Here is a 72089-nt window from a genome sequence, read left to right on the forward strand (position 1 = left end):
GTTCCCATTTTCTTCAAGTATGCGTTCATTCATGGATTCATTCATTTTAAATACAGGTTTTGTTTTTGTGCAACTGAATTCATATGCTAATTTGTGCATGTAACATCATAAAACGTGATATCTGACTCGTTCTAAGATAATGTGCAAAGTTTATTCAACCTGAACGCAAAGGCATTTCATCAAAGAGGACATCTTCAGATTTCAAGGGATAATAAGGCTTGAGATGCAAACATCTCAGTCCTCGAGGCAATGGTCTTGTAGCTCAGTAAGACTCAAGCTCTCTACTCTCGGAGTATGGAATGCCAATAAGAAATGCAAAGCCTTACACAGCAGCAGATTAACAAAACACCTTCTGAAGTATACATGTCCCTTCCTTCTGACCAGCTTGTGTAGGCATTCTTCATGCTGAGCAGGTTTAAATGAGCTACGGCCTTGAAAGTTCTATCATATAGTGATTATATCTAAAACCATCAATAACATTGTTGTTTTTGCTAATCTACTGTTTTTCTGCTGCTGTTTTCATGTATGTTCTGTTTATATTGATTACATGGATTCATAATATTGGCAATTGTCTAAGGATTCATTTTTGTTAAAGCCTTCTCAAATGTAAGTGTGGATATCTCCTGTGTGGTCACACACGTGGGAAAAGGTCTCGGGAACTCACTTATAAATAATGCAGAGTTTGAGTATCCCCGGGACGCACCCACAAGACCTGACCAATTATGACTAACAGGGAGGCACCTTTCATAATATTGATTACATCCTTCTCAGCTAAGGAGTTACCTAGTAACTTTAGGATTTGCTTAATGCTTGATTAGAAGAAAATACCCATTTCAGTTTCATCAGTTTGAATACATTTTAAGGGTTCATTGACACAGTAACTCACAGGACAAGTGTACCCCAGGCTGGGGACATCTTAACTCTAGTAGTCTCTATGCAACAAGCCCCTTTCAAATATTGTATTTGTGGAGAGAATATTGAACCTGTAGATCCTACAACTAGACATTTCACAACATGCAGAGCTCCTACTGTCCTGATATTTCTGCAAATTATGGACCATTTACAATATTAGAAACCTCTGACCGTTTCCCAGTAGGTTTTCAAGAATATCAAGCATTGTTGAAGGAGGAGTTACCATTTGTGGTGAGAACAGTTAGAATGGTTCCTTAGGCCTTCCAGGCATACTTGGCAGGAGTTACTTGGTTACATCCCTCGTCATAACATCCACAGTTAGCTGCTCCAGAATTAAAACATTTGTTAACAGAACGAGTGGCTATCTATAGGGTACTTAAGCAATCCATACCACACATTATAGGAACTGGTATGTGAGCTTGCGGAACTGCTTTGTGTGAGAAAGTAGCCTATTTTCTAGCAAGATTACCCCAATTTTTGGCCTGTTTGTCAGTGTGTTTGACTGTGTCACTGGGTTCCTGCTAATCAGAACCCCAGTGATTCTGCTCTCTCTCCTTTTAAATTGATTGTTGGATATTGTTAACACAGTATCCCACTCATAATTGGCATACTGGTGCCCCCTTATAAGTCATTAGGCGCTGTTTACGGTCTCTCTGGGTGTTTCCTCAGATTCAGATTGCAAGACTCCAGCAGGAATCCTCTGCATCCTTTTCTTCATCTTCTTAACGAAGAAACTGCATCTGGACCCTCCAGGAACTCTACAACTGCAACAAAGAAACTAAGGCGACTTCTGCAACATTGTATATCCAGCTTCTGCCAGCAACTGCAACTGTTTCCCGGTCGTGCATCCTCAGAGAACAGCCTGTCTTCAGCCTACACCAGAAGAACAAAGGAATTTCCCTTGAAGTGAAGGAGTCCCTTCCCTGCTTCAGCAGGCACCCCTCTGCAGCGATGACCGGTGGCTTGGGTCCCCTCTCCTGATAAAGTGCGTGGATCCAGCATTACGGGGGGTGGACTGAAGTGGTCCCGACAGTCCAGGCGTCCAACTGTCCAACTTTGGTGGAGGTAAGAGCTTGCCTCCCCACACAAGACAGTACCCCCGTGCACCACATGTTTTGCAGTTGCCAAGGCTTGATGGCATCTTTCCACGAACTTCTTCATGCACCGTGCAGCTCCAGCCCCCAGCACTCTTTCCTGCGATGCACAGCCTCCTGCGTGGTTCTCCAGTGGTGTGGGATCCCTTTGTGTAGTACTGCATGGGCCTCCTTTTGCACCGTCTTTGTCCCCGTGCTGTGGGACTCCTGTGAGCGCTGCCTGGTCTTCTGAGAGCTGTCTGAGTTGCTGAGAGCCATCTCTGTCTCCCTCTCCTGGTTAGAGTCCACCAGGTCCCTCCTGGTCCCGGGCAGCGACATTTTCCGCTAACCGTGAGCTTTGCATGTGCCAAAGCTTGTTGGTGGAATCCAGCAACGCAAACCAGCCTGCACTCATCCATCCGACGTGGGACATCATCTGCAGCAACCAGGAACCCGCATCCATCTTCTTGGGTGCAGTACTGACTATTCTTCACCGAATGCTCTTCTTTTGCACCTTCATCCGGGTTTGCAGGGGCTCCTGTTCTTCCTGGACTCTTCTGTGCTTCTTGGACTTGGTCCCCTTCTTCCACAAGTCTTCAGGTCCATGAGTCCATCGTTGGTGTCTTGCAGTCTCTTCTGGTTCTTGCATAATCTTCTTTCTCGTGTTCTTGTGTGTTCTAGGAAAATTTCTGTGATATACTCCTGCTTTCCTGGGCGCTGGGGTGGGTTCTATTACTTACCTTTGATGTTTTCTAATACTCCTAGCACCCCTCTACACACTACACTTGCCTAGGTGGGAAACTGACTTTCGCATTCCACTTTCTTAGTATATGGTTTGTGTTCCCCCTAAGCCCATTTCTAACTATTGTGATTTTCACTATTTGCACTGTTTTCTAACTGGTTTTACAGCTATTTCTGCATACTAGTGTATATAATTTGTGTATTACTTTCCTCCTAAGGGAGTATTGTCTCTATGGTATTTTTGGCATTTGTGTCACCAAAATAAAGTACCTTTATTTTAGTAATACTGAGCATTTTCTTTCATGTGTGTGAGTACTGTGTGACTACAGAGGTATTGCATGAGCTTTGCATGTCTCCTAGATAGGCCTTGGCTGCTCATCCACACTACCCCTAGAGAGCCTGGCTTCTAGACACTGTCTACATTTCACTAATAAGGGATAACTGGGCCTGGTATAAGGTGTAAGTACCTTAGGTACCCACTATAAACCAGGCCAGCTTCCTACACTCCCTGGACCAGAAACAAACATCCTGGGACTGGTTTCAGGGTATCACCCTTCATCAGCCAGGTTAGCTTGAATCCAGTGGCACAGTGAGCACGGGACCCATGTCTAGGGATACCCTTCCCACTTAGGGCAACTTTAGCAATACAAAAGGATGATGGACGGAATGCTGAAACTTTTCTAACACTTACCCCCAGTCACAGAAATGGGTTTAATCCATCGTCCTTTTGCTCATCATGCCACCTCAGTTTGGACCAAGCCATATGCCAATCAGTCTTGACGTTATTCCCCATAGGAACAGTTGAGCCGGAACTGCCAGGCCAGGTCCTCCCTGGACCAGAAACAAGCATCCTGGGACCGGTTTCAAGGTATCACCCTTCTTCAGCCAGGCTAGCTTGAATCCAGAAGCACAGTGAACACAGGACCCACATCTAGGCATACCCTTCCCACTTAGGGCAACTTTAGCAACGCAAAAGGATGATGGACAGAGTGCTGAAGCTAAAGCTAAAGGCGTTCTAATTGTGTCAATGCATCACAACAGTTTTAGGGAAAGAGCTCTGGCCCAGGGATCGTGGTTAGCAGGGGCACTGACCACTACAATTTCTAGGCTACATCATACATCAGGCAAAAAGTGGGAGGTAACCATTTCAAAAAGAGGCCTTTTCTCACAACTAGCACTGTGAGAGGTTTTAACTAAATGAGGGAATCTGTACACATCATGCTGTGTTTTACTTACATTGTAAGGAGTGCTAACATAAGAGGAAATCTCTGCACTGCACTACTTTTTACTACACTCTAAGGATGCATTGTACCTACATCAGGGTCATGTGGGTGTGGCCTGCTTCAGATAGGAAACCCTGTTTTCTTCCCAGAGAGACTCCCTTGTTGTTTACGAGCAACAAATGAACAGAAAACAAAACTGTTGTCCTTGTGTTTTACAACTGTGGATCCTTAGAATGATTCTGGCATTACTCCCCACTCCTAAGAGAGTGGAAGAGGTAAGAGCATTTATTCTCTACCAAGAAGACTATCTATCTTGGCTTACTGGAGGCTGTGATGGGAAGACTACAGCAGACTCAGAATATATCAGTAATGCAGATGCTAGTGCTGCAGAAACGTCATCATGTCATTTCACTGGTTCCCAGGCAAAAAAAATCTCTTTAAAATCCTCCATTTTATTCATCAGGCCTTTTACAAAGCACAGAGGTAGTCAAATGTCCCTGTCAGACAAGTTGGTGGCCCACACCCTTACATGGCTTCTGCGATTCAGCCAACAGGGCGTAAATCATATTTCTTGTTACTGGAGGACTAGATGTAGGCGGAGGACCTTCAGTGAGCAGGATCGCCAGCTTTGGAATGGGCTACCTTTGGCCCCTGGACTCCTGTTTTTCCATTATGAAGTCGGAGTTGTTTCAGGAACAATCTGACAATGTACTTAATCTATTGATGCACTGTCCTGTTGGCTTGTGCTGTGTCTGTCTGTTATATTCCATGAGTCTGTTCTTGGTCCACTAGTGCCAGGACACCTGTGGTCACAGTATGATCGACAGATAAAGCTTATCTACATCTCAAGGGGTCTGGATGAAAAAATAGTGCAGTGCGCACAGATTTCTCATAGTGCACTAAGATGCACTGCAGCGTGCACAGATTTTTCATAGTGCATTAGGATGCAGTGAGCACAGATTTCTCACAGTAAAGTAAAATGTACTACAGCATGCACAGAGTTCTCATAGTGCAGTAAGATGTGGTGCAGCATGCACAGATTCCTCTTAGTGCAGTAAGATGCAGTGTAATGTGCACTGAGTCCTCATAGTGCAGTAAGATGCAGTGCAGTGTGCACAGATTTCTCCTAGTGCAGTATGATGTAGTGCAGTGACACAAGCTCACCATAGAGCAGTAAGATGCAGTGACGCATGTGCAGATTCCTTATAATGCAGTAAGATGCAGTGCACAGATTCCTCCCAGTGCAGTAAGATGCAGTGCAGTGCACAGATTCCTCACAATGCATTAAGATGCAGTGCGCACAGATTCCTCGCAGTGCAGTAATATGCAGAGTACAGATTTCTCACAGTGCAGTAAGATGCAATGCAGTGCACAGACTCCTCACAGTGCACTATGATGCAGTGGTGTGCACATATTCCTCACAGTGCAGTAAGACGCAGTCTACAGATCCCTCACAGTGAAGTAAAAGCAGTGCAATGCACAGAATCCTCACAGTGCAGTAAAATGCAGTGCAGTGTGCACAGATTCCTCACAGTACAGTAAGATGCAGTGCAGTGCACAGATTCCTCACAGTGCAGTAAAATGCAGTGCAATGCACAGAATCCTCACAGTGCAGTAAGATGCAGTGCAGTGTGCACAGATTCCTCACAGTACAGTAAGATACAGTGCACAGATTCCTCACAGTGCACTAAGATGCAGTGCAGTGCAGATTCATCACAGTGCAGTAAGACACAGTGCAGCACACAGATACCTCACAGTGCAGTAAGATGCAGTGCACAGATTCCTCACAGTGCAGTGAGCACAGACTCCTCACAGTGCGGTAAGATGCAGTGTACAGATCGCTCACAGTGCAGTAAACTACAGTGCATGCAGTGCAGAAACTCCTCACAGTGCAGTAAGATGAAATGCAGTGTGCACAGTTTCCTCACAGTGCAGTAAGATGCAGTGCAGTGCACAGATTCCTCACAATGCATTAAGATGCAGTGCCTACAGATTCCTCGCAGTGCAGTAATATGCAGAGTACAGATTTCTCACAGTGCAGTAAGATGCAATGCAATGCACAGATTCCTCACAGTGCAGTAAGACGGAGTGTACAGATCCCTCACAGTGCAGTAAGATGAAATGCAGTGTGCACAGAATCCTCACAGTGCAGTAAGATGCAGTGCAGTGTGCACAGATTCCTCACAGTACAGTAAGATACAGTGCACAGATTCCTCACAGTGCACTAAGATGCAGTGCAGTGCAGATTCATCACAGTGCAGTAAGACACAGTGCAGCGCACAGATACCTCACAGTGCAGTAAGATGCAGTGCACAGATTCCTCACAGTGCAGTGTGCACAGACTTCTCACAGTGCGGTAAGATGCAGTGTACAGATTGCTCACAGTGCAGTAAACTACAGTGCATGCAGTGCAGAAACTCCTCACAGTGCAGTAAGATGAAATGCAGTGTGCACAGATTCCTCACAGTGCAGTAAGATGCAGTGAACCGCACAGAGTCCTCACAGTGCAGTTAGATGCAGTGCACTGCACAGATTCCTCACAGTTCAGTAAGATGCAGTGCACTGATTCCTCACAGTGCAGTTACATGCAGTACACAGATTTCTCACAGTGCAGTCAGATGCAGTGCACTGCACAGAAGATTCCTCACAGTGCAGTAAGATGCAGTACATATATTCCTCACAGTGTAGTAAGATGTAGTGCAGTGCACAAATTCCTCACAGTGCAGTGAAGTGTGTACAGATTCCTCATAGTGCAGTGGCATGCAGTGCACAGAGTCCTCACAGTCCAGTAAGATGCAGTGCGCAGATTCCTCACAGTGCAGTAAGATGTAGTGCACAGGTTCCTCACAGTGCAGTCAGATGCAGTGCACTGCACAGAAGATTCCTCACAGTGCAGTTACATGCAGTACACAGATTCCTCACAGCACAGTAAGAAGCAGTTCAGTGCACAGATTCCTCACAGTGCAGTAAGATGCAGTGCACAGATCCTTCAGTGCAGTAATATTCAGTGTGCACAGATTCTTCACAGTGCAGTAAGATGCAGTGCACTGAACACTTTCCTCACAGTGCAGTAAGAGGCAGAGCACGGATTCCTCACAGTGCAGTAAGATGCATTGCATTGCACAGAAGATTCTTCACAGTGCAGTAAGATGCAGTGCACAGATTCCTCCCAGTGCAGTAAGATGCAGTGCACAGATCCCTCATAGTGCAGTAAGATGCAGTTCACAGATCCCTCATAGTGCAGTAAGATGCAATGCACAGATCCCTCACAGTGCAGTAGGATGCACTGCACAGATTCCTCAAAGTGAGGTGCAGTGCACAGATTCCTCATATTGCAGTAAGGTGCAGTGCAGTGCACAGATCCCCTCTTTAACACAAATGATGACCACAAACACCCCGCAGGCCCTGAAAGAACCCCCCCCACACCCAGAGGTCCTCGAATAGAAGAGCCCAGCTCATCCTGGCTCCTGGCAGAGATTTCCTCCAGGATTATTCAGTCTATTTCTACAAACACAGCAGAAGGTGCTGACAATCTCCTACCTGAGCAGAAACCTGTGCAGACATTTCCAGGCTCTCTCCTCCTCCTGGGGCTGTGGGGGCAGGGGCGGATTTGGGGTCTGAGGTGGCGGGGGTCTGGGAGGGTCTGAAGATTAACTGCACAGACCCTCAGGGGCTCTTCCTCCCCCCGCTGCTTGTGCTGACTCTGCCACCGCTAACCCGGATACTATTACCTTCCCTCTGCTGAGAGGAGCTCATCAGCTCCCGCTGCTTGTTCTGCCTCTACCGCGGCTGACCCGGACGTTATATTACTCGGAGCCCTCACCGGGTTCTGATGGTTTTCTGCCTCTGCTGAGAGCGGCTCATCAGACCTCCCCACCAGCTGCTGGTGCTGTCGCTGCCTCCGGTCACCCGGAAGTAAAACTCTTCAGCACTTCCTCAGAGAGGACGAAGCGGGAGCTTCGGGGTGACATAGGAGGTGAGGCCTGGGGGCCGGGGCGGGGGAGAGCGGCCAGTGGGCTTTAAGGGGACAGTCAAGACAAAGAGTAGAGAGTTTCCCTTTCATATATATTTAAATATAATATCCAAGTATTCTTGTTGTAAAATCTCTAACGCTTGTTTGGCCTCATGGTAGTTCTCTCAGTGATGGAGGAGCTTCTAAGGCAGAAGAATGATGGTGAGAAATCTCAGGATAAGCATGGGGATAAGGGTAACAATAAAGATCCTTCTTCAAATCCTAAACGCTCTTCAGGGGGTGGGGATAAATCAACTTCTTCACAACATACACACATTAAAAGGCCTTGGTGCTTTGTGTGTAAAAATAAAGGCCATAGGCCAGGGGATAAGTCCTGCCCAGGTAAACCCCCTGAGCCTACCACCACTAATACATCAAACTCTAGTGCCCCTAGCAGTAGTGGTAATAGTGGTGGGACTGCTGGCAACAGTCAAAATAAGGGTGTAGTTGGGATCACTTTTGGGTCCATCATAGAAACTGGGGTAGTCAGTCCCAAGACAGTTTCTGTCACACCTGGTGGCATTGGCCTTGCCACACTGGCTGCTTATCCCCTTACAATGGATAAGTACAGGCAGACAGTTTCCATAAATGGCGTTGAAGCTCAGGCCTACAGGGACACAGGTGCCAGTATCACTTTGGTGACTGAAAACCTAGTGTCTCCTGCACAACACATCATTGGACAACAGTACAAGATTATTGATATCCATAACTCCACTAAGTTCCTTCCCTTAGCTAAAATTCAGTTTAGTTGGGGTGGAGTTACTGGCCCTAACCAGGTGGTAGCGTCACCTAGCTTACCTGTAGACTGTCTCTTAGGTAATGACCTAGAGGCCTCAGGTTGGGCTGAGGTAGAGTTTAATACCCATGCAACAATGCTGGGTATCCCTGAGGAATTGCTTCCTCTCATTTCAGCTGAAATGAAAAAGCAAAGGAGAGAAAAAGGCCTGAAAACTCAGGAGCCTTCTCCAACAACAGGCAAAAAAGGTATCACAGTAACCCCTAACCACCCTGCCATTCAGGATACCATTCCTGTGGTGGGAGAAACCTCTCCTGGGGTGGCACCTGTTCCAAGGGAATCATCAGCTGGCAAAGCTGTACTCCCTGAGGTGGAAGTACCTCTCTGTGGGATAACTAACATTGGTGAGAACAAGTGCACCATTTTAGTTAACATGGAGCATCCCTCCAACCCTCCCAGAGAAACTTTAGTGCAGCAACCCTGCACTGCCTCACAACACTTAGGACAGCATCCCTGCCCTAGTGTGGAGCTCATAGGACAGCATCCCTGCCCTACTCCAACTCAAGAGAAACAGCATCCCTGTTCTCTCTTCCAGCCATATGGACAAAGTTTTTGCCCAGCTATGGCTTTTCTGAGACAGCATCCCTGTCTGGCATTTCCATCACTACAAATAGGTTCAGTGGACAATTCCCACTGCTCTAAACTAAAACTTACTGATAGAAACTCTGAAAATACATCTTCACATTGTTGCTTAGCTAAAAAACTTCAAACAGGGTGGTTTACATACCCACAGGGAAGTAACCATATAGTGGATGATAAAGGGAGTAACCAGTCTATTGCAGAGCTACTCTCTACTTATCACCACTTAGACAATAAAGTCTCAACTGGCCAAGGTTAGCCTTATTGTCCTTCGTTTGGGGGGGGTTGTGTGAGAAAGTAGCCTCTTTCTAGCCTTGTTACCCCCACTTTTGGCCTGTTTGTGAGTGTATGTCAGGGTGTGTTCACTGTCTCACTGGGATCCTGCTAGCCAGGGCCCAGTGCTCATAGTGAAAACCCTATATTTTCAGTATGTTTGTTATGTGTCACTGGGACCCTGCTAGTCAGGACCCCAGTGCTCATAAGTTTGTAGCCTATATGTATGTGTTCACTGTGTAGTGCCTAACTGTCTCACTGAGGCTCTGCTAACCAGAACCTCAGTGGTTATGCTCTTTCATTTCTTTCAAATTGTCACTAACAGGCTAGTGACCAATTTTACCAATTTACATTGGCTTACTGGAACACCCTTATAATTCCCTAGTATATGGTACTGAGGTACCCAGGGTATTGGGGTTCCAGGAGATCCCTATGGGCTGCAGCATTTCTTTTGCCACCCATAGGGAGCTCTGACAATTCTTACACAGGCCTGCCACTGCAGCCTGAGTGAAATAACGTCCACGTTATTTCACAGCCATTTTACACTGCACTTCAGTAACTTATAAGTCACCTATATGTCTAACCTTTACCTGGTAAAGGTTGGGTGCTAAGTTACTTAGTGTGAGGGCACCCTGGCACTAGCCAAGGTGCCCCCACATTGTTCAGGGCCAATTCCCCGGACTTTGTGAGTGCGGGGACACCATTACACGCGTGCACTACATATAGGTCACTACCTATATGTAGCTTCACAATGGTAACTCCGAATATGGCCATGTAACATGTCTATGATCATGGAATTGCCCCCTCTATGCCATCCTGGCATAGTTGGCACAATCCCATGATCCCAGTGGTCTGTAGCACAGACCCTGGTACTGCCAAACTGCCTTTCCTGGGGTTTCACTGCAGCTGCTGCTGCTGCCAACCCCTCAGACAGCCTTCTGCCCTCCTGGGGTCCAGCCAGGCCTGGCCCAGGATGGCAGAACAAAGAACTTCCTCTGAGAGAGGGTGTTACACCCTCTCCCTTTGGAAAATGGTGTGAAGGCAGGGGAGGAGTAGCCTCCCCCAGCCTCTGGAAATGCTTTCATGGGCACTTTTGGTGCCCATTTCTGCATAAGCCAGTCTACACCGGTTCAGGGACCCCTTAGCCCTGCTCTGGCGCGAAACTGGACAAAGGAAAGGGGAGTGACCACTCCCCTGACCTGCACCTCCCCTGGGAGGTGTCCAGAGCTCCTCCAGTGTGCTCCAGACCTCTGCCATCTTGGAAACAGAGGTGCTGCTGGCACACTGGACTGCTCTGAGTGACCAGTGCCACCAAGTGACGTCAGAGACTCCTTCTGATAGGCTCCTTCAGGTGTTGCTAGCCTATCCTCTCTCCTAGGTAGCCAAACCCTCTTTTCTGGCTATTTAGGGTCTCTGTCTCTGGGGAAACTTTAGATAACGAATGCAAGAGCTCATCCGAGTTCCTCTGCATCTCTCTCTTCACCTTCTGCCAAGGAATCGACTGCTGACCGCGGTGGAAGCCTGCAAATCTGCAACATAGTAGCAAAGACGACTACTGCTACTCTGTAACGCTGATCCTGCCGCCTTCTCAACTGTTTTCCTGCTTGTGCATGCTGTGGGGGTATTCTGCCTCCTCTCTGCACCAGAAGCTCCGAAGAAATCTCCCGAGGGTCGACGGAATCTTCCTCCTGCAACCGCAGGCACCAAAAAGCTGCATTACCAGTCCCTTGGGTCTCCTCTCAGCACGACGAGCGAGGTCCCTCGAATCCAGCGACTCTGTCCAAGTGACCCCCACAGTCCAGTGACTCTTCAGTCCAAGTTTGGTGGAGGTAAGTCCTTGCCTCACCTCGCTGGGCTGCATTGCTGGGAACCGCGACTTTTGCAGCTACTCCGGCCCCTGTGCACTTCCGGCGGAAATCCTTTGTACACAGCCAAGCCTGGGTCCACGGCACTCTAACCTGCATTGCACGACTTTCTAAGTTGGTCTCCGGCGACGTGGGACTCCTTTGTGTGACTTCGGGTGAGCACCGTTTCATGCATCCTCGTAGTGCCTGTTTCTGGCACTTCTCCGGGGGCTACCTGCTGCTAAGAGGGCTCCTTGTCTTGCGCGACGTCCCCTCTCTCTCCTGGTCCAATTTGCGACCTCCTGGTCCCTCCAGGGCCACAGCAGCGTCCAAAAATACTACCTGCACGATTTGCAGCTAGCAAGGCTTGTTGGCGTTCTTTCGGCGGGAAAACACTTCTGCACGACTGTCCAAGTCGAGCGGGATCCGTCCACCAAAGGGGAAGTCTCTAGCCCTTTTCATTCCTGCAGAAACCTCAGCTTCTTCTGGCCAGTAGAAGCTTCTTTGCACCCACAGCTGGCATTTCCTGGGCATATGCCCATCTCCGACTTGCTTGTGACTTTTGGACTTGGTCCCCTTGTTCCACAGGTATCCTAGATTGGAAATCCACAGTTGTTGCATTGCTGGTTTGTGTCTTTCCTGCATTATTCCTCTAACACGACTTCTTTGTCCGTAGGGGAACTTTAGTGCACTTTGCACTCACTTTTCAGGGTCTTGGGGAGGGTTATTTTTCTAACGCTCACTATTTTCTAATAGTCCCAGCGACCCTCTACAAGGTCACATAGGTTTGGGGTCCATTCGTGGTTCGCATTCCACTTTTGGAGTATATGGTTTTTGTTGCCCCTATCCCTATGTTTCCCCATTGCATCCTATTGTAACTATACATTGTTTGCACTGTTTTCTAAGACTATACTGCATGTTTTTGCTATTGTGTATATATATCTTGTGTATATTTCCTATCCTCTCACTGAGGGTACACTCTGAGATACTTTGGCATATTGTCATAAAAATAAAGTACCTTTATTTTTAGTATAACTGTGTATTGTGTTTTCTTATGATATTGTGCATATGACACTAAGTGGTACTGTAGTAGCTTCACACGTCTCCTAGTTCAGCCTAAGCTGCTCTGCTAAGCTACCATTATCTATCAGCCTAAGCTGCTAGACACCCTATACACTAATAAGGGATAACTGGGCCTGGTGCAAGGTGCAAGTACCCCTTGGTACTCACTACAAGCCAGTCCAGCCTCCTACATTGGTTGTGCAGCGGTGGGATAAGTGCTTTGAGACTACTTACCACTCTTGTCATTGTACTTTTCATAAGAGAAAAATATACAAAACAAGGTCAGTGTATATACACATAGCCAAAAAGTTTTGCATTTCCTCTTTTCACTCTTTTCTAAGTGCTGAAAAGTACTTCTAACTTTCTAAAAAGTTCTAAAAAGTTTTAAAAGTTTTTTTTTCTCTGTCTTTCTAAAAGCTCTGACAAACTTTGTATCTTTTACTATCACTTTAACTCTCTCTAAAAATGTCTGGCACAGGCCAAAATGTTGATCTGTCCAAACTTGCATATGATCACCTTAGCTGGAAAGGAGCAAGGAGTCTCTGCATAGAGAGAGGTTTGAGTGTAGGGAAGAATCCTTCCTTGGAATTGTTACTTAACATGCTTAGAGAACAAGATAAGGCAAGAAGTGCCCCATCTGTTGAAAAAGTAGCTAATGGTTCCCAATCTGATCCAGGGACTCCCCCAGGAAAAGATTCAGGAAAGAAACTTCCTAGCCTGCCCATTACTAGACAGTCTAGCATAGTTGGTAATGATGGAGAGCCTCACCATACAAATAGTGTTGTCTCACATCATAGCAAAAGCATTTATTCTCACCATACTGGTAGTGATGTTTCTGTTAGCCAAGCTGTTAGGGTGGCTTCTGTAAGTGACAGGTCTCCTTCTGTCCATTCTCACCATACTTCTGTTTCAAGGCATGTCCCTCCCACCCACCCTGATGACAGATTGTTAGAAAGGGAGCTCAATAGATTGAGAGTGGAACAAACCAGACTGAAGCTCAAGAAGCAACAGCTGGATTTGGATAGACAGACTTTAGAAGTAGAGAAGGAGAGACAGAAACTGGGTTTAGAAACCCATGGTGGCAGCAGCAGTATTCCCCATAGTCATCCTGCAAAAGAGCATGATTCCAGGAATCTGCACAAGATAGTTCCCCCTTATAAGGAGGGGAATGACATTAACAAGTGGTTTGCTGCACTTGAGAAGGCCTGTGTTGTACAGGATGTCCCTCAAAGGCAGTGGGCTGCTATCCTATGGCTATCATTTAGTTGAAAAGGTAGGGATAGGCTCCTTACTGTGAAAGAAAATGATGCCAATAATTTCCAAGTTCTTAAGAATGCACTCCTGGATGGTTATGGCTTAACCACTGAACAATACAGGATAAAGTTCAGAGAGACCAAAAAGGAGTCTTCACAAGACTGGGTTGATTTCATTGACCATTCAGTGAAGGCATTGGAGGGGTGGTTACATGGCAGTAAAGTTACTGATTATGACAGCCTGTATAACTTAATCCTGAGAGAGCATATTCTTAATAATTGTGTGTCTGATTTGTTGCACCAGTACTTGGTGGACTCTGATCTGACCTCTCCCCAAGAATTGGGAAAGAAGGCAGACAAATGGGTCAGAACAAGGGTGAACAGAAAAGTTCATACAGGGTGTGACAAAGATGGCAACAAAAAGAAGGATGGTAAGTCTTCGGACAAGGGTGGGGACAAATCTAAAAATGAGTCTTCATCAGGCCCACAAAAACACTCTGGTGGGGGTGGTGGGCCCAAATCCTCTTTTAATCAGAACAAGGAAAAGAAACCATGGTGCTATTTATGTAAAATAAAAGGGCATTGGATAACAGATCCCAGTTGTCCAAAGAAAGGCACCAAGCCTCCTACCACTACAACCCCTACTGCTACACCTAGTGTCCCTACTAATAGCAGTGGTGGTGGGAGCAAACCTACTAATAGCCAATCCAAGGGAGTAGCTGGGCTCACTATTGGTAACTTAGTTGGGGTTGGCCTTGTTAGGGAGGCCACAGAGGCTGTGTTAGTCTCTGAGGGGGCTATTGATTTAGCCACCTTAGTTGCTTGTCCCCTTAATATGGATAAGTACAAGCAGCTACCCCTAATAAATGGTGTTGAGGTTCAGGCCTACAGGGACACTGGAGCCAGTGTGACTATGGTCATAGAGAAACTGGTCCACCCTGAACAACACATACTTGGTCACCAGTACCAAGTAACCGATGCTCACAACAACACACTTAGCCACCCCATGGCTGTTGTTAATCTCAACTGGGGGGGGGTTACTGGTCCAAAGAAAGTTGTGGTAGCTTCAGATTTACCTGTAGACTGTCTATTAGGGAATGATTTGGAGACATCAGCTTGGTCAGATGTGGAGTTGGAAGCCCATGCAGCAATGCTGGGCATCCCAGGGCATATTTTTGCTTTGACAAGGGCTCAGGCCAAAAAGCAAAAAGGACAGGGAAGCTTGGATCCTGGAACAATGGACCAAGTGCTCCCTAAAGCTAGGGCTAGTAGAAGCAAACCACTCCTACTATCCCTCCCTCTACAGTGGATTCTACTTCTGAGGAAGAAGAATTCCCTCCCTGTGCAGAACCTACACCAGAGGAGCTGGAAGCAGACACTGCTGAGCTTTTGGGTGAAGGGGGGCCTGCCAGAGAGGAACTGAGTGTGGCACAGCAAACCTGTCCCACATTAGAGGGTCTCAGACAGCAAGCTGTCAAACAGGCTAATGGGGATGTCAGTGACTCTCACAGAGTTTACTGGGAGGACAACCTCTTGTACACTGAGCATAGGGATCCTAAACCTGGAGCTGCCAGGAGATTAGTGATTCCTCAGGAGTACAGAAAGTTCCTCCTAACCCTGGCACATGACATTCCCCTAGCTGGACACCTGGGTCAAATGAAAACTTGGGACAGACTGGTTCCATTGTTTCATTGGCCTAGGATGTCTGAGGACACAAAGGAATTTTGTAAGTCCTGTGAAACCTGTCAAGCCAGTGGCAAGACAGGTGGCACCCCAAAGGCACCCCTTATTCCACTGCCTGTGGTTGGGGTTCCCTTTGAAAGGGTAGGGGTTGACATAGTTGGCCCCCTTGACCCTCCTACTGCTTCGGGCAATAGATTTATCTTGGTGGTAGTGGACCATGCCACAAGATATCCTGAAGCTATTCCTTTAAGGACCACTACAGCACCTGCAGTGGCAAAGGCCCTCCTGGGAATATTTTCCAGGGTGGGCTTCCCAAAGGAAGTAGTATCAGACAGGGGAAGCAATTTCATGTCTGCATACTTAAAGGCCATGTGGAAGGAGTGTGGTGTAACTTACAAGTTCACAACACCCTATCATCCACAAACAAATGGACTGGTGGAGAGATTTAATAAAACTCTCAAAGGCATGATTATGGGTCTCCCTGAAAAACTCCGCAGGAGATGGGATATCCTTCTACCATGCCTCCTTTTTGCCTACAGGGAGGTACCCCAGAAAGGAGTGGGCTTCAGCCCCTTTGAACTTCTTTTTGGACACCCTGTTAGGGGTCCACTCACACTTGTAAAGGAGGGTTGGGAACAACCTTTAAAAGCTCCTAAGCAGGATATTGTGGATTATGTACTTGGCCTCAGATCAAGGATGGCTGAGTACATGAAAAAGGCCAGTAAAAACCTTCAGGCCAGCCAAGAGCTCCAGAAGCAATGGCATGATCAGAAGGCTGTTTTGGTTCAGTACCAACCAGGGCAGAATGTGTGGGTCTTGGAGCCTGTGGCCCCAAGAGCACTCCAAGATAAATGGAGTGGTCCCCACACAATTGTTGAAAAGAAGGGAGAAGTCACCTATTTAGTTGACTTAGGCACTGCCAGGAGTCCCCTTAGGGTGCTCCATGTCAACCGCCTGAAACCCTACTATGACAGGGCTGATCTCACCCTGCTCATGGCAACTGATGAGGGACAGGAAGAAGACAGTGATCCTCTACCTGATCTCTTCTCTTCCACAGAACAAGATGCTCTGGTGGAAGGTGTAGTTTTGGCTGATTGTCTTACTGCTGAGCAGAAAGACAATTGCATAAACCTCCTAGATCAATTCTCTGAACTCTTCTCTACTGTGCCAGGTACCACTTCTTGGTGTGAGCACACTATAGATACTGGAGACAGCTTGCCTGTCAAAAGTAAGATCTATAGGCAGCCTGACCATGTCAGGGACTGCATAAAGCAAGAGGTCCAGAAAATGTTAGAACTAGGAGTGGTTGAGCACTCTGACAGTCCATGGGCTTCTCCTGTGGTACTGGTACCAAAACCCCATTCCAAAGATGGAAAGAAGGAAATGCGGTTTTGTGTAGACTATAGAGGTCTCAACTTGGTAACCAAAACTGATGCTCACCCTATACCCAGGGCAGATCAGCTCATAGATACACTGGCATCTGCCAAGTATCTAAGCACTTTTGACTTGACTGCAGGGTATTGGCAGATCAAATTGTCAGAAGATGCTAAACCTAAGACTGCATTTTCAACCATTGGAGGACATTACCAGTTTACTGTAATGCCTTTTGGTTTGAAAAATGCACCTGCCACTTTTCAGAGGTTGGTGAACACAGTCCTACAAGGGCTGGAAGCTTTCAGTGCAGCATATTTGGACGATATAGCTGTCTTTAGCTCCATCTGGGATGATCACCTGGTCCACCTTTGGAAAGTTTTGGAGGCCCTGCAAAAGGCAGGCCTCACTATCAAGGCTTCAAAGTGCCAGATAGGGCAGGGTAAGGTGGTTTATCTGGGACACCTTGTTGGTGGGGAACAGATTGCACCACTTCAGGGGAAAATCCAAACAATTATTGATTGGGTTCCCCCTACCACTCAGACTCAGGTGAGAGCCTTCCTAGGCCTCACTGGGTATTACAGGAGGTTCATTAAGAACTATGGCTCCATTGCAGCCCCTCTTAATGACCTCACATCCAAGAAAATGCCTAAAAAGGTATTATGGACAGCAAACTGTCAGAAAGCTTTTGAGGAGCTGAAGCAGGCCATGTGCTCTGCACCTGTCCTGAAAAGCCCTTGTTACTCTAAAAAATTCTATGTCCAAACTGATGCATCTGAATTAGGAGTAGGGGCAGTCCTATCACAACTTAATTCTGAGGGCCAGGATCAACCTGTTGCTTTTATTAGTAGGAGGTTGACCCCTAGAGAAAAGCGTTGGTCTGCCATAGAGAGGGAGGCCTTTGCTGTGGTCTGGGCTCTGAAGAAGTTGAGGCCATACCTGTTTGGCACTCACTTCATTGTTCAGACAGACCACAAACCTCTACTTTGGCTAAAACAAATGAAAGGTGAAAATCCTAAATTGTTGAGGTGGTCCATATCCCTACAGGGAATGGACTATACAGTGGAACATAGACCTGGGAGTAGCCACTCCAATGCAGATGGACTCTCCAGATATTTCCACTTAGACAATGAAGACTCATCAGGTCATGGCTAGTCTTATTGTCCTTCGTTTGGGGGGGGGGTTGTGTAGGAAAGTACCATCTTGCCTGGCATGTTACCCCCATTTTTTACTGTATATATGTTGTTTTAGTTGTATGTGTCACTGGGACCCTGGTAACCCAGGGCCCCAGTGCTCATAAGTGTGCCTGAATGTGTTACCTGTGTAGTGACTAACTGTCTCACTGAGGCTCTGCTAATCAGAACCTCAGTGGTTATGCTCTCTCATTTCTTTCCAAATTGTCACTAACAGGCTAGTGACCATTTTTACCAATTTACATTGGCTTACTGGAACACCCTTATAATTCCCTAGTATATGGTACTGAGGTACCCAGGGTATTGGGGTTCCAGGAGATCCCTATGGGCTGCAGCATTTCTTTTGCCACCCATAGGGAGCTCTGACAATTCTTACACAGGCCTGCCACTGCAGCCTGAGTGAAATAACGTCCACGTTATTTCACAGCCATTTTACACTGCACTTAAGTAACTTATAAGTCACCTATATGTCTAACCTTTACCTGGTAAAGGTTAGGTGCAAAGTTACTTAGTGTGAGGGCACCCTGGCACTAGCCAAGGTGCCCCCACATTGTTCAGAGCCAATTCCCTGAACTTTGTGAGTGCGGGGACACCATTACACGCGTGCACTACATATAGGTCACTACCTATATGTAGCTTCACAATGGTAACTCCGAATATGGCCATGTAACATGTCTATGATCATGGAATTGCCCCCTCTATGCCATCCTAGCATAGTTGGCACAATCCCATGATCCCAGTGGTCTGTAGCACAGACCCTGGTACTGCCAAACTGCCCTTTCTGGGGTTTCACTGCAGCTGCTGCTGCTGCCAACCCCTCAGACAGGCAGCTGCCCTCCTGGGGTCCAGCCAGGCCTGGCCCAGGATGGCAAAACAAAGAACTTCCTCTGAGAGAGGGTGTGACACCCTCTCCCTTTGGAAAATGGTGTGAAGGCAGGGGAGGAGTAGCCTCCCCCAGCCTCTGGAAATGCTTTGTTGGGCACAGATGTGCCCAATTCTGCATAAGCCAGTCTACACCGGTTCAGGGGACCCCTTAGCCCTGCTCTGGCGCGAAACTGGACAAAGGAAAGGGGAGTGACCACTCCCCTGACCTGCACCTCCCCTGGGAGGTGTCCAGAGCTCCTCCAGTGTGCTCCAGACCTCTGCCATCTTGGAAACAGAGGTGCTGCTGGCACACTGGACTGCTCTGGGTGGCCAGTGCCACCAGGTGACGTCAGAGACTCCTTCTGATAGGCTCCTTCAGGTGTTAGTAGCCTATCCTCTCTCCTAGGTAGCCAAACCCTCTTTTCTGGCTATTTAGGGTCTCTGTCTCTGGGGAAACTTTAGATAACGAATGCAAGAGCTCATCCGAGTTCCTCTGCATCTCTCTCTTCACCTTCTGCCAAGGAATCGACTGCTGACCGCGCTGGAAGCCTGCAAACCTGCAACATAGTAGCAAAGACGACTACTGCAACTCTGTAACGCTGATCCTGCCGCCTTCTCGACTGTTTTCCTGCTTGTGCATGCTGTGGGGGTAGTCTGCCTCCTCTCTGCACCAGAAGCTCCGAAGAAATCTCCCGAGGGTCGACGGAATCTTCCCCCTGCAACCGCAGGCACCAAAAAGCTGCATTACCGGTCCCTTGGGTCTCCTCTCAGCACGACGAGCGAGGTCCCTCGAATCCAGCGACTCTGTCCAAGTGACCCCCACAGTCCAGTGACTCTTCAGTCCAAGTTTGGTGGAGGTAAGTCCTTGCCTCACCTCGCTGGGCTGCATTGCTGGGAACCGCGACTTTTGCAGCTACTCCGGCCCCTGTGCACTTCCGGCGGAAATCCTTTGTGCACAGCCAAGCCTGGGTCCACGGCAGTCTAACCTGCATTGCACGACTTTCTAAGTTGGTCTCCGGCGATGTGGGACTCCTTTGTGCGACTTCGGGTGAGCACCGTTTCACGCATCCTCGTAGTGCCTGTTTCTGGCACTTCTCCGGGTGCTACCTGCTGCTAAGAGGGCTCCTTGTCTTGCTCGACGTCCCCTCTCTCTCCTGGTCCAATTTGCGACCTCCTGGTCCCTCCAGGGCCACAGCAGCGTCCAAAAACGCTAACCGCACGATTTGCAGCTAGCAAGGCTTGTTGGCGTTCTTTCTGCACGACTCTCCACGTCGAGAGGGATCCGTCCACCAAAGGGGAAGTCTCTAGCCCTTTTCGTTCCTGCAGAAACCTCAGCTTCTTCTGGCCAGTAGAAGCTTCTTTGCACCCGCAGCTGGCATTTCCTGGGCATATGCCCATCTCCGACTTGCTTGTGACTTTTGGACTTGGTCCCCTTGTTCCACAGGTATCCTAGATTGGAAATCCACAGTTGTTGCATTGCTGGTTTGTGTCTTTCCTGCATTATTCCTCTAACACGACTTCTTTGTCCTTAGGGGAACTTTAGTGCACTTTGCTCTCACTTTTCAGGGTCTTGGGGAGGGTTATTTTTCTAACTCTCACTATTTTCTAATAGTCCCAGCGACCCTCTACAAGGTCTCATAGGTTTGGGGTCCATTCGTGGTTCGCATTCCACTTTTGGAGTATATGGTTTGTGTTGCCCCTATCCCTATGTTTCCCCATTGCATCCTATTGTAACTATACATTGTTTGCACTGTTTTCTAAGACTATACTGCATATTTTTGCTATTGTGTATATATATCTTGTGTATATTTCCTATCCTCTCACTGAGGGTACACTCTGAGATACTTTGGCATATTGTCATAAAAATAAAGTACCTTTATTTTTAGTATAACTGTGTATTGTGTTTTCTTATGATATTGTGCATATGACACTAAGTGGTACTGTAGTAGCTTCACACGTCTCCTAGTTCAGCCTAAGCTGCTCTGCTAAGCTACCATTATCTATCAGTCTAAGCTGCTAGACACCCTATACACTAATAAGGGATAACTGGGCCTGGTGCAAGGTGCAAGTACCCCTTGGTACTCACTACAAGCCAGTCCAGCCTCCTACACTGGGGCCCAGGAAGGACCAGGATTTCGCCACTTGGAGGAGGTCACAGAGGGGGTGCTAAGCAACTCAGAGAGCCCCCGCAGAAGCAGGCAGCACCCGCAGAAGTACCAGAGCAGGCACTTAGAAGATCTGAGGACAGCGGTCGACTCAGAGCCCCAAATGAGGGTCCCACGACGTCGTATTTCTACTCAGCGAGTTGGGCAATGCAGGACGGAGTGTTGGGGACCCAGTCTAGGCTGTGCACAAAGGAATCCTTGGAAAACTTCACAGAAGCCGGAGCAGCAGCAGATCACGCAGTACACAGGATTACTGTCTGGCGTGGGGAGCCAAGGACTTACCTCCACCAAATTTGGACAGAAGGGCCACTGGACTGTGGGAGATACTTGGGCCCAGCTCCTGTGTTCCAGGGACCACGCTCGTCAGGATGAGAGGGGACCCATAGGACCGGTGATGCAGTATTTTGGTGCCTGCGTTAGCAGGGGGAAGATTCCTTCGACCCACAGGAGATTTCTTCTTGGCTTCCAGTGCAGGGTGAAGGCAGACAGCCCTCAGAACATGAACCACCAGGAAACAGTCGAGAAAGCCGGCAGGATGAGGTGCTACAATGTTGCTGGTAGTCGTCTTGCTACTTTGTTGCGATTTTGCAGGCGTCCTGGAGCAGTCAGCGGTCGATCCTTGGCAGAAGTCAAAGAGGGAAGTGCAGAGGAACTCTGGTGAGCTCTTGCATTCTTTATCTGAGGAATAGCCCAGAGGAGAGACCCTAAATAGCCAGAAAATGAGGTTTGGCTACTGAGAAAGGAGGCTTGGCTACTGAAAGAGGTAAGCACCTATCAGGAGAGGTCTCTGACGTCACTTGTTGGCACTGGCCACTCAGAGCAGTCCATTGTGCCCCAACACCTCTGAATCCAAGATGGCAGAGGTCTGGGACACACTGGAGGAGCTCTGAGCACCTCCCCTGGGGAGGTACTGGTCAGGGGAGTAGTCACTCCCCTTTCCTTTTCCAGTTTCCCACCAGAACAGGGCTGGGGGATCCCTGAACCGATGTAGACTGGCTTATGCAGAGATGGGCACCATCTTTGCTCATCAAAGCATTTCCAGAGGCTGGGGGAGGCTAATCCTCCACAGCCCTTCACACCTATTTCCAAAGGGAGAGGGTGTCACACCCTCTCTCAGAGGAAATCCTTTGTTCTGCCTTCCTGGGACTGGGCTGCCCAGACCCCAGGGGGGCAGAAACCGGTCTGAGGGGTTGGCAGCAGCAGCAGCTGCAGTGGAAACCACAGAAAGGCAGTTTGGCAGTACCCGGGTCCTGTGCTAGAGACCCGGGGATGCATGGAATTGTCCCCTCAATACCAAAATTGTATTGGGATGACAATTCCATGATCCTAGACATGTTACATGCCCATGTTCGGGCTTACCATTGTGATGCTACACATAGGTAGTGACCTATGTGTAGTGCACGCTTGTAATGGTGTCCCCGCACTCACAAAGTCTGGGGAATTTGCCCTGAACAATGTGAGGGCACCTTGGCTAGTGCCAGAGTGCCCACACACTAAGTAACTTTGCACCTAACCTTCACCCAGTGAGGGTTAGACATATAGGTGACTTATACGTTACTTATGTGCAGTGATAAATGGCTGTGAAATAACGTGGACGTTATTTCACTCAGGCTGCAGTGGCAGTCCTGTGTAAGAATTGTCTGAGCTCCCTATGGGTGGCAAAAGAAATGCTGCAGCCCATAGGGATCTCCTGGAACCCCAATACCCTGGGTACCTAGGTACCATATACAAGGGACTTATAAGGGTGTTCCAGTGTGCCAATGAGAATTGGTAAAATTAGTCACTAGCCTGCAGGGACAATTTTAAAAGCAGAGAGAGCATAAACACTGAGGTTCTGGTTAGCAGATCCTCAGTGGTACAGTTAGGCACCACACAGGGAACACATATAGGCCACAAACCTATGAGCACTGGGGTCCTGGCTAGCAGGATCCCAGTGACACATATCACACACACTGACAACATGGGGTTTTCACTATGATCACTGGGCCCTGGCTAGCAGGATCCCAGTGAGACAGTAAAAACAGCCTGTCATATACTCACAAACAGGCCAAAAGTGGGGGTAACAAGGCTAGAAAGAGGCTACCTTCCTACAACTTATTTTCTAAATAATAATAAATCTGTCTGTCTATAATGCACCTGGTGCTCATGTAAAGTGCATCATCTATGTGCAGTTAAAAATTCAAATGTGCATGAGCATCCTTTGCCAAACAGTACGTGCGTTTCCACTATCGCAATATAACGGTAATCCATGGCCAAAGCTGCTGCTTCTCTGCTCAGAATGATTGAGGAAACTGATTTAAAATTTCCCATTCATTTAATTCCTAGATCTAGAGCTGGTGCAGCTTTCCACTCGTTTGTACTCTCCTAAGTACATCCGGTAGTACCGCCAATGAGGGTCTGCCATGCGTAGTTGTGTAGATAGTTCCCCAGGTGTTGAACTCCTCTGATGGAGGCGCCATTCCAAGGGACGTCACATAGTCAAAATTCTGCTTGTCTGGCAGGTGCTACAAGCGATCCAGAAGACAGTTTTGTCGCTAGGTACTTTGTCCATAATAGCGTTTATAGTCTGTGGCGCCTAGGTAGAGTACATTACAGTAATCAGGCCTTGAAGTGATCAGAGCCTGAACCACAGTTTCCCTGGCAGCTGCTGGCAGGCATTGTATGATGCAATCATGCATGCCTGAACCACGCATCCCTTAAGAATGTGGTCTCAAAAATGACTTAGTTTTTACCATGCATGCCTTAACATTGAATTTTGTTGTAAAAGCATGTTTGCTAAAGGAACATGTGTGGTCAATTGTCCCCCACCCTGCCCCCCTTACACCTGATACCATATTCTACAATCCAGCCCACCCCAGCCCCTAAAACTGACCCTTCTGCCATTGAGCCCTACACCCTCCTAAGCCCTAAAAGCAACCCAGCCCTTAAAATTACCCCTCCCCAGCCCTAAACCTAAAAAACCTACCCCTCCCTGTCCTAAAAACTACCCTAACCCCCCTGAACCCTAAAACCTACCCCCAGTGCTTGAAATGGAAAAAATAAAGTGCTGGTACTCTGTGCCAGAGTACCTGCTTGTTTCTGAGAAGTGCCGGTACTCTCCAATTAAAAGTATTACGTTTTTCCTGAGATGTGCCGGTACTCACCCTCTCAAAATAAAAAAGTGCCGGTACTCAGTACCGGACAGTACCGGCCCATTTAAAGCACTGCCTACCCCCATCCTAAAAACTATCCCATGCCCCCACCGCAGCCCTGAAATCTAAAACCGACCCTGCCATGTCCTTAAAACTACCCCGACACCCTGCCATGAACCCTAAAACCTACCCCACCCTGTCCTAAAAACTACCCCGAACCCCTGCCCTAGACCCTAAAACATACACCAACCTGTTCTAAAGGCCCCCCGACCCACCCCCACCCAGAACCCTAAAACCTACCCCACCCTGTCCTAAAAACTACCCCGATCCCTGCCCTAAAACCTACTCCACCCTATCCTAAAAACTACCTCAACCCCACCCTGAATCCTAAAACCTGCCCGCCCTGTCCTAAAAACTACCACAAAAGCCCACCCCACCCTGAATCCTAAAACCTACCTGCCCTGTCCTAAAAACTACCCCGGCCTCCCTCCACCCTGAGCCCTAACACCAACCCCTTTAACAAAAAAAACTGCCCTGACCCCTCCCCCCCAAACCTGCCCTTCCCCCAAGCCCTCCGACCCCACCTTGTCCGTAAAAATTACCCCCCAAACCTACAACCTGCCCCAGGCCTACTTACCCTCCAGCACGTTCCTCTCCAGGCTGTTCCCGCTGTGTGCCTGAACCACGTATATGCATGGTGCCTTATCCACGCATTTGCATGGTTCAGTCACATGCGTGGGTCGGGTAAGTGTGGTAACGATTGCGTGGTTAAGGTCTGCATGTCTCTGGCCGTGTAGGAAAGGCTGTTTCCCACCGCCAGGAAACCTATGATTTTCCGTAACATTTTTAGGATGCTAAAGCAGGTGCCTGCCAGGCTGGAAATCTGTTTTTCAAAGTTAAGGTTGGCATCAAACTAGCTGAGGTAACTAGATGCTGAGGGTTTTCACTGATTGCTTTGGAACCAGCACTGATCCTGGAGCATCTGCCCACCAAGCCGAGACCCAGATTGAGGGCTGATTCCCTATCACCACTACTTCAGTTTTCTCTGCATTCAATTTGAGGCACCTCTGTTCCATCCACCTGGCCAAGCTAGCCAGGCACTATCTAAGGCGCTTGGTGGATGAACCCTGGTCCTGGCGCGCACTACTTCTCTGGAACTAGATGATGGGCAATAATAGATCCCATATTAAATCATCACAGAATCACAGCGTGGAATATTGATTGTAGATCGCACTGCATACATTCCCAATACAGGCAGTGGTCCAAGGCGGCAACCACAGGCAATATTAGCTCTCACGTTGAATCACAGCAGGCAATATTATTTGCATATTGCAGTAAATGTAAACCCCAACACAGGCAGAGGTCAGGGCTTTACTGGACACAGTGGAATTCACAACAGGGCCACCATTCAGTGGTCTCTGCAAACCACTGGGCTTTGCCTGAGTAACCCTGAGGTAGGCGAGGGATCGCTTCGGGTGCAGGCACTAGAGCACGCTCCACCGGGATTCTGACAGTTTCCAAGCATCTGGCAATGTTGTGGAAGAGGCAGAAGCATCACAAACGGGTGTGGGCGTGGCACTTATGGGTTGCGGTGCTCTGGAGTAGGTGTGTTGTGGGCAAGGGGTCCGATGGGGCCCCTGACAGAATGAACTTCATGGTGTTGGTTGCTTCTTCTGGGGTGATGACCGGCCAGCATTGGTTCTTTGGATAAGAATGAGAGGTGTTTGACTAGGTCTGTCTCTGCAGATGTCTGATGGAAATTCCTCTGATGTCACTTCTTGTGCAGATGGATGAAGGGAAATGAGTGTTCTTGCTTGGCTCCTTTTGACAGTTTTAGCAGAAAACTGAACGTTCACTGTGGCCTGTCATCTGTTTCCAGCTTTGTATGCATCCCAGGCATCGCTGCTTGAGGTATCCCTTGTGTGAGTAGAAAGCGAGCGCCAGGCCATGACCTCCGCAGTTGTCCATTTGAGTAGGTACCTCAACCACAACAGTATGTTGGGATGTTGCTTTCTATGCAGATGGATACATTTGTGAATGAAATCTATAAAAGAATGTGTACATTAATAAAATGCTGTTCACAAAAACGGGACAGAGACAAAGCACATGACAGCATCCTAAAAATGCTTTTGTGTTTGAGTGTTTGGATTTTGCCTGGTCACTGCAGACGTGGCACTTGGAGTCTTATGAGTAACCTTCTCCAGCCGAGATCCTCGCACAGTTCATGGAAGCCTTGTTCAATGTGTGTGGCCAGCACATTGCCTCCCGCACTATCTAAAAAAACTCATTGCCACCTCTTAACAAAGGCTCCAAGAACAGAATTCTAGGAAATAAGTTGCTGTCTCAAGTCCCCTCATATAATAAAGTTGTCCACTCTCAAAAAAGCCCTTTGTTGCCAAAGCCCGGAGGCTTTTGGACCCACTACCAGTATTGACATATTGACCCTGTAATGTCGTGTTATACTGGTGATGGTGAGTAGGTACCTCAACCGCAACAGTATGTCGGGGGCATCCGCTGTCTTCGAGGCCATCTCTGTGTGCCTTTTAACTAGTATAAAAGCTAGGTCAATACATTTCAACACATATTTGTTTTTGCATGTACGTGCAAGAACTCCTGATATGCACTCTGGAGGGGTGGGGGTCATGGAGTCCAGGGAGCCCATCCCATGATCTCTGTTAACAGTGATAGCGCCTTTGCCTCAAATCACCCTGTGACAGGGCAGATCCACGCTATGTGGTAAAATTCCACCATAAGGCACAGGCAAAGGGGAGAATTGGGGCGGATTCCAGGGAAAATGTGGTGTAAATGCAGAGGTGTGAGATACTTCTGGTGTAGGTAGTGGAACTGACTGTATTTTAGGCAGGGGTTCCTGGAGACCTTACAGACATATCCCACTGTTGTGGACCATTGTTTGTCTGGGATGTCTTGATCCTCATTGCCGGCCCATTTCTCTTTCTGTGCAGGAATGTTCATAGTGCTGGAGTCTGTGATCGCTCATCTGTCATTCCCAAGTGCTAATAGTTCCTTCAAGGGAGGGTGAGCCTCTGGTTCAGTTCAACCGGGTCCCCATAGCATACCTATTGTGTTAACCAGTACATTACAAGTCAGAATTCACCCCCAATCTATATCGTATTGTTCTCTAAGTTCCTAGAAGTCTTGTGTGTACAGGTCTCCCAGGTAGCCCAACTTGCTTCAGTCCGCAGGCCAACCTTATGATGTTCCATTAGGGTGTGAAGATCCGAGAGTGTCCACAGGGGTAGAGCAAGTGAGTACATCATATGAGCATGCTTAAGTTGGATGTATGTCCGCCAGTAGAACTTGGCTGTTTTGGCCTTGCGGCCAATGCAGGAGTGGTCCAGGGGCCCGTCCACTATAAGGCAGCCCTTAAGGTACGGAAAAGGACTGACCGCTAAGAGGTGGGGGATCCGGCAGATTGTGTGTCGCCCACTGCAATATGGCTGCAGCGCAGTAGAGTTCGAAGTTGGAGGCACCCAGTCCCCCCGGTCCCCCGGAGTATATAGTTTGTGCTGTCTTCTGCTCTGATCCCCAAATCAGACTGATGAGGGTAGAATTAAGGTTTTGATAGAGGCATTTTGGTAACTGGAATAGCAGTGCTGAAAAATGGTATAATAGCTTGAGTAATACTAGCTGTTTCGCTATTGTCATTCTGCCCATGAGAGAGAGAGGGGCAATGATCCCCAGAATGTCGAGGAGTTGTGCGTGCCAGCCAGCACTCCACCAGGTACCCTTGTACTAGATCTGCCTGAGATTGATATGTATATAGCCTCAAATATCAGAATATGTTGCACTACCATCCCAGAGCCAGGAGATGCAGCCCAGCTCTCTTGTGTAAGACTACGCAACGAGAACAAGCAGGATTTAGTCCAATTCAGTTTTAAGCCCGGCATGGTTCTGAAATCTTCAAGCTTTTCCTTTGTCTGTGGGAATGTTCCTTGGAGTTCATGGAGGTGCACCAGGCAAACATCTGCATCCAGCAAAATAGCCTCCTAGGTGCCACCGCTTAGTTTCCCCCCACTGTGGACCCTGTAAACGCAGGGCAGATATGATCGGTAATGATAGAAATCCTTGCCTGGTGCCTTGGTGTATACTGAACACGTCAGAAATCTCACCTCATGTATGGACCTGAGCTACTGGGTTGGTATATAATACGCCTATCTAAAGTAGTATTTCTGGGTCAAAGCCCATTTTCTCTAGCACTGCAGTCTGTTAGGGCCATCCTAAGGTGTCAAAAGCCTTCTCTATATCAAGAGATGAGGCTGTAGGGAACAGACCTGTGCACTCAGATTCTTCCATGTTTGGAAGAGATGCAGTAGGTTTAAGAAAGTATTCCTTTTTGGTATGAAGGCGTTTTGATCGGTGTGTACCAACATGGGAAGCAGTGGCAATAATCTTTTAGCTATAACCTTCCCCCAAAATTTTGCAGTCTGTTTGAGGAGAGTAGTCTGTAAGAACGCACCTCTAAAGGGTCTCCGCCAGGTCTGGGGTGGACGGTGATCAATGCTATGCACATAGTCGCTAGTAGGGTGCCCAATTGCCTCACCTGGTCCTACAGTTGTAAGAGTTTTGGGTTGAGTGTAGCTACCTAGAACGTTGCAGTGGGTCAAGCTGTGGTACATGGATGCCATCTGAGTAATCTTGTAGGGGAGGATGGTCCCCGCATGTCCCTTTGGTGTAGCACTCTACAGTAATCCCAAAGGATTTATTATTGTTGTCTTGTGCGTTCAGTAGTACCTCTGTTGGGGACTTCACAGTCACTAGGGGGATTCAGAGAGCAGTGCATTTGACCGTGATCTGGCCTGGCTTGAAAGGCCTGTGCAGTCTTCCCTGCTGTATTGCCATGTAGTGGGGAGATGACCTTTTCAAATGTGGTGTTGTGGACTGCATTGAAGTCCCTGTTCCAAATACTTGGCACTTGTAGGTCCTGGACTAATGTAGGGGGGAGATTGATCAGTGTGAGAGGAGGCCACTTTTTGCATGGTTAGCCCCCACTTTTTGCCTGATGTTGATGTGCCCTAGAAGTTGTAGTGCCCAGGGCCCCTGCTAACCAGGTTCCCTGGACCAGAGCTCTTTCCCTAAATCTGTTGTGATGCTTGGCACAATTGCATACCCTCTTGCATATCACTGTAAGACCCTAGTAAATGGAAACCCCAGTACCCAGGGCTAGGGATAGTATGAGTAGGCCCATGAGGGCAGCAGCACTGATTGTGCCACCCTTTAGGGCCCTGCACCCAGATGCACGCAGCATTGCCAGTACAGGCTGAGTGTACTGGGGCAAACCTAAAAAGGCAAACTCAACATGACACACTCCCTGTGTGCCCTATCCACCCTACACTGCATATGATATGGGTAAGTCACCCCCCTCTGGTAGGCCTTACAGCCCTAAGGCAGGGTGCACCATACTATCTGTGAGGGCATAATTGTATGAGCAAAAAGCCCCTGCTGTGTCCTTGCCAAACATGGGACATAGTGAGTGAACAGAGCAGCCATTGTTAAGTGCATGTACTGGACACTGGTCAAACACAAGTTCCCCAGCTACATGATGGCCACTCTGCACCCTGGGTTGTTTGGTATCAAACAGCTCAGGATGATACTTCAAACTGGTACCATTATTGGATTTAACCCAAAAAGTACCCAGGAGTCACCTTTGAGGTGCCCCCTGCAAAAGCTAATCTAACTGGCATAGATGCAGACTGGTTCCATCCAGCCTGCCACTTCCAGACAGCCAATATAGAAACCTGGGGGAGAGCCATGGCTCTCTAGTTTGTAAAACAATGCCCTTCCTGTGTGAAGGAGCTAACACCCCCTCCCTCAGGAATGTGCACTTTCCTGGCATTGAGCTTCAAAGGGCTACTGCCCTTGAAACCCGACCCTCCTGGCCTGCTGCTAGCAGGAGATGGCCTCCCCCTAGGAAACCTCCACTTTTGGCAGGAGCAAAGGTGGGAAACCACACAAAGGGTAGAAGGAGTGGACTCCTAGGGGCTTGCAGGCAAAGAGGACCCCCCATTTCATTTTCCTCCATGTTGGATGGCAGGAAAATATCCAATGAGGTTTAGGGAAGTGACCCTTCCCACAGGACACTACCAGGTTCCCCCTAAAACACCCACTAAATTCAATATTTAGTGGGCTCCCCTAGACCAAGAACTTAGATTCATCTGGAACAAAAGAAGACAGCGCCAAAGAACCCGACAGCACGAGAACAGAGGATCTGCTGCAGCAGAAGATGCTCCAAGACCCCTGCTTGCTGCACCAGAGTACTGACAATCGCCGCTGTGGAGGAGCTGACCACTGGACCAACCTCAAAAGACCCAGATGACCTCTAGGCTTCTCAAATAGCCCAAGAACTCCCTCCTGAGTAGAGGCACCACTCAGGAAACCAAAGGCACTGCAAAGAACCAGCAAACCGGTGAGGGTCACTTCACCGATCGGGTGAAATCTTGGTAAGTGAAAGTCACAGTCAGACCTCACGATACACCAACGACAGCCCAGACGAGACCTGCAAGTGTGCCAACTTTGGTGGCACAGCGCCCTGCCTTGGCCGAGTTGTGCAAATACCCCAGGTACTGGTTGTTGGAAAATGGGTTATTGGTAAGGGCAGGTAGGTACCTACACTTAGCAATAGGCCACTAACTTCCACTAAGGTCCAGTTAGGTCTCAGTAAATTAAACCCAGCTCAACCCTTGGTAGTTTGGCAAAGAGCGTCATGGCTTAACTTAGGAGACAGAGTGTAAAGCATTCAAATATCACAAAACAGTAATCAAATAAAACACAGGAAACAGTTTAAAAATCCACAACCAATTTATAAAAATAGATTATATTTTTATCTTTAAAATGACACCAAAACGAATAAAATCGGATACGGGGAACTGGAGATATGAATTTTTTAAAGAATTTATTTTTTTAGCGCCTAGAAACAAAAAGCGCCAATCGGGTCATCTGGTTGCACCTCGACCGGGGCAAAGTCAAAGTTTAAGGCCGACTGCGATGGAGCCCTGCTCGGCTACCGGCAGCGGGAGGCCTCGGTTAAAAGTTTACCTTCACACTTAGGGGGTCATTCTGAGTTTGGCTGGCGGCGGGCGCCGCCAGCCAAACGGGAACCGCCAGAATACCGCTGCGTGGTCAAAAGACCGCCGCGGTTATTCTGAGTTTCCCGCTGGGCGGGCGGGCGACTGCCAGAAGGCCGCCCGCCCGCCCAGCGGGAAACCCCTTCCCACGAGGAAGCCGGCTCCGAATGGAGCCGGCGGAGTGGGAAGGGTGCGACGGGTGCAGTTGCACCCGTCGCGATTTTCAGTGTCTGCTATGCAGACACTGAAAATCTTAGTGGGGCCCTGTTAGGGGGCCCCTGCAGTGCCCATGCCATTGGCATGGGCACTGCAGGGGCCCCCAGGGGCCCCACGACACCCGTTACCGCCAGCCAGGTTCTGGTGGTCAAAACCGCCAGAACCAGGCTGGCGGTAAGCGGGTCGGAATCCCCATGGCGGCGCTGCCTGCAGCGCCGCCATGGAGGATTCCCCAGGGCAGCGGAAAACCGGCGGGACACCACCGGTTTTCCGTTTCTGACCGCGGCTGTACCGCCGCGGTCAGAATGCCCATGGGAGCACCGCCAGCCTGTTGGCGGTGCTCCTGCGGTCGTTGGCCCTGGCGGTCCATGACCGCCAGGGTCAGAATGACCCCCTTAGACTTTCTTCAGCGGGACGAACCTGCCAGTCCAATCCGACCTCCTGGAGCCCTTCTCCGGATATGTGATGCTGGAATCCTCGGTGGAGATTTTTACCTTCAGACTTAGTCGTTTTTTCGAGGTGAAAATCCTGCGACCAGGGTAAACCTGGATCTTGATCCGACGTCCATTGGGCCCTCCTCGGATACGCTGGCTGGGAGGTCCCTGTCAACTTTTTACCTTCGGACTTAGAGGGTCATTCTGACCACGGGAGCACCGCCAACAGGCTTTCGGTGCTCCAACGAGCATTCTGACCGCGGCGGTTCAGCCGCGGTCAGAAGCGGAAAGTCAGCGGTCTCCCGCTGACTTTCCGCTGCTCGTGGGAATCCTGCATGGCTGCGGAGCGCACTCCGCAGCCATGAGGATTCTGACCCCCCCTACCACCATCCTGTTCATGGCGGGAAAGCCGCCATGAACAGGATGGCGGTAGGGGGGGTCGCGGGGCCAATGGCATGGGCACGGCAGGGGCCCCCGTAAGAGGGCCCCGCAAAGTATTTCAGTGTCTGCCTTGCAGACACTGAAATACGCGACGGGTGCCACTGCACCCGTCGCACCTTCCCACTCCGCCGGCTCGATTACGAGCCCGCATCCTCGTGGGAAGGTCGTTTTCCCTTGGGCTGGCGGGCGGTTTTTCAGCAACCGCCCGCCAGCCCAGGGGAAAACTTGTAATACCCGCCGCTGTCTTTTGACCGCGGCGCGGTATTTTGGAGGGCGGCATCCTGGCGGGCGGCCTCCGCCGCCCGCCAGGGTCATAATGAGGCCCTTAGTCTCTTTTTCAGAGATTTTCTTTATCGGGACGAACTAGCAAATCAGGCCGGGTCGCGGTTGAGGCAAGCCGGCTAGAGTTGCCGCGGCGGGTCGGTCCCTCTATGGAGCTTTTTTACAAAAGTTGTCCAAACTTCTGGGGCTTCTCCCAGATGTCCTTTTAAGGTTCTTTTGGGGTCCACAGCTCACCCCAAGGGTCCAGAAGTTCTGAGATGGTCCTTGGGGGGTGCAGACTACAACTCCCAGAATGCACCTGGCGCAAACTCCTTTTTGGCCACTGGACAGTGGTCAGCTGGTCGCTTTCTACAGGAGATGGTGCAGGGGACTCTGGTTAGCAAAGTTAGGGGGCCTGTGCAATCAGCCCTGTTTTCTCACACTGGTCAGTGCACGTCGGACAACCCCAAAAACGTCTCACCCAGACCTGCAACTGGACCAGGAGGAATCCCCAGTCGAGGGACTTCAGTGACACCCTGGACCTCCCACCAGAGTGCCCACGATGTCCTGCAGGACCCACAGAAGAAGACTTACCTCCAGCTCTAGAGGTTCCCTTTAGCACAGCATCCAAGTCCTTTAAATCGCCCTCCACCCGGCCTCCCTGCGCCTTACATCACGGGATCTGCTGTGTTACCCAGGTCCCCAACCCCTTGCGACCTCCACAGCCCAAGGTGACCCCAAGGCGCCATCTTTAAATTTGCAAACCATCTCCTTTTCCAAGTGGCCCCTCCACGTGGCCATGTGCCTGTGCCAAGATGGTTTCCAATGCTGCTCCCGCCGGAACCAGGAGTCACCCTAGGCTGGCCCAGTGTGCCCACCAACTACTTCAACCACCCTGCAAAAGACGCAACTGGTAACGTAACTGTATGATTTTTAATGCATTTCTAAAGGTGACTGCGTAGTGTGGCTTTTGGTGCGTGATTACGCACAGAAAGACTAACTTTATTAAAACTTCGAAAAGTTATATCTCTAAAAGTACTCAGGGGGTTATTCTAACTTTGGAGGAGTGTTAATCCGTCCCAAAAGTGACGGTAAAGTGACGGATATACCACCAGCCGTATTACGAGTTCCATAGGATATAATGGACTTGTAATACGGCTGGTGGTAAATCCGTCACTTTTCCGTCACTTTTGGGACGGATTAACACCTCCTCCAAAGTTAGAATAACCCCCTTAATGTCTATTAAAGATCTTGGTCTTAAGAGTTATATAAAAGTCTGAAGTATTTTTTTAAATTCTGGTCATGAGATATTCATTGAGTGTGTGTGATGCATGCTTGGATTTGTGAGTACAACAAATGCTTAGCACATCTCCTGGATTAGCCTAACTGCTCGGAAAGCTACCTTAAAAATTGGAGCATTAGGTGGTCTAAATTGTACCTCTGGAAACCAAAGTGTGGTTTTCTGGACCCCCTGCACAGTGTGCCTAGTTTTGCCTCCTACAATCAGGAATTGTGGTTGGTTGCAATTGGGCGCTTATATCATGATCAGGGTGATTAGTGCCCCATCCAGTCACCTCTCCCACCATATATCATCCTTTGGGGTCTCTCAGTGTGCGGGCTATCACCAGGGGCACCATAGGGGCCAACCAGATGTTCACCTTCCTGGCATAAGCCTCCAGGAGCACCATCTCCCCTTCCCAGGAACTCTGCAACATCCTGGCTGACTACTTCCACAACAAGGTATCTACCATCTACAGCAACTTCAAACCCCATCCCACCAACCTCTGCAGCCTCTGCACACCAACTGATGCCACCCACAACCATCCACTCACCACATGGAAACCACTCACCAGACACCACAGCCATCATGAACTCCATCCACTGTGGAGCACCCATGGACCCCTGCTCCACCACTTCTTCAATCATGGGAGCAAGAAAATCAGTTGTGCACCTCAATAGTCAATGCATCCATCACCACAGCCACCTTTCCAGATCAATGAAAACAAGCATAGGTCAGACTCCTCCTCAAGAAACCCTCCACCGACCCCAGTGATCTTAAGAACTATCACCACCCTATCTCTCTGCTCCCCTTCCCCACCTAAGTCCCCGAGAAGGCCATCAACTACCAACTCACCAAACAACTGGAGAGCAACTATCTGCTGGACACCTCCCAAACAGGCTTGCATGCCAACCACAGCACCGAGACTGCCCTGATCACTGCCACTGACGACATCAGGTCCTTCCTTAACCATGGAACTGATCCCCCTTGACCTCTCAGCAGTGTTCAACACTGTATCACACCAGACCCTCATCCAAATATTTTGCCACATCGGGATACAGGGAGACATCCGTAAATGGATTGCATCCTTCCTCACAGGACGAGCCCAAAAGATCTGCCTGCCACCCTTCGCTCCAGAGCCTAAGGACATCATTTACGGCATTCATCAAAGGCTCATCCCTTCAACCCCACCCTGTTCAACACGTACATTACACCCCCAGATGACATCATCAAAGCCCATGGCCTTAACATCATATCCTCTAAGTGCATCCTCTCGTTCTCAGAAGACCCGCTACCACTAGGACCAACTTCCACAGCCGCAGGACCAACATCACTGACTGGATGAAGACCTGAAGCTCAACACGGACAAGTTGGAAGTGTTTATTTTTGGGAACACCTCACTGTGTAATGACACCTGATAGCCCTCAGAACTCGGACCCACACCGACAGATCACACCCGCAACCTCAGAATCATACTGGACAGCAAACTCCCCTTAAAATGAAGGATCATCGCAGTCTCTTTGGCCTGCTTCCACACCCTTCACATGCCTAAAAGATCTTCAGAATGTCCCTGTCAACAACAGGAAAGCCGTCACTCAAGCCCTAGTCACCAGCTGGATGGCCTACATCAGTGTCCTCTATGCAGGACTCACCTCCCAACTCCTGAAGAGACTCCAGACGATACTGAACTCAGCCCCCAGACTCCCTCTGAACCTACCCAAACAGACCCAATTCACCCCCACCTCAGTAACCTTCAGTGGCTCCACATCCAGAATTCAAGATGTTGACACATGCCTACAAGGCCCTCTGTGATCAAGGACCAGCATACATCAACCACTGTCTGAACTTTGAGCAACCCTCTAGACACCTGCGCTCCGCCTCCCTCGCTACGATATCCACATCCTATGAAGAAACAGTGTTGCCAGGTCCTGGAACAATCTCCCCCTACACCTCCGAACACCATTCTCTCTCCCTGAATTCAGAAAAGAACTCAAGACTTGGCTCTTTGGGTGATTCCAGCAAGAACACAGTGCTTAGATATCCCTGGAAATCTGAGTTGACTGATTGATAGGCCAAATGAGTTTGCCCCTAGTTGGCCCCTCACTGTCTTTGCAGTTTAAGGAGTTCCCTAGCTGTCAGATTTGTTTCCTTCTTCAAAAGTACGAATACATTAAGTAACTGCATCCATGCTTGGCCATTGCCCAGATATTTCAAGTCACCATGTATTATGTGGGCGTAAATGTAGTGTGACGCATCAGCATGTCATTGCCTAGGTTGATCTTCTGCCCTCCTCCAGGCTCGTAATTCTACAGGCTGTGAACTCAGCCTTTCCCTGACCTGTGTGTATAGAGTAATGCAATATGTCCACGAACAAAAACATAAAACAATGATCCTTACTCCCAGTCTCTGGTTGTGTCTCAAATGTGGCCATGACCAAAGGAAAACTAAAAAGGAAATCAGACAAGAGGAACATGTTCGATCTGGATCCAGAAGATTACAGTCTTTTGGGTTGCCAAAGGAAGAGATGTGCAATCCGTAATTTAATGGTGGTGCCCATTTTTCATCTCCCTACGCCCCAGCTGTGACCAGGAGGAATATGGCCTTCTCAAAATGCGCCCTGAGAGGCCCCTCCACTCCAAAACAGGACACAGTTTGTGGTGTCATGTAACTTGGTCAGACATAATTGGTATTAATTACCAGCCCTGTACATAATTCCGCCAAAATGAGGTCCAAATTATAGATCATCGCTGGGTCGGGTGGTGGAAGGGGACCTACGGAAGGCCATTGTTTGACTGTGGCACAATTCAATCTCTGCCACAACCATGGCACGTTCTTGCTGCACCTGCTTGCTGGAGGGCTTGCTCCTGGGTAACCAGTGCCTGTGCCGTTGTGATCTGGAAGGTTTCCAGTCTGTATCCCGTTGAACATCGTGGGGCAATGGCGACACCCCCCTTGTCTCCAGCCCGCCTCGGGCATCTGTCAATGTTGTGAAAAATAGTGTGGCTTGAGAGTCCACCAACGCAATTTGGCTGTGTACATAAGAGAATATTTGGCCGAGTTGCTTGGGCTTCTGTTTGATCAGCAAGAATGAGTACTGTAGTCTGGATACATGTTCATTGAGGCCTTGAAGATTCGTCAGGGATCCTTGGACCCAACAACTTGCAGTATGTGGCTGTGGTCCCAGTAGTTAAAGAGACACATCACCCCTCGCTGGGGTGTAACAAGTCCCTGTGGACTCGTTCCAGTGAGAAGATATGGTACGTTTAACACCAAGGACTGTATGAAATAGCCAGTCCTCGAGTAAAAGTTTCTTATTGGGGCCTTCTCTGCCTTTCGGAAGGCCCACCACTCTTGTATTGTTCAGGCGAGATTGGCCTTCGACATGCTCTGCCTTGGCGCATAGTTGTGATACCTCTATCTGGAGAGCCTTGATGTGGGACTGCATCTCCATCAGCGAAGAGTGCATTCCAGCCACCACCTATTTGTTCACATCTTTTGTCCCTGAGGATGGCTTAATCTGCTCGTAGGAGCCCCATATCAATCACTTTGAAGTCCAGTTTAGTTTCCTGAGTAGTTTTCTCATTCCCTTGTGGCCGGTATACACAAGGTAAAGACAGGAGTTGGCACCTGAGCTGATCCAATGTGAACAGGAAAGCATTGAAGTATTTGAATGCAGCTACCTTTGTGATATACTTCTAGGGGAGTTATCTTTGTTATACACTTCAGTACAGTGCAGTAACCTTTGTTACATATTTCCAGAGGAGTTCACTTTTTTATACACTTCCTGAAACTGAAGAAGCAGCAGTACATCCTGCTCCTTCTGTTTCCCCAATCTGTTTATGTTTAAATGAAGAGGTGTTTATAGCCAGTTATACTGTGTATTCACATTCTGTCATACTTACATGTCCTAATTTTAAATCTCTTTACATCCAACAGAAAACAAGCCTTGAATGCATGAAATGTTTATGAATAACAACAATGGTTCAGTAAATCAACACAAAATAGTCAGAAATAATTAGAGACTGAGGACCCTGAACATAGACTGATCGATGCTGGAAGATGTTCTGAAGGACAATTCAGTGGATGTAAGAGTCTGAGCTGTGCACCTTCACTCCCCAAGACTGAGAAATGACCTTTAGACAATTAAGGCAACAACACTGACAAACCACCTCCTGAATAAACAGGTGACTAACACCAGCTTTGATCGTGGGATCTGTATGATTTGACAACCACAGTGCTCTGATTCCTAAAAGCCCTAGGTGTATTGTAAACTCACCCTGGTTACATCACACCAACCAGAGAAAACAACTTAAGGGTAAAGGAAAGAGGAGTTTGCCTGTCTACAATACAGCGGACTGTCCTAATTTGCACCGAGCAAGAGGAGAAGGATTAATCTTTACCCACAAAGCGTTGAAAACTGTTATCCAATCTAAAGACATAATCTCTCATAAGGAAGCCTTGCTCATATTGTGAGTGTGGCAAGTATTTAGTGACCATTGTACTTTACTTTTAAATGAAAAATCAAATGTCCTAAGTACCAACAAATACAAGGAATGTGAGAATATTGCAAGTGTTTTAAAACCATGTTGGCCCATCAGGGAGCACAGTCATGTGATGTAGAAAAATATAGACCCGACCCAGAGGCACTAACCAAGAAAGAAGAATCATACACATGCAGTGAGAGCTGTAGTTTGTCATCACTAGTAAAGCAACATCAGCAAACACACACAGGAGAAAAGCCATTCGGATGCAGTGATTGTGTGAAAAGTTTTAGTCGATTATCAAACCTGCAAAGACATCAGCGAACTCACACTGGGGAGAAACCATACCATTGCAGTGAATGTGTGAAGAGCTTCAATCGGTTATCACACCTACGAATACATCAGAAAACACACACAGGGGAGAAACCATACCATTGCAGTGAATGTGTGAAGAGCTTCAATCGGTTATCACACCTACGAATACATCAGAAAACACACACAGGGGAGACACCATATCATTGTAGTGAATGTGTGAAGAGCTTCAGACGGTTATCACACCTACAAACACATCAGCGAACACACACAGGAGAGAAACCATACCATTGCAGTGAATGTGTGAATAGCTTCAATCAGTTATCACAACTACGAATACATCAGCGAACACACACAGGGGAGAAACCATACCATTGCAGTGAATGTGTGAAGAGCTTTAGCCACTTATCAACCCTACAACAACATCAGCGAACACACACAGGGGTAAAACCATATAATTGCAGTGAGTGTGGAAAGAGTTTCAGTGTGTTATCACATCTCCAACGGCATCAGCAAACACACACAGGAGAAAAGCTATTCAAATGCAGTGAATGTGTGAAAAGTTTCAGTCGATTATCAAACCTGCAAAGACATCAGCGAACACACACTGGGAAAAAACCATACCATTGCAGTGAATGTGTGAAGAGCTTCAGTCGGTTATCACACCTATGAATACATCAGCGAACACAAACAGGGGAGAAACCATACCATTGTGCTGAATGTGAGAAGAGCTTTAGTCACTTATTAACCCTACAAATACATCAGCAAACACACACCGGGGAAAAACCATACCATTGCAGTGAGTGTGGAAAGAGTTTTAGTCTGTTATCAAACCTCCAAAGACATCACCGAACACACTTGAGGAGAAACCATACCATTGCAATGAATGTGTGAAGAGCTTCAGTCGTTTGTCATACTTCGAAATACATCAGCAATCACACACAGGTGTAAAAACCATACCATTGCAATCAATGTGTGACGAGCTGCAGTTATTTTTCAGATCTCCAAAAACATTAGCAATCACACACAGTGGAAAAACTGTACCATTGCAATGAATGTGGAAGTAGTTTTAGTGATTCCCCAAATCCCAGGATTCATCAGCAAACATACAGAGAAGAAAGCCCATTCAAGTTCACTGAGTGTGTGAAGAGCCTTAGTCAATTATCAGACCTAAAACAGCATCAACGAACACACACTGGGGAAAGACCATTCAAATGCAGTGCATGTGGAAGTAATTTTAGTGAATCTTCAACATTAAGGAAATATCAGTGAATAAACACAGGGGAAAAGCCATTCGAGTGCACTAAATTTGTGAAGAGTTTTAATCGATTATCAGCTCTCCAAAGCCATCAGCAAACACACACTGGGTAAAACTAATCAAGTGCAGCAAATGTGTGAAGAGCTACAGTCGCTTAGCACACCTCCAAAGACATTATCAAACACACACAAGGGAAAAAACATACAAGTGCACTGAATGTGTGAAGAGCTGTAGTCTGTTATCTCACCTCCAAAACCATCTTCGAACACACAAAGGTTTATTCAAATTCAGTGAATAAGAGAACAGCTTTAGTCAATACCAAGCCTACATAGCCATCAGCAAATTACAGAAGATGACAACATTTTAATTTTGTGGGACATTCAAATGCCAGATGCCAAAAATGTTGATGATAGAAGCCCGACTAGTCAGAAAAGAAGAAACACCCACCTATTTGTAGAACTATAAAAGAGTCTGTTGTCAGTGATTGATTATTTCATTTCTCTATATATAAAAAAAAAAAGAAGATGCAAGCAACACAATAAGACATCAGCAGAGTGCAGAATAAAAGAAAAGAAACAGTGTTTTCCCTCTGATGAAGCAGAGCTGTAAAGAAAAACATCCAAGCACACCTGATCACGCTACCTGTAAAAGCAACACTGTGAACAGTGCTTGGACTAACAAGTGTATTTTCAGCTTTAGGTATCAGTTCTAAAACCTATAAACCCAACACACTTGAACTGATTTAACGAGCACAAACTGGAGAATACTAAGCTGGTTGTGGTGTTTGGGCGCTGTATGCAACATTGATAATTCTGTGACATCGGTCAGAGAATATTGCCCAGAAGCACAAGAAGTGAAAGACGGAAACATGAGCTGTAACTCTCAGGGTTAGTGCTTGGAGTGCACAACATTTACCTCCCAAGAGCTGACTCTGGAGAAGTGATGCTCATTTCCATCATCACATGCATCTGTAAATGCTTCCACCATAGCGTTTCTTCCCCAGTGGTGTTCAACAACTGTATCCTTGAGAGATTGGACGGATCACCACGGTCTATGTAAATTATTAATTGCTAGATTAATTGTATGTAAATACATTTTATGGGTTTTTTATTTGCAGAGAATCATTCAACCAAATCCTGACTGGATTGGCACATGTGGACCCTGCAGTGGTGCCTGTGCGGCCAGTGGCTATAGTACGGGGGAGATCTGTCAGTCCCCATCATAATCTCCCTCAGTCCTGCAACAGGAGTAGTTCAGAGGGGGAATGAGGTGAACATGAATTGCAAGATGGCCTTTGCTCCCCCTTCAGTCATGGCTACTCTAGTCACTAATACTTCCACTTCTGGGTGAGGAGCTTGCCTAAGGAATCTGGTGATCAGAGGCCTTTTCGAACAGAACCTGTTGTTCCGGAAAGCACTGTGGGCATTGTGGTGGGCACTCAAGGCCTCCTTCTACTCTATCCAAGGTTGGTCTGTCCAGATCCTGGCAGACAACTCTGCAGCATTGTGTTATGTCAATACGCTCTGAGGAATAGGGTCTCATCTCATTTGCCTGTAAGCTTTGACACTGGTCTTTGGCACACCTCCAAGGGATTTGGATGACTACCGACCACCTAGCAAAGTGTCCCTGAATATCAAAGCCAACAGCCTCAGCTGGCGTTATCTTCCCGATCATGAGTGGTGTATGCTATGGATATTAGCCCAGGGCATCTTTACCCGGTGGGGTACTCCTCCGACAGACTTGTTTGCCTTTTCTGTAAATGCTCAATTCCAGCAGTTCTGTGCCCTCCAGTGCCCATTCATGGGATCATTGGGAGACATGTTTCAGTTGAGGTGGAACTTTGAACTACGCTACACTTTTCCTTTGATTTCTTGAGTTCTGCAGAAGTTACACCAAGACCGGTCACATGTCATTCTCATTGCCCCATAGTGACCAAGGAGAGTGTGGTATGAAGACCCTCAGCGCTTCTCTACAGGCCCCCTTCGGAAGCTGCCTTGCAAATTACACCTTCTTTCCCAGTCAAAGGGAATGATGCTGTATCCTAGTTTCCAAGGCCTTCTCCTTCATGCCTAGAGACTGAGCGTGGAAATCTGAACTCCATGCAGCTGCCCCGAAGGTGGTAGACATCGTCTTGTTAGCATGGCGACCCGAAAGCAAGTCCATCAAAACAAGAGCTGACTTACCTGCTGTAACAATATTTCTGAGGTATACTCCATCTACCTGCAGATTCCTCATTGACCTCCCCACATCCCCATTTGATGGATGTGTTATAGGGATAGTTAATAAGAGCTTTGAAGTTTCCGGATCCAGAATGGTGCCTGGGATTATTCTACAGGTGACGAATCTCCAGGCAGATAAGAGTATCCACCAAAAAGTTATTTACCACAGGTAGGAAACTTTTACCTTCCTACCCTCATGCCTTCCTGTCTGCGTGACATGGTGGGAGTTCACTGAGAATCATCTTCTCCACCTGGGCTGAGGACAGTAGGGATGTCTGATTAATTAAATGGTTGATTGATAAGAAATCTGTCCCTAACTTTCAGTGCGGACGTGCAGAACAAGGAGCTGCATATAGTTGCTCTGACACCGAATTGTGTAATTTTAAGGCGCCAGATAAAGGGGAAACAGAATTTCATTTTGCAAGCTGTGTTTGTCAATGTATTGTTGTCCTTAAAATGAAAATAACCATCTTTAAAAAAAAAAAAACTAATGTAAGAAGCTGTAAATACGTTATAACTTTCCTCCTAATATCATATGACCCAGGTGTTCTGTAATAATTGGCCAAAGGTATGAAACATACTGAAACTAGAGAGGAATTGTCTAAGTATGTGAGTTTTAGCTCATAAATTGACATCAGTAGCCTAACAATTCATGTCATCCATATGTTGAAGGAAGCTGCTGGTGCATACTTCTGCAAGTTTGATTCAGCCACTGGTGTTCTAAACTATGGATTCCATTAATTTAGTATTTAAACAATAGATGTATGTTATACTTCTGGTGCAGCGATTCCTTGTTTCTCGAGTACTGTTTATGAATTGATTAGCTAATGTTAATATGCATTTTTGTAATTTGTGTATTCTTCTGTACTATTGATGTATCGTTTCATTAATGCATATTAATTCTCCAATAAATCTTGATTGATTCATTCACTCACTTTCTCTCGACTCTTCGGTGATTTTCTTATTGATGAAGAGAGAATACTGAAATATATGCCTGGGACTGTGATTCCTAATACTGTTGTCCAGGGAACCGGAGGGAGGGGTCTGTCAAGCTGTCGCATAGATTCTCATTATTCTAATGAGACTACTGGATTTTGAGTGGCAGAATTGCCCACGGCGTGGTAGACTGAGTCTGACCCACTGCAGGTGACACCTGTTGTTCCAATCCGGGTTTTTCTCCAGCCAACTAGCAGTGCCTTATCCCTACCCGAGGGCAGGGATGACTGAGCAGCCGAGCGCATGACATAATTGGTTTCTCAAAGAAGCCGTGGTCACGCAGGTCTCACCCGTTTCTCTCAGTTACCTTAGTCTCATATATAAAATGACAAACAGAGGCAGTATATGTTTCAATAATGATTTTAATTAAACGACTGCATCCTAGATAGCAAAGCGTGAGCTGAAATAACAAGGACGACACAGCTGGACAGTATTAAAATTGTGACAAGGAGAGTGAAGCATAAAAATAACGCTATCATATTGTCACTACGGTCAATAGACTAACTCCTACCTAGGCTATGATAGAGCACAGTGTGTTAAGCTCTAATTCTGCCCTTCAGATTCCCCTGGGAAGACATCATCCTCTGTATCTGAGTAAAGGCCTGTAGTCTGCGTTAGCATCTGTAACTAAGCATTCGGCAAACAGCATACAGTCGTGGTTCTCTGGCTGGAATCTCCCTCTAACATTTAAGGGAAAGGGAAGTGTTTTTATAACAACACAGCTGATGTTCTGAGAAAACGTCCCGACTTAAGGATGTGTGTTTTCTACGAATGTCGGAGACTATAATTATACCATGTTCACCGGCAATGCTGTAGCCTTGGAAGAAGAACAGAGTGAGCAAGAATGTCTTGTTTGAGAACAGAGTGCTGGCCTAGGCAAAAACAGTTAGATAAACATAAAATAAAACAAGACTGTAAAAGTGGATATTGTAACAATAATAAAATAAAGCTGAATAAAATATATCTAGGTTGCAGTGCACAGCAGCTTGGCCTAGTGTGTTAAAATAACGTGCATGTAGCTATAGCGAAAATGGCTACACAACAAAGCCTTCTTAAGGGGTCCATAACTGCTTAGAAAATTCAAAAGTGAAGAGATTAATAAAGTGTACGTAAGAAAAGACGCAGAATGTACAAGTGAACTTTTTTTTAAACATTCTTTAAGTGTGAATGGATTAGAAATCCAAGTTGCTATCCCCAGATTGATTTGTGGGAGCAATGCAAGTGCATCAAACAAAATATAGTATGGACGATGAGTGGCCTCAATTGAATTTGAAAAGCGCCAAGCTTCCTATTAAAATTTAAATGTTGATTTTTCATATTTTTGGCACATTAAAGAAAATATTTCTTTGTTTCTGTATTTGTTTGCTAAATGCTTTTTTTTTTTTTTTTTTTTAACATAGTTTTGTTTTCTGGTTGAAAAGATCAAAAATGCTCAGGCCAGGTTCCCCGGCTTCCACTAATCACTCAGTATAGGTCTCCAGGTTCCAATAATGACACAGGGGTCCATGGAAGTAAAAAGGTTAAAAACCACTGGTCTTGGGTCTTTCACATTGTAGGAAAGTACCATCTTGCCTGGCATGTTATATATGTTTGTTTTTGCCTGTGTCACTGGGATCCTGCTAGCCAGGACCCCAGTGCTCATAAAGTGTGCCCTGTATGTGTTCCCAGTGTGGTGCCTAACTGTATCACTGAGGCTCTGCTAATCAGAACCCCAATGTTTATGCTCTCTCTGCTTTTAAATTTGTCACTGCAGGCTAGTGACTAATTTGAACAATTCTGATTGGCACACTGGAACACCCTTCTAATTCCCTAGTATATGGTACCTAGGTACCCAGGGTATTGGGGTTCCAGGAGATCCCTATGGGCAGCAGCATTTCTTTTGCCACCCATAGGGAGCTCAGACAATTCTTACACAGGACTGCCACTGCAGCCTGAGTGAAATAACGTCCATGTTATTTCACAGCCATTTTACACTGCACTTAAGTAACTTATAAGTCACCTATATGTCTAACCTTCACTTAGTGAAAGTTAGGTGCAAAGTTACTTAGTGTGAGGGCACCCTGGCACTAGCCAAGGTGCCCCCACATTGTTCAGGGCAATTTCCCCAGACTTTGTGTCAATACCTATATGTTTCGTCACCATGGTAACTCCAAACATGGCCATGTAACATGTCTAGGATCATGGAATTGTCACCCCAATACCATTCTGGTATTGGGGGGACAATTCCATGCATCCCCCGGGCTCCAGCATAGAGCCTGGGTACTGCCAAACTAACTTTCTGGGGTTTTCTCTGCAGCTATGGCTGCTGCCAACCCTCAGACAGGTTTCTGCCCCCCTGGGGCCTGGGCAGCACAGTCCCAGGAAGGCAGAACACAGGATTTCCTCTGAGAGAGGGTGTTACACCCTCTCCCTTTGGAAATAGGTGTGAAGGGCCTGAGAGGTGTAGCCTCTCCTGGCCTCTGGAAATGCTTTGAAGGGCACAGATGGTGCCCTCATTGCATAAGCTAGTCTACACCGGTTCAGGGATCCCCCCAGCCCTGCTCTGGCGCGAAACTGGACAAAGGTCAGGGGAGTGACTACTCACCTGACCAGCACCTCCCAGGGTAGGTGCCCAGAGCTCCTCCAGTGTGTCCCAGACCCCTGCCATCTTGGATGCAGAGTTGTAGTGGCAAAATGGACACCTCTGAGTGGCCAGTGCCAGCAGGTGACGTCAGAGACCCCTCCTGATACATGCTTACCTTTCTTTGTAGCCAGTCCTCCTCTGAGGGCTATTTAGGGTCTCTCCTGTAGGTATATCAGCAGATAACAAATGCAAGAGCTCACCAGAGTTCCTCTGCACTTCCCTCTTCGACTTCTGCCAAGGATCGACCGCTGACTGCTCCAGGACGCCTGCAAAACCACAACAAAGTAGCAAGAAGACTACCAGCAATATTGTAGCGCCTCATCCTGCCGGCTTTCTTGACTGTTTCCTGGTGGTGCATGTTCTGAGGGCTGTCTGCCTTCACCCTGCACTGGAAGCCAAGAAGAAATCTCCCGTGGGTTGGCAGAATCTTCCCCCTGCCAACCCAGACACCAAACTTCTGCATCACCGGTCCTCTAGGTCCCCTCTCATCTTGATGAGCGTGGTCCCTGGAACACAGGAGCTGGATCCAAGTGTCCCCGACAGTCCAGTGGCCCTGCTGTCCAAATTTGGTGGAGGTAAGTCCTTGCCTCCCAACACCAGACAATAATCCTGTGTACTGCGTGAACTGCAGCTGCTAGGGCTTCTGTGCACTTTTGCAAGACTTCGTTCGTGCACAGCCTAGCCCAGGTCCAAAGCACTCCATCCTGCATTGCCCAACTTGCAGAGTTGGACTTCGACTCCGTGGGACCCTCTTTTGTTTTGCTGAGTCGACCGTTGTGCTCAGATCTTCTGGACGCCTGTTCAGATTCTTCTGCGGGTGCTGCCTGCTTCTGCGTGGGCTCTCTGTGTTGCTGAGCGCCCCCTCTGTCTCCTCCTCCAAGGGGCGACCTCCTGGTCCTTTCTGGGCCCTTCTCCGCTCTCGCCGCCAACCAACCCACCCTCACCACCGACCCCAACGACGCAGCTCTCAACCTCACAAACTGGATCTCCAACTGCGCTGACAACCTTGCTCCCCTCAAACGCACGCATCGACAGACCAACACCAAAAAACCTCTCTGGTTCTCTGACACCCTCAAAGAATCAAAGAAAACTTGTCGTGCCCTTGAGAAGGCCTGGCGCAAGGACCACACCGCGGACAACATGACCGCCCTCAAGAACGCTACACGCGAACACCACCACCTGATCCGCACTGCCAAAAGGAACTTTTTCACCGACAGACTAGACAGAAACAGCCACAACAGCAGAGAACTCTTCAGCATCGTCAAAGAGTTCTCCAACCCCAGCGCCAACGCCGTCACGCCCTCACAGGATTTGTGCGAATCCCTCGCCACTTTCTTCCATCGCAAGATCAGCGACCTCCACGACAGCTTCGGACACCAGACCCAACCATACACCACTGAACCCGCTTCCCCGGACATCACCCTCAACAACTGGACCCACATCAACACGGAAGAAACCAAATCCATCATGAACTCTATCCACTCCGGCGCCCCTTCGGACCCCTGCCCGCACTTCATCTTTAACAAAGCCGACGACATCATCGCCCCGCACCTCCAGACCGTCATCAACTCTTCTTTTTCTTCTGCTACCTTCCCCGAATGCTGGAAGCACGCTGAAGTCAACGCCCTACTAAAGAAACCTACGGCTGACCCAAGCGACCTGAAAAACTTCCGCCCCATCTCTCTTCTACCTTTCCCAGCCAAGGTAATAGAAAAGACCGTCAACAAACAGCTGACCACCTTCCTGGAAGACAACAACCTGCTCGACCCTTCACAAACCGGATTCCGAACCAACCACAGCACGGAAACCGCCCTCATCTCAGTCACAGACGACATCAGAACCATGATGGACAACGGTGAAACAGTCGCCCTCATTCTCCTCGACCTCTCGGCTGCCTTTGACACCGTCTGTCACCGCACCCTAATCACCCGCCTACGCTCCACCGGGATCCAAGGCCAGGCCCTGGACTGGATCGCCTCCTTCCTCGCTAACCGCTCCCAAAGAGTTTACCTCCCTCCGTTTCGCTCAGAACCCACCAAGATCATCTGCGGCGTACCTCAAGGCTCATCGCTCAGCCCGACACTCTTCAATGTCTACATGAGCCCCCTCGCCGACATCGTACGCAAGCACGACATCATCATCACCTCCTACGCCGACGACACCCAACTTGTACTCTCCCTCACCAAGGACCCCGCCAGCGCCAAGACCAACCTACAAGAGGGTATGAAGGACGTCGCAGATTGGATGAGGCTCAGCCGCCTAAAGCTGAACTCTGAAAAAACGGAAGTCCTCATCCTCGGCAACACCCCGTCCGCCTGGGACGACTCCTGGTGGCCCACGGCCCTCGGCACCGCACCGACCCCCGCAGACCACGCCCGCAACCTCGGCTTCATCTTGGACCCTCTTCTCACCATGACCAAGCAAGTCAACGCCGTGTCCTCCGCCTGCTTCCTCACTCTCCGCATGCTCCGCAAGATCTTCCGCTGGATCCCCGCCGACACCAGAAAAACCGTGACCCACGCCCTTGTCACGAGTCGCCTGGACTACGGCAACACCCTCTACGCCGGGACCACCGCCAAACTCCAAAACCGCCTGCAACGCATCCAAAACGCCTCGGCCCGCCTCATCCTCGACGTACCCCGCAACAGCCACATCTCTGCACACCTGAGACACCTGCATTGGCTCCCAGTCAGCAAAAGGATCACCTTCCGTCTTCTCACCCACGCACACAAAGCCCTCCACAACAAGGGACCGGAATACCTCAACAGACGCCTCAGCTTCTACGTCCCCACCCGCCCCCTCCGCTCCGCTGGCCTCGCACTTGCTGCCGTCCCTCGCACCCGCCGCTCCACGGCGGGTGGGAGATCTTTCTCTTTCCTGGCGGCCAAGACCTGGAACTCCCTCCCCACCAGCCTCAGGACCACCCAGGACCACTCCGCTTCCGGAGACTCCTAAAGACTTGGCTGTTCGAGCAGCGATAACCCCCCCTTTCCCCCCTAGCGCCTTGAGACCCGCACGGGTGAGTAGCGCGCTTTATAAATGTTAATGATTTGATTTGATTTGATTTGGCAGCACCCAAAACCTTCAACCGCGACTCTTGCAGCTAGCAAGACTTGCTTGCCGTCTTTCTGCGTGGAAACAACTCTGCATCCTCCAGCATGCTGTGGGACATCTTCTGACCAAAGGAGAAGTTCCTGGCACATTCCGTTGTTGCAGAATCTCCGGCTTCTTCCACCCAGAGCCAGCCCTTTTGCACCTTCTTCCGGGGTTTAGTGGGCTCCTGCCCCCCTAAACACTTGCGTGACTCTTGGACTTGGTCCCCCTTCCTTCCAGGAATCCGTCTTAAGTGCTTTGCAGTCAGTTGTTGTCTTTGCAGAATCCCCTATCTCGACGTTACTGTCTTTCTGGGGTGGTAGGGTAACTTTACTCCTACTTTTCAGGGTGTTGGGGTGGGGTATCTTGGACACCTGTAGTGTTTTCTTACACTCGTGGTTCGCATTCCACTTTTGGAGTATATTGTTTGTGTTGCCCCTAGGCCTATTGTCTCCTATTGCATTCTACAGTGTTTGCACTACTTTTCTGTTTACTTACCTGATTTTGGTTTGTGTGTATATTTTGTGCATATTACTTACCATCTAAGGGAGTATATACTCTGAGATATGTTTGGCATATTGTCACTAAAATAAAGTAACTTTATTTTTAGTAACTCTGAGTATTGTGGTTTCTAATGATACAGTGCTAAGTGATATAAGTGGTATGGTAGGAGCTTTGCATATCTCCTAGTTCAGCCTAAGCTGCTCTGCTATAGCTACTTCTACTAAGTTGCTAGAACACTTCTAATCTACTAATAAGGGATAACTGGACCTGTCACAAGGTGTAAGTACCACTAGGTACCCACTATAAGCCAGGCAGCCTCCTACACACATGAAGGATCAAAAAGCCTGATTGAACATTGTTGTTCAGTCACATCTTAAGGTGGAGGCACAGGCTCATAGCCAGAGGATTCCATTCTCAAACCTGTTGATCACCTCTTACTCATCCTCATTGATTGCTGTAGGTGAACTGGATCAGATCCCCTCCTCCCTTGTTCAGATGGACCACTAGCTTGCTGAGTTCATCATGCATTTCAAAATCAAGATTTCGCAATATAAAGATTAAAGGCAAGACAGTCATGTAAGCATTGAGAAGGAGGGTTGGGGCAACACCAACTCCTGTGTGACTTTCCACAGTCAAGTACTGCGTACAGGAGTGTGATAACTTATATGCTAAGGGTGACCCTTCATGAGTATCTCTCTGACTCTGTCAAACCTAACCTATTCTTCACTTTGTCCAGCAGGACATCTAGACGGTTTGTGGGTGAACACAAGAATCTCTCTTTCAAACCAAAACTATTCTACACCCACTCCAGCAGCACCTATAGGAGGCTCGTGGGTGAACACCAGAAGCTTTCTATGTCAGACCCAACCTATTCTATACTTTCTCCTGCACTTCTTGTAGAGTGTAGAAGACTCATATGTGAACACTTCAGGCAGATATGAAACAACTAAGACTGTTGACTGACCCGATCACTGGCCCTGAGTGGCTGGTCCTAGAGATCGACCAGGACTAGTTTGGTCCCACGTATGGATGGAAACTTCACTGGTTCCTATCCAGAAATGCTGAGTGTTCACAGGGACAGATACCTTGTTCTGGGAGGGCATGGCTGCTGACAGCTTATGAGTGGGAGTGACCCGGTAAATAATTGATACACTTCAGATCACTAGTAGACCGGCTGTTGTCAGACTCCTTAAGGTGGAAGAGGAACCTTCTTTTGGCAGCTGTATTTACAGCTGACCCAGGAAAAACTCCCAAACTTCAAGCAGCTTGGTTTCCACTGGATCTTCTGGTAGATCATTAGAAGATCCTCCATTAGCTGGATCTGCTCTCATGCACCAGTATGGAAGAGATCTTGCAGAAATATCTGGTAATAGGTGTGGAGTTCAATGTAAGTTATTACAAGGGTAACCAGATGACTCCATGTCACTGGGAGTGAACCTTTCTGTGTTTTAGTTTAACCTATCAGTGCATTTATGTAGAATATGGAGGTTATGTTTCAAGTCTACCTTTTAAATGTTATTTTATTTCAGGAATTTCCAATATTTATGTATTTTATGTGGTGATACTATGATTTTAATGATTGTAATGGTTTTTGTTAACTATACAATAAAGATGTATTCATTCATTCATATCAGTGCATTCTGGGAGTTTTACTTTTGATTCATTTTAATTTGACTAATTGGACCAAAACTCCTGATAATGATATGTAAAAGCAAAGTGAAGACATGAAAAGTGGTGTCCAGGGGTCGTGAAACCATCTGGTTTCCTTAAATATGATAGGATACTTTTAGACAGCATACTTCATATCCTGGTAGACCTGTTAAAAGAATACATTTGTATGTATAGGTAGGGCAGGTAGAATCAGGACTACCACATAAATAAGATTCTAGCAAGCTGCAAGCTATGTAGTCAAGATGTGACCCAAGAAAGGTTTATAGCTCCTAGCAAATAATCTCCATACCATAGACTGGTTGCTGGCTGTTCGTTGTAAATATGTGTAGCATTTCATGACTGGGATTTGGGTTCCTCTGTGTATGAGTATCCCTACATTTCTAGGATGCTTCTTAGGGTTACCATTAGTGTTGAGTTGGGAAGGTCCTGTGCATGGTGTCCACTTGTGTTCCCTTGCCCTCGGTGGCTAACTAGGACAATCTGGTGTCCTGGTTTTTCATTTCCCCCCAATGTCACACTGATCTGGTTTGTGTGTGTGAAGTTATAGGCTTGCTTGTCCCTTGACCTGCACCTGGAGGGGCAACCCAAGCATGCCCTAATTTGTTGCACAGCGGACTAAAATCCTGGTCATGGTTTTATCATGTAGAGGGGTGGTGGCAGCGTACAGAGTGTTGTGAATCAGAAGTTTTGAACATACTTTTTTATCTGTGTCACCTGAAAAGAGGACTACTGACCCACTCATGTAAAGTTCTGCTTCTGTGCGCTAACCCATGTCATAGTGCCAATTTATTGTGCATGCTATGTACGAGCGTCTGTGTGTTATCTGTATGGGACATTCATTGTGGGTACGAGTGAACCAGAGAATTGGAGACCTACGGGTTTCATTTTGCAAGTGCCTGACCTGGCTGAGTGTACAAGATGGGATTGCAGTTTGTCCCAGAAAGTGGGAGTGTTTTCATGATGTTCCTGAAGCTAGAAGGAGGAGGCCTGCTCATTGAAGTGGGAAAGAGGAGACAGGGCTCCCTTTAGACATTCGATATGCTCCTTTTGCTGTGAGTGTAGGTGACTTGTCTTCATGAGTACTGTCATTTGGAAGATGGTGAGGGTGAATGGTGGGGCAGCAGCCTCTGTTCAGGGTGTGAAGGTTCCTTTAGCTGAGGCCAGTCTTTTGTGTGTTTCGTGATCACTGTGGTGTGTGGCTGTTGATAACCAGGTGCAGAAAACTCACAGCTCTTTTTTCCTCAGTTATGGGTGGTGCAAACTGGAAACAACCCTGCTGTGAAGAGTATCACTGTACACAAAGGCTGTGTCTGGAAGACAGCCTTGAGAAAGGACACTTCACAAAAAGAACAAACTCAAACTGGTTCTGGGGGTGTAGCCAGAGAGCCCACATTCTTGTCGGCTTTGACTGCATGAGAGCTGTTGACCCACTTGCTGTTTTAGTTCCATGTTGTCTGTGACCGAGGTAGAGGGTGATCCACATAATATTTAGAGGTGTGCTATGAACCAGAGCTGTTGTCTGCGTGTCAGTCAGCTTCACAGGAGTCAGGGGATGTCACCTGGAGTCAGCCCTGGAAGCAAGAGTTGTCTTGTTGTCGTGCAGCTGCTGAAAGAGGGAGAGTGCACAGACATGCAGGACGTGCGATCGTCCAGAGTGCGCAGAAGAAGTGGACCTCAGAGTTGAGGGTCCATCTACCTGGAGAGCTAATTCCATGCTCCTAGGACCAGAGCACAGTTTCTTGTGCTCATGTGGCCTATATTGTGGCACTGTCTTACAGCTGTTCCTGAGCAGATCAGACACCCAAGTGACAGGTGTGCCCATCACCGTGTGGTGCAGGCTGAATCCACAGACACCCAAGTGGTGCAGGTGTGCCAGTCACTATGTGATGCCGGCTGACTCCTCAGACACCCACAAACAAGTGTTTGCCTAATTTGTTCCTGTAGGAGGCTGGCTTGGTTATAGTGGGCACCTTGAGCCAGGTCCAGTTATCCCTTATTAGTGAAGTAGTAGTGTTCTAGCAGCTTAGGTTGATACAGGTAGCTATAGCAGAGCTGCTTAGGCTGAACTAGGAGACATGCAAAGCTCAAGCAATACCACTTATATTTACACAGTACATATACACAAGTAAAGACAACTCTCAGTGTTACCAAAAATAAAGGTATTTCTTTGGGGTGACACAGTGCCAAAAATATCTGAGAGGCAATACTCCTTCTGGAGGTAAGTATCATACACAATATATACACTAGACACCAAAATTAGACAAGTAAATAGTCATAGAACAATGCAAACAGTAGTAAATCCTATAGAATGCAATGGGAGAAAATAGGTCTAGGGGCAAGGCAAGGTCTTAACTCCTCCAACTTGCGTCAGCAGGACCTCAGGACAGTCTATGTCGATGATGTCCATCCTCTCTGTCCTTAGGAGCCCGCTCGTTGTTGTGAGAGGAGTCCCAGTGTACCAGTCGTAGTCTTGGAAGGTGCCTGCTTGGAGCAGGGGAGTGACTCTGTCACTCCACAGGAGATTTCTTCGGTTCTGGTGCAGGATGAAGACAGGGAGTCCCCAGAGCGTGCACACCATGGAAACTGTTGAAGGTGCTGACTTGGGGCTGAGGTTGCTGAAGAAAAGTGTCTCTTGTAGACACTTTGTTGCAGTTACAGCGTTTCTTGGGGCAGGCTGCAGTTGATCCGAGGTCAGAAGTGTCTGAAGTTGTTGCAGAGGATTCCTGAAGGAAACTTGCAAGCAGAATCTGAAGAGAACCCACAAGAGAGACCCTAAATAGCCCTGAGAGGGGGGATTGGCCAACTTATCAGGTATGGATCTATCAGGAGGAGTCTCTGACGTCACCTGCTGGCACTGGCCACTCAGAGCTCTCCAGAGTGCCCCCACACCTTCCAAAGCAAGATGGCTGAAGTATGGGACACACTGGAAGAGCTCTGGGCACCACCCCTGGGGTGGTGATGAACAGGGGAGTGGTCACTCCCCTTTCCTTTGTCCAGTTTCCCGCCAGAGCAGAGGAGAAGGGGTCCCTGAACCGGTGTAGACTGGTTTATGCAAGGAGGGCACCATCTGTGCCCTTCAAAGCATTTCCAGAGGCTGGAGAAGGCTACCTCTCCCCAGCCTGTAACATCTATTTCCAAAGGGAAAGGGTGTAACACCGGGCTCTCAGAGGAAATGCTTTGTCCTGCCTTCCTGGGACTGGGCTGCCCAGATCCCAGGAGGGCAAAACCCTGTCTGTGAGGTGGCAGCAGCTGTAGCTGCAGTGCAAGCCTCAGAGAGTTGGTTTGGCAGTACTGGGGGCCCATGGTGGAGCCGCAAGTATGCATGGAATTGGCTCCCCAATACCAGATTGGGAATGGGGGACAATTCCATGATCTTAGACATGTTAAATGGCCATATTCGGAGATACCATTGTGAAGCTACATATAGGTATTGACCTATATGTAGTGCACACGTGTAATGGCGTCCCCGCACTTACAAAGTCTGGGGAAATGGCCCTGAACTATGTAGAGGGCACCTTTGCTAGTGCAAGGATGCCCTCACACTTAGTAACTTTGCACCTTACCTTCAGCAAGTGAAGATCAGACATATATGTGACTTATAAGTTACTTAAGTGCAGTGAAAATGGCTGTGAAATAGTGTGTGCACTATTTCTCGCAGGCTGCAATGGCAGTCCCGTGTAAAAGTTTGTCTGAGCTCCCTATGGGTGGCAAAAAAAATGCTGCAGCCCATGTGGATCTCCTGGAACCCCAATGCCAATAGGTACCATATACTAGGGACTTATAAGGGGGGTCCAATATGCCAATTGAAATTGGTAAATTAAGTCACTGGCCTACAGTGACAAATTTAAAAGCAGAGAGAGCATAAGCACTGAGGTTCTGGTTAGCAGTGACACAGTTAGGCACTACACAGGCATACACATTAGGCCATAATTTATGAGCACTGGGGTCCTGACTTGCAGGATCCCAGTGAGACAGGCAAAAACATACTGACATACATGTGAAAAATCGGGGTAACATGCAAAGGGAGATGGTACTTTCCTCCTACACAACCCCCCCCCAAACGAGGGACAATAAGGCTAACCTTGCCCAGATGAGTCTTCATTGTCTAAGTGGAAGGATCTGGAGAGTCCATCTGCATTGGAGTGGGTACTCCCATGTCTATGTTCCACTGTATAGTCCATCCCCTGTAGGGAAGTGGACCACCTCAACAATTTAGGATTTCATTTGTTTAAGCCATAATAGAGGTTTGTGGTCTGTCTGAACAATAAAGTGAGTCCTAAAGAAGTAGGATCTCAGCTTTTTCAGTTCCCAGACCACAGCAAAGGCCTCCCTCTCTATGGCAGACCAACGCTTTTCTCTAGGGGTCAACCTCCTGCTGATAAAAGCAACAGGTTGATCCTGGCCCTCAGTGTTAAGCTGTAATAGAACTGCCCCTACCCCAATTCAGAAGCATCTGTTTGGACAATGTATTTTTTGGAGTAGTTTGGGCACTTTAAGAAAGGTGCAGAGCACATGGCCTGCTTAAGCTCCTCAAAAGCTTTTTGACAGCTAGCTGTCCACAATACCTTTATAGGTATTTTCTTGCTGGTGAGGTCTTTAAGAGGTGCTGCAATGGAGCCACAGTTCTTAACCCTTTTGCCGCCATGGACACAATGGTTACTTCCATGGCTGCGCCTGCGTGGCACCATGAACATAACCATTGCGTCCGTATACCTGCCCTCGGGGGAAGCGCTAGCGCTCCCCCCAAGGGCCGCCCCCCCTGGTCAGGGCTGGAAGGGGAATCACTTCCCCTTCCACCCCGACCCCCTGACCCCTACTGACGTCTGATGATGTTAGCACGTGAAAGCGTGCTGACCTCATCAGAGGTCACCTCCCATCGCGCTGGAAGCATGCTTCCAGTGCGATTGTGGCAGAGAAATGCTCAGCAGTTCTCTTCTGCTTGGGAGGAGGGGGTCAGCAGAGACATGAAAGGAAAGGAAAGGCCTTTCCTTTCATGTCTCTGCAAGCATTTCTGCTGCGATCGGGCAGCAGAAATGCCCACTAGACACCAGGGATTTATTTGTGTGAAATAAACATGAGGGGAGCGGCCCCTTGGGCAAGGGGCGCTCCCCAGGGGGGCAAATACTTTTTAGGCCATTTCTGCACCCCTGGGGGCAGATCAGCCACCAGGGATTATTTTTTTCTTTTATGTTTAGAGAGCGACCCCTTCAGTAAAGGTCGCTCCCTGTGGGGCCAAATTGTTTCTAGGCCATTTCAGCCTAATATAATTATGGGCCGATATAGATATATATATATATATATATATATATATATATATATATATATATATATATATATATATATATAAACACTCCCTTATGCGTAAATAAGGCCACTGGCACTCCGTTAAAGTATAAATAGGATTTAATTCAATCCACACAGGAGCGCGTTTCGGCTTCGCAGCCTTTCTCAACCTGTGGGGCCGCCATTTTGGCCCCCTTTAAATAACATGTTTGACAAGTCACATGCACTGCATTTAAAGCAACACCGTCAGTAAAATATAATACATATGTTTATGCTAGTACATCATAAATTCCAGGTCTACTAACTATTTTATCATCTACTACAACCACACACTTTCAAAATTCGGAAAACTAACAATAAACAGTGACTATGTACAATAATATTAACAAATGTGAACAATGAAAAATAAATAAATGTTATGTAATAATGCCAAAGTGCATACGGTTAAAAGGAACACAAGAACTCGTCTTGAGTCTCAAGATTAACTTGAAGATTAATTTAAACATCTCAATGATTCCAAAACGGGGAGCACTGTACCTAATTATATCTACAGCATCTCATGGGAGAAAAAACTCATAAATACATGCAGTCTGCTATGCATACATTAATTTAGGTATACATTGTATGGAAAGGGGGGGGTTGGGTTCCAGGCTGGAAGAGTAGGTAAGTAACTCACTTAAGAGGAAAGATAATATCAACTACATTTATTAACTCAGATGGATATATAATTCCTCACTGGAATTCAATCCCGCTGGTTCCCTAGAATCTAGTGTAAGAATATATCTAGACTCCAACTTCCTCAAGTTCTTCTCTCTATCTCCTCCACGGACATCTTTTTGTACATAGTCACTGTGTATTGTTAGTTTTCCGAATTTTGAAGGTGGGTGGTTGTAGTAGATGATAAAATAGTTAGTAGACCTGGAATTTATGATGTACGAGCATAAACATATGTATTATATTTTATTGACGGTGTTGCTTTAAATGCAGTGCATGTGACTTGTCAAACATGTTATTTAAAGGGGACCAAAATGGCGGCCCCACAGGTTGAGAAAGGCGGAGACGCCGAAACGCGTTCCTGTGTGGATTGAATTAAATCCTATTTATACTTTCACGGAGTGCCGGTGGCCTTATTTACGCATAAGGGAGTGTTTGTATTACAGACGTGGTGGCGCGTGTCTACCGGGCACCATTGGCGGTCAGGAGCAACGAGGGTATTGCCAAATTCAAGTGTGAATATATATATATATATATATATATATATATTAATATAATTAGGCCGATCTGCCCCCGGGGGGGCAGAAACCACTAGACGCCATGGAATTTGTTATTTTTTTTAATGAACATAAGGGGAGAGGCCCCTTGGACAAGGGCGGCTCCCCAGGGGGCAAATCATTTTTAGCCCATTTCTGCCCCCCCCCCCGGGGGTGGATTGGCCTAATATAATTAGGCCGATCTGCCTCCAGGTGGGACAGAAAACCCCCTAGATACCAGGGATTTTTTGTTGTTGTTTTTTTTTACTTTTATGTTTAGGGAGCGACCCCCATAAGCAAGGGTCGCCCTTTGGGGGCCAAATTGTTTCTAGGCCATTTCTGCCCCCACGGAGGCAGATCGGCTTAATATAATTAGGCCGATCTGCCCCCGGGGGGGCAGAAACCACTAGACACCAGGGATTGGTGTGTATGTGTGTGTTTTGTTTGGGGGCTGCCCCTTGGGCAAGGTCGCTCCCCATGGGGGGCACATTACTGTTGGCCCTATCTGCCCCCATTGGGGGCAGATTGGCCTATTTTTTGAAGGCCCATCTGCCCCCAAGGTGGGGCAGAAAGCCCACCAGAGACCAGGGAAGATTTGTTTTCAAAATAAGAGGGTTGGCGTATGGCCATACCCCCACCCCAAATAAATGGGGCCAAAGTTGTTCTGCCCACCAGTGGGCAGATGGGGCAATTACCCCCGATCCACACCCCAGGGGGCAGAAAGTCTACTAGATGGCATGGAATAAAAAAAAATAAAAAAATAGTGGGGTGGTGGCTACCAACCAGTATGGGCCTGGATATGCCCCCCCTCCTCCCCAACTGAAGGGGGTAACAGTATTTCAGCTCTCCCCCGCACAATAAAACATTTTAGCCCATGGCAAGCAAGAAGACATTTGATTATTTTGGGTTATGGTTTTACATTTGGGCCATAAGAGCTTGGTAACTCTCAAAATCGTCCAACTTGGAATGGTGAGGGCTGCACTTTTTTGACTTTGGGTCGCTGCCATGTAGAAAAATCCACAAGACCCAGACACATCTGAAAATTAAACATCTGGGTGATTCCAGGGTGGTGTGCTTCATATGCACCACACCATTTTCTTATCCACAATGCCCTGCAAACCTCCAACTTTGCTGAAAATCACTAATTTTTCCCACAGTTCTGTGAGGGAACCTTCCGGAATCTGCAGGAATCCACAAAATTCCTACCACCCAACATTGTCCCATCTATACCAATACAAATTGTGCTGCACTTGTCAGCCTAAAAATGTTTTTTTTCAAACTGCCCTTTTGGACCAACTTTGGTTCCCCCTCAATTTCGACATGTTTTTGGTTCTTTCCTGTCACAGGCACTTGGCTCACATATACAAGTGAGGTATCATTTTTACTGGGAGACTGAGGGGAACGTTCGGTGGTAGGAAATTTGTCCCTGTGCGGTGATCCCACCCAGAAATGTGGGAAAAAGTAATTTCTTAGCTAAATTTGAGGTTTGCTGAGGATTCTGGGTAAGAAATAATTCGGGGATCCACACAAGTCTCACCTACCTGGACTCCCTAGGGTGTCTAGTTTTCAGAAATGTCTGGGTTTGGTAGGTTTCCCTAGATTGCTGCTGAGCCCAGGAACGCAGGTTGCCCCGCCTCCCCCCAAAAACAGGTAGTTTCATATTTGATCATTTTGATGTGCCCAGATAGTGTTTTGGGGAATTTCCTGTTGCGGGCACTAGGCCTACCCACACAAGTGAGGTATCATTTTTATCAGAAGACTTAGGGGAACTCTGGGAGGAAGGAAATTTGTGGCTCCTCTCAGATTCCCGAACTTTCTGTCACCAAAATGTGAGGAGAAAGTGTTTTTGTAGCCAAATTTTGAGGTTTGCAAATGATTCTGGGTAACAAAACCTGGTGAGAGCCCCACAAGTCACCCCATCTTAAATTCCCCTAGGTGTCTAGTTTTAAAAAAATGCACAGGTTTGGTAGGTTTCCCTAGGTGCCGGCTGAGCTAGAGGCCAAAATCCACAGGTAGGCACTTTGCAAAAAACACCTCTGTTTTCTTTGGGAAAATTTGATGTGTCCATGTTGTGTTTTGGGGCATTTCCTGTCACGGGCGCTAGGCCTACCCACACAAGTGAGGTATCATTTTTATCGGGAGACGTAGGGGAACTCTGGGAGGAAGGAAATTTGTGCCTCCTCTCTGATTCCAGAACTTTCTGTCACCGAAATGAGAGGAAAAAGTGTTTTTTAGGCCACATTTTGAGGTTTGCAAAGGATTCTGGGTAACAAAACCTGGTGAGAGCCCCACAAGTCACCCCATCTTGGATTCCTGTAGGTGTCTAGTTTTCAAAAAGGCACAGGTTTGCTAGGTTTTCCCTAGGTGCCGGCTGAGCTAGAGGCCAAAATCTACAGCTAGGCACTTTGCAAAAAACACATCAGATTTCAATGTGATAATGTGATGTTTCCATGTTGCATTTCCTGTTGCGAGTATCAGGCCTACCCACGCAAGTGAGGTACCATTTTTATCGGGAGACTTGGGGGAACACAGAATAGCAAAACAAGTGTTATTGCCCCTTGTCCTTCTCTTCATTTTTTCCTTCCAAATGTAAGACAGTGTGTAAAAAAGACGTGTAATTGAGAAATACCCTGTAATTCACGTGCTAGTATTGGCACCCCAGAATTCAGAGCGGTGCAAATAACCACTGTTTTTCAACACCTTATCTTGTGCCCATTTTGGAAATACAAAGGTTTTCTTGATACCTATTTTTCACTCTTTATATTTCAGCAAATGAATTGCTGAATACCCGGTATAGAATGAAAACCCATTGCAAGGTGCAGCTCATTTATTGGCTCTGGGTACCTAGGGTTCTTGATGAACCTACAAGTCCTATATATCCTCGCAACCAGAAGAGTCCAGCAGACGTAACAGTATATTGCTTTAAAACATCTGACATTGCAGGAAAAAGTTACAGGGTAAAATGTAGAGAAAAATGGCTGTTTTTTTACCTCAATTTCAATATTTTTTTATTTCAGTTGTTCTTTTCTGTAGGAACCCCTTGTAGGATCTACACAAATTACCCATTGTTGAATTCTGAATTTTGTCTTTGTTTAAGAAATGTTTAGGTTTCTGGGATCCAGCATTGGTTTCACATCCATTTCTGTTACTGACTGGAAGGAGGCTGAAAGCACAAAAAATCGTAAAAATGGGATATGTCCCAGTAAAATACCAAAATTGTGTTGAAAAATTGGTTTTTCTTATTCAAGTCTGCCTGTTCCTGAAAACTGGGAAGCTGGTGATTTTAGCACCGCAAACCCTTTGTTGATGCCATTTTCAGGGGAAAAAACCACAAGCCTTCTTCTGCAGCCCTTTTTCCCATTTTTTTGAAAAAAATGAAATTTTCACTGTGTTTTGGATAATTTCTTGGTCTCCTTCAGGGGAACCCACAAAGTCTGGGTACCTCTAGAATCCCTAGGATGTTGGAAAAAAAGGACGCAAATTTGGTGTGGGTAGCTTATGTGGACAAAAAGTTATGAGGGCCTAAGTGCGAACTGCCCCAAATAGCCAAAAAAAAGGCTTGGCACCTTAGGGGTAAAAGGCCTGGCAGCGAAGGGGTTAATGAACCTCCTGTAATACCCAGTGAGACCTAAGAAGGCTCTGACCTGGGTTTGAGTTGTAGGGAGACCCCAGTCCATAATGGTCTGAATCTTCCCCTGAAGTGGTGCAATCTGTTCTACACCTACCTTGTGGCCCAGATAAACCACTTTCCCGTGCCCTATCTGGCACTTTGAAGCCTTGATAGGTAGGTCTGCCTTTTGCAGGGCCTCCAAAACTTTCCAGAGGTGAACCAGGTGATCATCCCAGGTGGAGCTAAAGACAGCAATATAGTCCAAATATGCTGCACTAAAAGCTTCCAAACCTTGGAGGACCATATTCACCAGTCTCTTCGGAGGCGTGGGTTCGAATCCCACTGCTGCCACCAATGTAGGAGGGTGGCCTGGTTTGTAGTGGGTACCTTGGGTACTTATACCAGGCCCATTTATCCCTTATTAGTAAAGTGGGAGTGTTCTAGCAGCTTAGGCTGATAAAGGTAGCTATAGCAGAGCAGCTTAGGCTGAACTAAGAAATATGCAAAGCTCATGCAATACCACTTATAGTTATACAGTACTTATACACAAGTAAAGACAATACACAGTGTTAACAAAAATAAAGGTATTTATTTGGGGTGACTCCGTACCAAAAATATCTTAGAGGCAATACTCCTTCTGGAGGTAAGTATTATACACAATATCTACACTAGACACCAAAATTAGACAAGTAAATAGGCATAGAACAAAGCAAACAGTAGTAAATCCTATAGAATGCAATGGGAGAAAATAGGTCTAGGGGCAACACAAACCATATACTAAAAAAGTGGAATGTGAATCACGAATTCCCCCCTAGAAAAGTGTAGTGTGTGCAGAATCGCTGGGAGAATAAGAATACAGTAAAGGTAAGTAAATTACCCCACCCCAGAGCCTAGAAAAGCAGGAGTAAAGTACTGCAAGTTTCCTTAGGACACACTACACCTCGTTTTTGAGATTTTGCATCAGCCAACCAAGTCTGCAAAGAACAACTGCTGGAATATTGGACCTGAAGACCTGCAAAGGAAGGGGACCAAGTCCAGAAGTCGAAAGAAGTTCCAGGAAGGACAGGAGCCCCTGCCAACCCAGAAGAGGGTGCAAAAGAAGAATCCCCTTGTTAGTCGAAGACTGCAGAAATGCACCCTTGGAAGATGCCAGCAGGTTCCTGCATGATGCAAAAGTTGTCCCATGGCGTGAAGATCGTTGCAGATGAGATTTTATGTTGGAAGGCGCCAACAAGCCTTGGCTATGACAAAAGTGTGTTTTTTGTCAAAATGGCGCTGGATGGACCCAGGAGGGACTTGGGGGCCTCAACTCTGTGTAAGGAGGAAGAGGGGGCTCTTAGCACTTTAGAGAGCCCTCAGGATGCCAGCCAGCTCCCCCAGAAGCCGCAGGATCCGGGTTCAAAGGAGGTGCAAAACTCGGTTGATGAAGCACAACAAAAGAAGGTCCCACGCTGCCGGAGAACAACTCAGCGAGTTGAGCGTCGCAGGGTGGAGTGCTGGGGACCTGGGCCAGGCTGTGCATGAAGGAATTTTGCAAAGAGTGCACAGAGGCCTCAGGAGGTGAAGAAGACACTGTACACAGGGGTACCGTCGTTCTCGGGGAAGGCAAAGTCTTACCTCCTCCAAATTGCGTCAGCAGGGCCTCAGGACAGTCTATGTCGATGATGTCCACCCTCTGTGTCCTTAAGAGCACGCTCCTTGTTGTGAGGCGAGCCCCAGGTCGTCATCTTGAAAGGTGCCTGCTTGGAGGAGGGGAGTGACTCTGTCACTCCACGGGAGATTTCTTCTGTTCTTCTGGTGCAGGATGAAGACAGGGAGTCCCCAGAGCGTGCACACAGTGGAAACTGTTGCAGATGCTGACTTGGAGCTGAGGTTGCTGAAGAAACGTGTCTCTTGTAGACACTTTGTTGCAGTTACAGCATTTCTTGGAGCAGGATGCGGTTGATCCGAGGTCAGAAGAGTCTGAAGTTGTTGCAGAGGATTCCTGAAGGAAACTTGCAAGCAGAATCTGAAGAAAACCCACAGGAGAGACCCTAAATAACCCTGAGAGGGGACCTTATCAGGTATGGACCTATCAGGAGGGGTCTCTGTTGTGACCTGCTGTCACTGGTCACTCAGAGCCCTCCAGAGTGCCCCCACACCTTGCAAAGCAAGTTGGCTGAAGTCTGGGACACACTGGAGGAGCTCTGGGCACCACCCTTGCCACGCGCACAGCAACACCCATTGCACAGTGCTGTGTGTGAAGGGGCCGTATTTACAATGTGGCATTAAGCCACAAAAGTGGTTTAATGCCAGCTTGTAAATACGGTGCTGGGCATAGCGCAACCGGAGCGTCATGTAAAGTGACACTCCAGTGGCACTAGGGGCTCTTAAATATGCCCCTAAGTGTCAGTATGTAGCACTTTGAAGTCACCATCCTCAGATACTCCCTGCACTACAGTGCAAGCCACAGAATAGTTTTGCTCAATGCCAGTTACAGGCTCTTTGCGCTTCTGGTGCTGTGATGAATACTTCTCCAAAGGGATGAAAGCTGTCTCAGGATTGGGTGCCATTTCCACTCTGAGGCAGTCATGAATCTCAGAGTGAACATAGAGCAGTCATTATCCATGAAAGAGCAGGTTCTATCTACCATCGGACATGAATTGATATGAGGCACCTGCTGAGGAAAGCATGTTCTTTCCTTCCTCTCTCAGCCAGAAACACTTTAGTGCAGGCGCTAATAACCAGCAGACTAGATTATGGAAATGCATTACTTGCTTCTGCAAATGAAACCCTGCCCAGGATACAATACGTAGCACGGCTCTTCTGCAATCTCCCTTCTGGTCCACACCTCTTCTGAGAACCTTACACTGCCTAACAGTTAGGCAAAGAATCATTTCTAACATTTGTTGTCTTACACACAGTTCATTAGTGGGCAAAGGTCCAAGATATTTACATCAGAAGATCAGACATTATTGCCTTTCCAGGACCCCAAGATCTATGGACAAAGCTTTACTCACAGTCCCTCAAATGTGACTGTCAAGATGCAGAGGCAGATCTTTTTCCTACTTGGCCCCTTCTTACTGGAATAACTTACCATATTACATCCATACGTGCACTGACCATATCAAATTTAGAAAAATGCCCAAGGCAGTTTTGCTTTAACTTAGTTAAAACTTTGCCTGTGTCTGTCTACAGCGCCTAGATACCTCTCCTGGGGTGATTCATGCGATACTTTAAGATAAATTAACAAATGCAAGTGCTAAACTTAACTAAAGAATCCATTTGAAATATTTAACATCATTTTATAGTTTTATCTATGTTCAGTCAAGTATTGTGAGCATTTTTGCACATGTGTGCGCATCCAAATTTCTGTATTCTAAAATGATTCTAGGTACGTAACCAGGTTGAACACTGGGGAAACGGAACTCTTCACAGGTGAGTGACATGGCCACATCAAAACCTGGTACTGTAAATGATTCTTGATTGTGTTTAAATCACGCTTTGCTCTGTGCCGCTTGCTTTGAATGATATTGAACTTGAAACTGTGGTTCACTCTTCAGAGAAATCACATGTGGTGCGGAGTCTTTATTAACATCTAGTAAGTCCAGTGGTCATGCCACCTAAATACCAAAGGAGAAACAAACCCCCTTCTGCACCCCGAGTCACCTCCTGCATCAAAGCACAGTCTATGTTGATGACTCTTTACTCTGTTGAAGTTTTGCGTCCCTTTTCCGAGTATACTTTGCCCATCTATCAATGGTATCTTTCCATGTCCAGGAGTCCTACGCCGTAACCTTTTTGGGCATGTTCGACCTCTATTGTCTCTGTTCAGGATTGATAGAAGTAAGTCCCACATTTTAGTAAATTTGAGTGATTTATTTTTCAAGTCATATGCAGCTTTTTAATTGGCTATCATCTGTCACAGTCTCTGAAGCCAAAGCCCCACAGTGGGGGCCATGGCTCTTCCCCATGAACTGCAAGCTGTTTGCTTGGGAGCCAAGTAGTAATTGAGAGAATTTCCTCCCCCTAGACAAATGGAGTAGGCATGTGCCCTCTATTGAAATACATAGAATGACAGAAGCTGCATTTGTGCCAAAGTCCATGCCCCCAATATCTGCTGTAATTGATAGTATTGATGCTCAAAAATCTTCTTTTGATTTTATTTAAAACATATGTCTCTGTGTGTCTTTCTTTTAACATTTTGGAGAGCACAAACGGCTTTGATAATAAAAGTATGTTAAACGAAAGACTCACCCACATGATGATTATTTTGAATAAAAAATGTATTAAATATTTTTCTAATAATTACTATTATTCAACATTGCATTGTGTGGATTACTGAAATATACATTTGAATGAAAACAGTGATTTTTCGAGAAAGATGATTCTTATATATATTATGCTGTACATGTTTTATGTAAATTGATGTATGTTAGAAATGGGAGTTTTGGTTGGCTAAGGTATGCCCCTAAGCCAGGCAGAACCCACCCACTCTAGTCAGGGTGGGGGAGTTACACACCCATGATAACCCCTGCCCCCCCCCTTGGTAGCTTGGCACGAGTATCCAGGCCCATCCCAGAGGCAATGTGTAAAGCGTGTGCGCAAAACACATAACACATGTGATGCACTATCCCCACTACAAAGGAAACACAACACCAAGTTATGTAAAAATAAAACTGTACACAACATTATTAGACCAAACACAACATGTCAGTAATGCCCTGCTACCCAAGCAGCTGTCAGAACGTTACACAGTACTGTTACTCTGCAAAAACCCGCAGTAGTGACATATAACACACAGGGGACTTATTATTCTGCAACATAATCAGTAGTCAGGAAAAACATTACTACAATAATGCACCTCATAGGATCCTCATAAATGCCCACACCAGGAACATCAGGAAATGTATGGCAAATCATAGAAACAGAAACACATCACCCCGGTAAACACACCCTCGTAAAACCAACATGTGTGCCCCACACCAGGAACATCAGGAAATGTATGGCAAACCATAGAAACAGAAACATATCACCCGGTAAACACACCCTCGTAAAACCAACATGTGTGCCCCATACCAGGAACATCAGGAAATGTACGGCAAATCATAGAAACAGAAACATATCACCCGGTAAACACACCCTCGTAAAACCAACATGTGTGCCCCATACCAGGAACATCAGGAAATGTACGGCAAATCATAGAAACAGAAACATATCACCCGGTAAACACACCCTCGTAAAACCAACATGTGTGCCCCATACCAGGAACACCAGGAAATGTACGGCAAATCATAGAAACAGAAACACATCACCCGGTAAACACACCCTCGTAAAACCAACATGTGTGCCCCATACCAGGAACACCAGGAAATGTACGGCAAATCATAGAAACAGAAACTCATCACCCGGTAAACACACCCTCGTAAAACCAACATGTGTGCCCCACACCAGGAACACCAGGAAATGTACGGCAAATCATAGAAACAGAAACACATCACCCGGTAAACACACCCTCGTAAAACCAACACGTGTGCCCCACACCAGGAACACCAGGAAATGTACGGCAAATCATAGAAACAGAAACACATCACCCGGTAAACACACCCTCGTAAAACCAACATGTGTGCCCCACACCAGGAACACCAGGAAATGTACGGCAAATCACAGAAACAGAAACACATCACCCGGTAAACACACCCTCGTAAAACCAACATGTGTGCCCCATACCAGGAACATCAGGAAATGTACGGCAAATCACAGAAACAGAAACACATCACCCCGGTAAACACACCCTCGTAAAACCAACATGTGTGCCCCACACCAGGAACACCAGGAAATGTACGGCAAATCATAGAAACAGAAACATATCACCCCGGTAAACACACCCTCGTAAAACCAACATGTGTGCCCCACACCAGGAACACCAGGAAATGTATGGCAAATCATAGAAACAGAAACACATCACCCCGGTAAACACACCCTCGTAAAACCAACATGTGTGCCCCACACCAGGAACACCAGGAAATGTATGGCAAATCACAGAAACAGAAACACATCACCCCGGTAAACACACCCTCGTAAAACCAACATGTGTGCCCCATACCAGGAACACCAGGAAATGTACGGCAAATCACAGAAACAGAAACACATCACCCGGTAAACACACCCTCGTAAAACCAACATGTGTGCCCCATACCAGGAACACCAGGAAATGTACGGCAAATCATAGAAACAGAAACACATCACCCCGGTAAACACACCCTCGTAAAACCAACATGTGTGCCCCACACCAGGAACATCAGGAAATGTACGGCAAATCATAGAAACAGAAACACATCACCCCGGTAAACACACCCTCGTAAAACCAACATGTGTGCCCCATACCAGGAACACCAGGAAATGTACGGCAAATCATAGAAACAGAAACACATCACCCCGGTAAACACACCCTCGTAAAACCAACATGTGTGCCCCATACCAGGAACACCAGGAAATGTACGGCAAACCATAAAAACAGAAACACATCACCCGGTAAACACACCCTCGTAAAACCAACATGTGTGCCCCATACCAGGAACACCAGGAAATGTACGGCAAATCATAGAAACAGAAACACATCACCCCGGTAAACACACCCTCGTAAAACCAACATGTGTGCCCCACACCAGGAACACCAGGAAATGTACGGCAAATCATAGAAACAGAAACACATCACCCGGTAAACACACCCTCGTAAAACCAACATGTGTGCCCCACACCAGGAACATCAGGAAATGTACGGCAAACCATAAAAACAGAAACACATCACCCGGTAAACACACCCTCGTAAAACCAACATGTGTGCCCCATACCAGGAACACCAGGAAATGTACGGCAAATCATAGAAACAGAAACACATCACCCCGGTAAACACACCCTCGTAAAACCAACATGTGTGCCCCACACCAGGAACACCAGGAAATGTACGGCAAACCATAGAAACAGAAACATATCACCCGGTAAACACACCCGCATAAAACCAACATGTGTGCCCCAAGAAGAAGATCAGAAAACATATGGCCAGTCATGAAAACCAAATCAGCATAAATACCCATGGCAGGATCATTCTCTAATTCGGTCTAGGATGAAGGGGCCCCCAGTGCTCATCGGTGCCAAAACAGGGACCACCTGGTGAATAGGGAAGGGGAGGGGGCAGTCGCATCCCCTCCATTCCTATGTAGGGACCCCTCCTGGGGCCCGCGCCTGAACTGAGGTGCCCACTGTCCCTGTGAACCCCTTGGGTGGCTACGGGGCATCACTGGGGAAACAGGGGACCCAAAAGAACAATGTAACTTCAATCGGAGCGGCACGCTTCTCTGGAAGCGACTGGGGGTAGAGGGGACTTACCCTCTCCTCCCCCGGATCTGCTCTCACAGCAGCCCTGGGGTCTGGATGGACCTCTAGTGAGGTCTCCATCCCTCCTTGGGCTGCTATCATCCACTCCCCTGCACCCGATCTGTTTTTTGAGTGTGACTCCTGCTCTCAGGCCACGGCAGTGAAACCTGACAACAGTCAGGACCGGATGGTGCCCTGGGGGCGCTCTCCGTAGTGAGCTTCGCGCCGGGGGCACCGCTAGGATCGCGCTCGCTCCAGGCTTCATTTCTTCATGCCCCGGGAGCACCAGCACAGCGAGCTTCTGACACAATTTGAAACAAGGAATGCCCGGGTCGCATCAGTGATCTCCCTCGGACAAGCACTCTCCAAGGTGCTATGGCAGTAAAACAAAGCGCACACAAGGCTCTCTCGGGTGGATTGCTCCTCATGCGCTACAAGCAGGCAATTGCAGGGGGCAGGGGCCGCAGCACCCAGCCATTGTGGACACAAAGTGGAGCACAGGGCGGCAGGGCCCAGCAAGAGGCCAGTACAAGGGGGATGCAGTCAGTGGCAGTTTCTCCTAGTGACCCAGCAGATCACAGGTCAGCACAGCAGCAGTAGTCTAAGGCGGTTACTGGTGAGTCCTTCCAGCAGCATTCTGTGTCTAGTTACAAGTATGTTAAAAGTGTCTCCTTACATGGAGAAAATCCCCTGTACTTATACTCAGCTTTGCAAGGCATTCACAAAGAAGGGGAGAAAATGTTCCAACCAGTTACAACTGGTTCTAGGAGTGTCCCCGCTCTCCTCCAGCACAGGCTCCAGACATCAGTTGGGGGTAAACAAGCCCTTTGTGTGAGGCCAGGGCACAGCCTTTACAACTGTAGGTGTGCCCCGCCTCCCCTTCTCTCAGCCCAGGAAGAACATTCAAAAGGCAGATGCACCTCTGTGACACCTCCACCCTCTCTGAGTACAGGCTGTCTGAAAGGTATGCACAAAGCCTAGCTGTCAGTCTGCCCCAGAAGTGGATTGGAGTCAAGATGTATACCACCAGAGTCATAAGCACAGAGAAATGCTCACTTTCTAAAAGTAGCATTTCTATAATGGTAATAAAATATCTTCCTTTGCGATTAGGCAGCATTTATCACTACCATTACAACCATACCAAACATGCCTACGCTACCCCTCATAGATCAGACATTATCCCTTAGATATAAGGTAGGGCAATTCCAATACACTCCTATGAGAAGGCAGCTCTCACAGAAGTGAGAAACCAAATAGGCTGTTTGTCACTACCAGGACAGGATACACAACCAGGCACTGTCCTACCTTCTACATACATAGCCGCCTGGCCCTAGGGCTAGCTACGGCCTACCGTAGTGGTGACTTACATGTAGTAAAAGGGGAGTTCCAGGCATGGCAACAAAATTTAGATGCCAGGTCCCTGTGGCAGTAAACTTAACACGCAGGCCCTGCGCTAGCAGGACTCAGGCAAGTTTGAAAGGCTACTTCTGTGGGTGGAGCAAGCAGTGCTGTAGGCCCACTAGTACCATTTAAGTTACAGGCCATAGGTATAGGTATACCACTATACAAGGAACTTACAGGTAAATTAAATGTGCTAATCAGGTATAAGCCAATCATACTAAGTATACAAGGGAGAGCACATGCACTTTAGCACTGATCTGCAGGAATAAAGTGACCAGAGTCCTACAGCCAACAATAAGAGGACAGAAAAAATAGGAGTAAGGAGGCAAAAAGTTTGGGGCTGATGCTGTAAAAAGGGCCAGGTCCAACATGACCCCCTACCAGTCTAAAGCCAGGGGGGACCAATCAATACCTTGATGGACTTCCTTGCTTGAGGCGATAGAACATGGACCTTGGTCCACAACTGCAGGGGCACGTTACAGTTCTACACCACTCTGAACCCAGTTGGATCCCTCTGTCTATGTTTCCCAGACAATCTAAGGTAACCCATGGAGGCGTCCTAGTTGTCTGTGGCCGGAGCCAGGTCCCAGGCCATCCGGGGCCTCTGGTCTCTGAAACCGCTCTGAGTGGAGGGCGGGGCCCCAGATGAATAGCATCCTGTATCCACTCTACTATGTATATTGAAGTCAATAGGCCCACTTGTTATATTTTGGGGTTGTGACTCTTTAACCAAATCATTAGTCTTCCTCACTGTGGCCAGGACGTGCAAATCCAACTGCCCCCTGCGCGTGCCAGAAGGCCATGTGTGGCATGGAGTTGGCTGCTCACACGGGGTTGGGTGCAGGGCCTGTCCACAGATGAAGCCTGTGGCCAACCTCATGACTATGTGTGGTGTGAGGTTGCGTGTGTGCAAGGGCCTGGCTGCAAAAACGTTAACGTAGGGACCGTGATGACCGCACGTGACTGGGGTTAGCTGCCCTCTGGGAGTTGGAGGCAGGGCCTGGCAGCAGACCAGCCCTGCGGCTAACCCCATGCCATGCATAGTAATGAGTTGTAATTACATTAAACATTACTTTAGAAATTCACTGAAGAAAAACAAAGGTTAACGTGACATAGTTAGGTAGAAATTTCAGTGCCAACTTAACATATTAAACTAAAAAAACAGTCACTAATCTATTATTAAAGCATCATAGAGTAACGAATTGTCATTTACAGACAGCACATTTTCCCTTCAAGTGACCACTAAGGCCCTCTTTACAACCCTTGCGGTGGGTGATAAATTGGCGGTAATACTTCCAACAGGCTGGCGGTAAGTACAGCCAAATTATGACCATGGTGGTGATATCTCTGATAGACAGCCAATGTGCCACACCAACCGCCACTGCAGAAACAGCCACCACGTCGGTAGCCGCCTAAAGCCAGGTGGAAGTCAAAGTTCCGCCCACCATATTAAGACCCTGCAAACCGCCTCCTTTTCCGGGGCGGTACCAATGCTAACAAAAGCCTGGCAGAAACAGAGCACAAAAGTCAAAGGACTCACCATTGGAGACACAGGGAAGAACCACACCACCATGGAACCAGAACTGCAAGTTTTCCGGATTATCTTTTTACGTTATACCCCTGTACTGCCATTTGATAAAGTTTGTTTTGACCAATGACTTTGTGTTTCACCACTGCGCATATTAGTTGCTCAATGTTCACCAGTAGCACATGGTATGTTTTGTTCAGTTGAGCCGCCTATGGGCTTTGACATGGCATTAGCCATTACTTTCTGTATTCAGTTTAGCCGCCTATGGGCTTTGACATTGCATTAGTCATTACATTCTGTATTCTGCCTATTGGCTTTGACATGCTGTATCCAGTCTAGCCGCCTATTGGCTTTGACATTGCATTCCTATTGGCTTTGACATGATATTATATATTGCATTTTGTATTCAGCTCCGCTGCCTATTGGCTTTGACATGATATTATACATTGCATTTTATATTCAGCTCAGCTGCCTATGGGCTTTGACATGATATAAGACATTGCATTTTGTATTCAGCTTAGATGCCTATTGGCTTTGACATGACACTAGACATTGCATTTGATATTTAGGTTAGCTGCCTATTGCCTTTAACATGACATTGCATTTGATATCTAGG

General features: G+C 47.4%; 1 pseudogene; it reads left to right on the plus strand.

Moving 5' to 3' along the window:
- The first annotated feature begins 7790 nt into the window (after window positions 1-7790).
- Window positions 7791-42987, plus strand: LOC138276089 (zinc finger protein 436-like; annotated as a pseudogene).
- The last annotated feature ends 29102 nt before the right edge of the window (window positions 42988-72089 follow it).

This window comes from Pleurodeles waltl, unplaced genomic scaffold, assembly GCF_031143425.1.
Source record: "Pleurodeles waltl isolate 20211129_DDA unplaced genomic scaffold, aPleWal1.hap1.20221129 scaffold_37, whole genome shotgun sequence".
Taxonomy (NCBI): domain Eukaryota; kingdom Metazoa; phylum Chordata; class Amphibia; order Caudata; family Salamandridae; genus Pleurodeles; species Pleurodeles waltl.